Raw genomic sequence first — 72,089 nt, 5'->3', positions numbered from 1 at the left:
CCGCAAAAAACGCCGCGTGCATCTCAAAGAGCTGCGCTGGGCAGCCGCGCGCAACTAATTCAGTTGTGCGCGACACCCAACGCAACCCCCAGAGTTGCGCTGCGAAAGATTCAGAATTATACGGAAGATATAAAATCGAATCTTACCATAAATCCGCGCACAAGACGATTAGTTGCGCTGCCCATAGCAGCGTAACTCAATCACTTGCGCTGGGATGTCGTGCGCAACTCATTCAGTTGCGCGCGACACCTGCAACGGCAGAATGCTCGAAACCCTAAACCTAATCATTCTCTATAAATATGAGCTTAGACCGAGGCTTAAACAGACAGAAATTAACCTAAAACTCTGGCGAAATACTTGTGAACTTGTGCAACCTAGCCCTTCTTGTCCTAAACACTCACCCTTTCGATACTTTGTTACTACGGTGGAGGTTCCCCAACAAGAAGGAGTCCATACGTGTTCTAAACGGAGATATAGCAAAAAGAAGTGGTAAATTCCCGAGCACTTAGTTAAATCACATTTATTTTCTTGTTTAAAAGGACTTTAATAAATTAATTAGTGTTGTTTGATCACCTTTAAAATAATTAATTAATCAATTCCACATAGTATCTTGCGTTAAATAAATATTAGAATTGAATTAAATAATTGTTGATTGATCACTTAAGCCAAGGCGAATATTGTTTATTTTCTTGTCCTTTTCACAAATTTGATTAAATAAGAATAACGACATTACGATGTAACTCCTACGTGAAATTAATGCTTGTAAATAAAATCAACTGACATAGTTTTAGGTATCACGTTGCATATAATGTTTGGTGATGAAATTATAAAAAATGAAGAGCTAGTAGAGGCAGCACTAGGGCTAGGATAACAATTCCCCTCTAAAAGGAACGTTATTTTAGTACCCTCGCTCCCGAACTCATTTCTGGTTTATAGACCAATTTGGGCATGGGTAAACTTATGATTCGTGCTAATTATTCTATGAACTTCACATGAAAGAAAGGCATGAATGGGGTTTATGAGTTTTTCCTAAAACTCATTGGCGACTCCTACTTATTTCTTACAAAAAAGTGTAATGATAAAATCAATTCTAATTCAAGGTCCCCCAAACAGTCAGGAATTAAAATCCTACTACACCCTAACAATTATAAAGTCCTAGGCTTTTAAGTGGCTAAGGGCATTTAAGGAGAGTACCCTTTACGATGGGATCACCCTCCTTACACTTTGATGCCTCGTACCTCTTTCTAATAACAAAATGAACACGTTAGTAACTTCAAGGAAAATAATAAAATCACAACAATTAAATTAAATAATTAAAATAGAGATTATTAGGGACCAAACCCTCAGAAATATCAAACCTTTCACGTCTAAGGCGAAGGCAACTTCGAATTTGGCTAGGTATGTCTAGATCTTGTGAATGCGGAATTTTGTTTGTGAAAAGCTAGTTTAGAATAAGAGAGAGAGAGAGTATCAAGAATTTCTTGATGAGATTTGATAATCAAAAACGGAGGTTTAAGGAGGCTATTTATAACGAAAACGAGTCAGAACATAATAAAAAAGAATCAGAGTTTCAAGAAGAATAAAACACGACGCTGGCACCGCACTAGCCTCTGTCGCCGTGCGATAGTGCATGTCGTCGAGCGACAGGAGTGTCGCCGCGCGACAGCCTGTGGTGCGGCGCTGTAGGTAGTTTTTTCACACGTTTTCATATTTTAATAAAATTAAGCGTACAAGGGGTAAAACTGTAATTTATTAAAAACACTTCTTTTATTCTAAATAAAACTCATAAAACTCAATTATCAATGTTGATCACATTAGGATTCAAAAGAACCTTCAAGAAGATTCTAGAAGACCATAATCAATCCTAATTGCATTAGGAATGATAAATCATAATAGGCCCTCCTCTAGATCATTGGGCTGCATATAAAGATCAAACCGGGCCCAGTTTAGTAATTTGACCATAACTTCCTCACTATTCATCGGAATTGGGCTTATAATATATCGTTGGAAAGGTCTTTTCAAACCCCATCCAAATACACTATTATTGGACCCATATCATGGACCAAACAAATTAAGAATGCACGTTTTTCATAAATAGGGTAAGAAAAGAAATATTTTAAAAAAACAGAAAGAAGAGATATTTTAATAAAAACATCCTCATTACTAGAGTTTTCACACTTTCACCTCGTTCGATAATCAAATGACATGAAAGGTATTCTTAACTAGATTTGGTTTTGGGGAGACACAAATGGGTGTCTACAGTTCCGTACCCTCTAATGCGCGGCCGCGCTCCCCCTTGAAAATGATCGCGCTTGTACGGGTCTCTTTGGACGATCTAATTAATTTCTCTTTGTTAGTTTTACTAAATATAGATTTTCCTTCTATTTTCATAGAGGGAAGAGTTAGTTTTAGAATTAGGTTAGATTTTCTTAGAGAAAGAATAGAAGGAGAATAGAAATTTTAGATCATTTTCTAGAGGTAAACACTCTAGGTTGTAGAGAGAGAAGTTCTTGATTGATGATAAAAGATAGATGATTCTAAGCATTTTCTCCATTGATTTTGAAGCAAGTTTGTAAGGAATTGTTTTCCTTTAATTCAATCTTTAGCTTTTGATTTCAATTTTTTTGTTGATTTTTCAAGTTTGATTGAATTTGTGATTGAATTAGTTTGATTAATATGATAATCATGAATTTGTTGTTTAGCTTAGGTTTGATCTTGATTTCCATGAATTGTGAGTAGGTTTCTTGCTAGGGGAATGGAGAAGAATATATGAGTAATGGATTGATGCTAATTGGGGGAAATTGATGGAGTTAATGTAGTGATTAAATTGGTTGATTGATTATGTGCATGTGTGTAATTAATTGAAGAGTAGCTAACTTTGATCATTGCACTAGATTGCATTGTAAGTTAACATTAATATGGACAATTCATTTGTGACTTGCATTTGTTGATTGATTTGGTTTGTGAAGTTCCTAGCTAGAGTCTCTCATAGTTGATGCTAGTTTGACCTCTAGGAGATTAGCATATCATACTCTCTTGATTGCTTAATTGCCCTCGCAACACTTGACTTAGTCAATTCCAATCCCGATTAGTTGTATCCATTGCATGTATATTTGGATCCTAAACCCTAGTGTTTGATATATTCGGTTTTAATCTCGTTTTCTTAGTTGTTTTAGAGTACACACACCTTACTTCAGTTCTTCGAAATTGCTTAACTCTAGCAATAGTGACCACCTCCCATTCCTAGTGGTTCAACCCTCGACTTACTCTTACGCTAGTTATAAGGGTGTGTTGAGTGATTACAAATTTTGTTTTTACCTAGGGAAGATTAGTCCAACAACCTAGTCTCCACCCCTCGTCATTTGCAACCAACAGAATGCATCATATTCGGGGAAGAGCCTTGTGGATGGGGCAAGGAGATCCGCATTGTGGTGGAAGTCCAAACAAGGCATTGAGATCACGAAGCTTCATGGTATGGCGGTCGTTGAATAGTTGGAATGAAATTTGGAAATCATTGTTCCCACATGGTTCTTTTTCGAAGGAGGCAAGGAATTCATAGGTGGGCTCTTTATATGTTCGAAAACGGTGGTTAATGAACTCACTCACTCCAAGGTTGTTGAGGAGTGCCCAAATCCCTCATAGAACGCTGATATAGTAATGCCTTGTGGGGTTAAGCTTACGTTTTATAAGGTCTTTGTGGAAGGGTGAATGGAGTTTGTTGTGAAATTATAAGGTGGGAATAGAAATTAGTGTTTGGGATTGAGTTTGAGCTTGAAGCTCATTAAATACCAATCGGGGCTCCTTTCTACTCTTCCTCTTATTTTAACAACGACAACAAAAGTATCCCAAGGAACACACCAACAACCAAAACCAAATAGGAACTCAGCTCTCCAAATCAACCAAATTTAAATCACAACAACAAGAAATTGAGCTTTAACTTATCGATATGATCTGTAAAGAGGTTAGTAGCAACCACCAACAACACAATAATAGCTCAAAGAAAAACTACTACCATTAATAATTCACAAAATCACGAAATATTATCACAAAGATTATAGCATGTCAACAACAATATCAAATTACTCAAGCAACTTCATTCCATGGAAATTGCATTAACACAAATAATTCCAACAACAATACTCCAAAATCACATAATATCACACAAAAAACCAATAATTACAAGCAATAATACCCAAAATCAAACAAAATACACTTAATTTAAACCATGTTTAATAACTAAAAAACTTTGCATAATCTAATGAAATTGAGCAACAAAGTAACAAGGTTAAGAGTTATACTACAAAGGAAAAGCTAGAACACCCACGACCACCACCTTCGACTAAGCTTGTCCAACCACGAAAATGGGGGAAATTGGGTATTTTGGAGAGAGATAGTGATGAATTTTGTGAGAAAAGTGAAGAAATGTGATGAATTTGATGAAAAATCAATATAATTTGTGAGTTATGGGTGAATTTGAGGAGCTAGGGTTTGATTTTTTGAGAAGAGAGAAAAGGATTCAAAAATGGAGAATAAGAAATGAGAGAAAGAATCGGGGGAAAAAGGATTTAACCCCGATTTACCCAGCGTTGCACACCCGTGCTCGAATTCTGCATGCCCGCGCACAGGTTGCGCAGAAGGTATGCAAAACCTTCTGCCTTGTTCTGAAATTATCTTCCTCCATGCGTGGGTTCTGTTAGGGATGTGCGCCTGCGTACCTCTTCCTTGCGCGCCAGCGCACAGGTTACGCAGAAGGCGCACAGATCATTCTGCCTTGAATTTTTCTTCTTATGCGACACTTGTGCGCAGGTTCTCACAAGGCTGCGCGCCCGCGCACGGGGTCTTCAAGAGATCTTTAAACTCTAATCTTATTCTCTCATCTTTGAAATTCAAAAGTTTCAACCAATAATCTAAACACCTATCAACCAAAAGAACGAAGGTGAGACCCTAAAAAAGTAAAAAGAAGGAAAGAGGTATAAAGAGGGTTAGAAACACGGGTTGCCTCTCGGAAGCGCTTTTGGTTTATGGCGTTAGCTCGACGCTCCTTGAGTTAATCACGGAGGATCAAACGGATGATGCACATCAAGAAGTGTTGTAGAAGTCAACTCATCAATGGGAAATACTTCATAATAGGGTTTGAGCCGGTGACTATTGACCTTGAATGGGGAATGCCCGTCCTTAGAGATCTCGTAAGCGCCATATGGGATCACCTCTATAATAATGTATGGCCCACTCCATATCAAAATAAGCTTGCCCGGAAAAACCTTCAAGCGGGAGTTCGATAGGGGAACCTTTTGGCCTATGGCGAAATCTTTCTTGATAATTTGGGCATCATGTCAAGCCTTGCTTCTTGCCTTGTACATGCTTGCACTATCGTAGGCATTCATTCTCAATTCCTCTAACTCATGAAGCTCTAGGAGTCTTTTCTCACCCGCACTATAGAGATCTAAGTTGATTTGCTTGATAGCCCAATGAGTTCGGTGCTCCATCTCTACGGGAAAATAACAATTTTTTCCATAAACAAGCTTATAGGGAGTGGTAGTCTTGAAAGAAGTCCTATACGCCCATAAAGAGTCAATGAGATTAGAAGACCAATCTTTCCTTGTTCAAGCCACCGTCTTCTCCAAGATCACTTTGAGCTCCCTATTGGTGATCTTCGCTTGACCACTCGTCTGAGGGTGGTAAGAAAGCCCTCTCTTGTGAGATACACCATACCTATTAAGAAATATATTAAAGGTGTGATGCTTGAAATGCGACTACCCATCACTTATTATAGCTCTTAGGACACCAAATCTTGGAAAAATCACCTTCTTGAATAGATTGTCCACCACTTTTGAATCATTTGTAGGAGAAGCCACGGCTTCCGCCCATTTAGAGACATAGTCGACCAAGATATAATTGTTTCCCTGAGAAGAAATGAAAGGGCCCATGAAATCTATAGCCACATTATGAAGACACATTATGTTCTTCGTGGAGTTATTTATGAAAATTTCAATTTCATAACTTTGTGACGGTCACGCTTGGCTCAAGCAAACATCGCTCGATCTAATCTAGACGTTTTGATATCTTGCCAAGTCGATTATGTACTTCACTGAACTCTTGAACTATTCAAGGTCAAGTTTGTTCATGTTTGATGAATATAGCCATATTCTTTCAAATTCTTTGTGAAACGTTGAAGTAAATGAATCCTCTTTAGCTTTTGGAGTCAATTGTCTATACTAAGAACAATAGCTCTTTACTTTGTCGGTTTCAACAAGTAAGACTTGCTTGTCTTAGAACGATTCTGAATCGATCAACTATCAAGAGCCTATATAATAGAGCCTTGAGTACGTTTTTTTCGATGTGACATTGCTAAAGATGTTCGGAATGAAAATCATGCCCATGAATTTGAGCTTTTTCTAGTTTATCATGTTAAGATAATGTTTGTTTATAATCAAGCATTCTTTATTCATGGTTTAGACAACCATGCCATTCAAATAAATTTGCAAGTTGCAACTATTGCTCATTGCTTTGAATGTGAGTCTTTCTGTGTGTAAATGGATCAATTGCTGATTATGGAACACAATAACCATTTATTTGTTCCAGCCTTATCTTAAAGGTCTTTAAACAAAGCATACGACCTTACTACTAATGTAGCACCACTTGCTTCATTCTTAGCTTGTAAGTCAATAACTTAGCTTATCTTCAATAGTTTGAGGTCACTTTCAAAGTGGAACACTCAAGAAGTATCCGATACTTGTGAAGATAACGAATTGCTAAGTTAACAATAACATGAACTCATGGGTTGAAATGGAATCTTATTCCTATTCTTCGTTCCTCGTTTCCTATATTTCTTATCATACTTTATCTCATAATCTTTTAAGAACCATTTCTTTAAGAGTCTTTGACTTTTATACTTTGTTAGGCATAATTAAGTATCTAATGCGCCATAAAACAAAGTTCCATCTTTTCCTTTAATTCACGCTTGAATTACTACATCAATGAGTCCTACTCATCTATGTATTAAGCGAAAAGATATGTTGGTTGTCAATATTGACAATATGAGTTTGCAACTCAATACTTCATGTTTTATCAAAACTACCTACTATTTTGAATACGTGATGTCCAACCATCCTTTCGGACTTTGTTATAAAAGTCATTTATGAGAGTTGTATTTTAGAAATGCTTTACTTTTCTTTGAGAACCATTCTCAAAGATTTCCTTTACCAGTCATGTAAACAATATTATTTGATTTAGAATACTATAAATATAAGTGCAAAGTATAACCATTTATCAAGTAAATACATAATAAGTTTGGAAATTAAAAGGTATTCATGCAAATCTTCAATCTTATTAAACGTCTTATCCACGCATTAAAATTGTCCCCATTTGGCGAGAATAAGTTGATTCCAAGATCCAAAGAAACAAAGAGTGGTTGAGCATGATTTGGCTTGTCTTAACACTCAATCTCCTAAGGTAAGCAACGCTTTGCTAATGGCTCCAAGCCACTCTTGGTTGAAAAAATCGTCGCATCTAATGCTCTCTCAACAATTTATTCACTTTTCCACGACATGTTAGGACTCCATCACTCATATCGTTGAGTACAACCAAAACCAACTTGCATACCCGGTATGCCTTATATTCCTTGGAGAGGTAGTGATGCCTCGCTTTGGCGTAGCCCACCACTACCCTCGTTCAGTTGGTAAGTGTTGTTTTGGAATGGCAAGTTTTACCCAATATTTAGGGTCCTAGGGTTTCTATGTTGGTTGATTTAAATGAACTTAATTAATCATCACAACACTCGAAATCCTAAACATGTATCTAACATATAATTAATATACATAACCATATATATATCGAAAAAACATAAATAGAGATGCATTTGGCAACTAGCATGACCCCTTGAGATCTTCAAATCTTCAAAAGGTCTTCATTTGCAACTTCATGGCTTCGTCTTCCAAGACTTGACCAAAATAAATGCAACTACTAGTATCTACGATTAGGACTAATCTAAATATTAAGGTAAAAAAATACTCAACGGTTCGCAGACCGTATTTAGATTTACAAAAATACATCACGGATCACAATCCGTATTTTCTATCCTAATCGGGCCCCACTAGTTTCCATTTCATAAAACCTGTGAGAGAATATACATTTCATTCATCCATTCACTATTTGTGAATGGCCCATGCATTTTACAACGATAAACAAGTAACAATGCATAAAACACACGCCCGCACTAGTAACTAATCTAGGTGGTTAATCCGATTAACACGCCTGATTAAAACTAGTCAAAGTTGTTTTAACCGATTATGTAAATAAGCGCAATTAATATTTGAAGCTCCCACTAAATTCCGCATCTAACTCAATTAATCCAATTAATTAAGCTGGGAAAACCCAAAATTTGTCAAAATAATTTTTGCCAATGTCGCTCAAAAAACCGAGGCCTAGCCTCCAAAATTTATTAAAATAATTAAAACCAAATTAGATTAATAAAATAATTAAGACGGCAAAATAATCAAACACGAATCTAACCGTACTCAAGTGGTTCATGCACTACATACGTGCCACATGAAATTCAAGGTTGTCTAACAACCCCGCACTATACGACTTGGCGCACGTGCCTTCACCACCCCACGTAGCACTAGCTAGGTACACCCTAGTAGCGTCTGTTATGGGTTACAAGGTGCTAGACACAAGGCCACGGCTACTTGCCCCTTTACACCAAAACACCAAGAAAATACACGCACTAAACGCTCGCACACCCCACGCACATGGCCGCACGCATCAACCATGCCCTTGGCAGCCACATGCGGGCTGCTATGTAGCCCGGCTAGCCAAGGGAGGCTTTGCTTCGATTTGCGTGCCAAAGCCTCGGGATTTTAATCCCAAATTTTGCGTGAATCCTTGAAAAAATTGTATCTTCCAATATGAAGATAAACAAATTTCTATCACAAGTTTCAAACTTTATGATTCCAATCAACTAAAAAATGATTAAATCAACAAAGTTCAACAAAAAAAAACATGGAATTTAGTAACTCAAAGTTTCAATCACTTAACATAATTAAAGATTGAATCTTTAGTACTTGGAAGCCTCAAAGAACAACAATTTCACACTTAATACAATTAGTTTGCAATTATGTGAAAAATAAAACCAAGCATTCAAACACAAACTACCACCAAGTAATCATGCCTAAAGAGGTTTAAAATTGCATATAAAATATGTATTGAACCAATTACATAACCACCATAAATATGCAATTAATTTTCAAGGTTAGAAAGAGTTAAAAAAATTCGTCAAAATGAAAAATCCCTCAAAAAGTGCATTTTTGGTCGTTTTTTGGCTAAAAACCGAGTCCTGAAGGGTAAAACCATTTCTAGAACGCCTTTTCCACCCAAAATTCACTATTTTTGGGTCGAAATTTGGGTTTGGGAGCTGAAGTCAGCTCTAGTACGAGGTTTAAATAGATAATACGAGCTACTAATCTAATTAGCAACTTAAACCAGAAAAAATAAGCCATAAAAATAACTTGAAAAATATTTTGATTTTAAAAATAAACGAGCGAGGCTCCGATACCGCTGTTGGGGTTTGGTGAGTACGACTCACCCGAAAACAACCCCGACCCAAAGAACCACTCGCAATTAATAAAACCATAAAGCATAACAAATAAACATAAAAGGATAAAATCGGAATTTACCTTTGAAGCGTGCTTCACCCTCAAAGTCGGGCTCTTACTTGAAAACTTAAGCTCCAAAAATACGCGAGCCTCATACGGAAATCCACCCGCAAAAACTACTAGCGTCTTTTACGTCTGTTACCTCTAGGTTAGCGAGGTCCATCCAAAACCCGAGTACTATATGAGTTTAAGAGTTTTTGTTAATCCAATGCTCTATTGAACTCCTACTCAAGCAAATAATTCTCAAGCTATGCTTTGGCTATTTATAAGGAAGGATAGCTTGTGAATTCCACTCATCTTTCAATGTGGGACTTTTCACAAAAAGATCCCACATGGAAAGATTGATAAATTTAACCCTTAGTTAAATAAACCAAGGAACAAATAACAAGTGTCACATGGTTAGGAGTGGACCACTTTCTCACTTGGTTCCCAAGGCATTTCACATGCAATGTGAACTAACCATGTGTCACCCAACCTTGAGCCCCAAGTTGGGTTCGGTTAGGCCATTTTATTTTGGTGTGTCCATGACCCATCGCCCCGGGTCCACGGCCCTTGCCACATGTGTCGCCACAGTGGCGCGCTGCCACCATGGCGCAATGCCTACGTGGCACGGTGCCACTTGGTGGCTACCAACGTGGCTACCACGTGTGCTGCCACATGGCATTTTTCCATGTGTCCTGCCACGTGGCACACTCCTATTGGGTGCGCTTTCCTAGCCTTTCGCGTGGCTAGGACTTTACTTCTTACTTGAAGCATTTTCCCGTCTCGCCAAATCCTAAATTTTGGCTCGACATTTGAGATTCTCCGACGCTCGGTTTCAACGCTCCAAGCTCGAATTTCCGATGTCTAAATATTTAATACTCGGGCGATGAATTAACTTCTTCCAAATTAATTCGTCGAGTCGGTTCTTTTACTGCTAAGGGTGTGACCCGAAGGGTTCAGCCAAGATTAAGCTGTAAATTAATTATGCATTAATATTACTGATCGGAAGCGACCTCCACCTAGGAATTCCGATCACTTGACGTTACTGAATATATTAGCTTTCTAATAATTCTGAACCCACTAATTGAGTAGTACACTTGTTCCAAGGACACTATTCCTTTCAGATTAAGCTTCTTCTTCAAATCCAAGCTCAACTATGGAGTAATCCACACTTTTCTCTCTAGAATGCCAAAACTAATGGTGTTTCTCTCTCTAGAGTAAGCTAAAAATCATAAAATTAAACTAAGCTAATCTAATTACATCAAAAGGAGAGTACGGACTATATATATAGGTGCAAGGAATTGAAGCAACAAGGTGAAGTAAAAGCTGGAACCCAACGGTGCGCGCCCGCTAGACCTGGCAATCCTGACCCAGACTCGATGTCCCGGCCTGAATGAACCGACCCATGACCCGAAAAAATTGACCCAAAACCCGAAATTGACCCGACCTGACCCATACCTGACCCGATGTGGAGTTGACCCAACCTTAACTCAAAACCCAAAGTTAACCTGACCCGATTGTACCCGACGCAAAGTTGACCCAATACCCAAATTGACCCGACCCGAAATTGACTCGATACCTGAAATGACCTGACCCGAAGTGTCATGACCCGAATTTTACCCGATACCCAAAATGACCCGACCCGAAGTGACCCGACCCGAATTTGACTCGGTAATCGAAATGACCCAACCCTAATCGACCTGTTAACCAAATCGACCTGGTCTGAATTTAACCCGAATTAATTGACTCGAACATACCCAAAACCTAAAGTGAGCCGAACTAAAACTACCTTATACGCAAAATGACCTAAATCGATTTAATCATGTACTACGTGTGTGACCTGAACTAAAACTACCTTATACGCAAAAGGCGAAAATGAGCTTGTCACATTGAATAGTTTGTTAAGATTCAATTATTTTATTTGTGTACTCATTAATAATTACAAACTATATGTCAATATTTTTCAAGCATCTGCATTATTGCATAAATTTCCAATGAAAATGGAGTACGTAAATAAAAACAAAGGGAGTATTATAGATAGTAAAAATAATTGTTAGCGGGTCAGGTATGAAACTAGTTTGAAGGCGATTGGGTATGGTCTCCTTCCTTTCTCTTTCTCTTGTTGTGTTGTTGAAGCGGGTACATAAGTTCTCAAAAACTCAACACATTGGGGCACGTGTTGTTGCTCACATCTTTATTAGGATTGAGCTTGAGGTAGCTAGAGGAGAAGGGCTCATATTATTGTATCTTGGCTTCTCAATAATTGTTTGTAGGTTGTATGACTTTTTCTATAATAATAATATTAATATTAATATTAATATTAATAATAAGGAAAATTCTCTTTAGTAATCACAAACTTTTTTTTTTCTCAGTGGTAAAGCCTATAACTTTTGATCATCAATGGTAATTACATACTAATATTATTAAGCTTATGGTAACTTAAGTTAAACAATTTGTTAAAATCTTTACCATGGTTTAGCTATTAGACAGTAAAAAGACATAAATACCCTTATTTCTTTCCTCCTCCATCTTCTTCCTTACTCTTTCCTCCTCCATCTTCTTCCATTAGAGCCACCACCACCATTGTTAAACTGCTATTAAGGTCGGAAAGGGAGTGCAACGGCAGCACCAAAAGCGGAGGCACCACCACCTCCCCCTCTTCCCCCTCCCCAATAACACCCCAGCGCATAATTACCTCACGCATCGACACCAACCCGATCCTACCCATTTCCCCCTCCTCGAAAACCACCCTAGCCACCACCTCCACACGTATCAAACCTATGAAACCTAGCTCCGACCACTAATTCGACCCCAAATCAACATATTTAACCAATTCAACTACAAAAATTAACAAATTCGACCCTTAAAGTAGCAATTCGACCCCAAAAATCAACAATTTTGACCCCAAAATCGACAAAGTCGACTCCAAAAATCAACAAATTCGACCCCAAATCAACAAATTCGACCACAAAACCAACAAACTTGACCCCAAAAACCAACAAATTCGAACCCAAAACCAACAAATTCGACCCCAAAAATCAGTAAATTCGACCCCAAATCAACAAATTCGACAACAAAACCAACAAATTTGACCCCAAAAACCAACAAATTTGAACCCAAAAACAACAAATTCGACACCAAAAATCAGCATTTTCGATAAATTTGGTAAACGAGAGGGAATCGGGGAAGGGAGGAAGGTGGTTGATTTTGGCTAGGGAGGATGGCTGATTTCGGCGTTCCGACAAGCGGTTTTAATTTGGTGGTTATGAAAGAAGAGAGAGGGTGGGTCGGCAGCAAGGGAGGGGTTCTCGTTTTTGGATTAGGGTGTTGGTGGTGGGGATCTCCAGGGGGTAGAGGATTGAAGACGTCGTCCGCCGCACCGAGCTGAGCTCCGGCAAGGAAAGGAGGGCTAGTGGTTGGGGAAGGGTTTAGATTATTTGTTTTTATTTTTAAAAAAATAATTTGAAGGGTATTAATGTAAATCTATTATTACTTAACTTAAGATTAACCCTGGTTAATCGTTTAATGATGTTTTAATATCATTAATGTTACCATTAGCTTAGTTTTATTAATTCGTGATTACCATTGATAATAAAAAGTTTCAGGCTTTACCACTGAGAAAAAAAAAAGTTTATGATTACTAGAGAGAATTTCCCTAATAATAATAATAATAATAATTTCTCCTTAACTCCGCGACAGGTAGCCTTATGGAAGTCCTAGCAGGGGGATCAATCTTCGGCCTGGTTGCGGACGATTCCGATATCGGGTTTGGGTCAGACTATGAATGGTAAGACTTACCGTAGTGTTCTTTGCTACCGATTGGGTGTTCCTTTGTTCTCCGTTTCAACACCGTGTTCTTCTTACTCAAGGGTTTTTGATGGGGATATTTATGGGGATCATGCGGTGTCTTGTGCTGGGATGGTGGGTATTAAACATCGGCACAATGTTGTTCGTGACACCCTTGTTGACATTTGTTTTCGGTCTGGGATTTCTTCTCGAAAGGAGGTTAACATTGGGTTGATTGGAGGAAACGACGGGGCTCTACGACCAGCAGTTGTGCTGCTTTATTCTTGGGATAGAGGCCTTGATGTATGTGTTGACTTGACGGGGTCTTCACCTTTGACACAATCAGGGTTATCTAACTTTGTTCCTGGCCGTGTTGTGTCGGCGGTGGCTCAGCGGAAGCGGGACAAGTATGGGGCGCGTTGCAGGGCTATTAGCTATGGTTTTCTTCCCTTCTCCTTTTCTTGGTTGGGGGAATTAGTGAAGGATGCTATTGCGTTGCTGAAGCGGGTTCAGGCGTTCGCTAAGACTCAGGACATTGGTGCTTGTACAGCTGGTCACATCTTCAGCAGGATCGGGTTCGCCATAGCTAGAGGGGTGGGGGGCCAGATTGTATCTCGGGTCCCCACTAATTTCTTGTAAATTGATTGACTCTGTAGGAATTTTTTTTTGTATAATAATAATAATATTAATAATAATAATAATAATAATAGAAATAATAATAATATTAATAATAATAATAATCATAATAATTAATGTTACAATAATCTTATAATAATGATGACAACCATAACAATGATATTTACACAAACAACTATATTGTATAAAAATTACATATCTACTATTTTAAGCTTAATTGCTTGACTCAAAATATCGACCCAAAATGACCCAACCCAAAGTCGACCCGACCCGAACATAACCCGATACATGGACTCAAAACTGACATGACCCGAACTTGACCCGACCCTAATTCGACCCGACCCAAAGTTGACCCAAAGTATTGACCCGATAGCCGACCCGACCCGATAATTTATTGACCCGAAACCCGAAATGACCCAACCAAACCCAACCCAAACCCGACCAGAACATTTGCTGATCCGAATTTGACCCGACCTATACCCGTCCTGAATGACCCGTTTGTCAGGTCTAGCGCCTGCACGAAAATACTGAGCGCCCGGCCCTCTCATAATATTGTGCGCCCGCAACTTCGTGGGTACGGAAAAATGAAGCCATGAAATATGTGTCCGCACACAATTTTGCGTGCCCGTATAGGAGGAATGTGCGCCCACGCAATAGTCACACAGCAAGCGCGTAAAACTCTCTGGTTTTGTTCTGCTCCTTAAGCTTCGGCTGCGCGGGTTCTACAAGGATGCGTGCCCGCGCGGTGTTGGATACACGCCCGCGAAGTGTCCACGTAGTGGCCGCACAAAACACTCTGCTTAACCCCTTAAATCTTTCCTTTTGCTCACCTTCTCACAGGGCTGCGGGCCGGCGCAATATCCATATGCGCTCTCTCTAGCTTGCGCGCAGCACTATCTTCTTGGCCCAAGGCTTCCTTCTTTCAACACCACGGTTCCTAAAAAATACAAACAGGAAAACCAAACTAGAAAATACACAAAGGAGGTAAAACTAGGAAAGAAGACGGGCAAAATAAAGGAGAACTAAAGGTAAGAAAAGGGGGGTACAAACAAGCTACAAGTATGGGGAAAACCTATTAGAATGAGCTCTTAATTGTGGCATAAATGTCACTCATCAAAAATTCATTCTACCTTAGACGTAGTTTGCGAACACTTGACACAAATAGGAAAATCAAATGTATATTTTTTGTTTGATAGACTAACTAGGTTATTCTCGTGCGATGCAAGGTTAGAATTAATCTTTCTTGTAATTTATGTTTAGTTGCATGATATTGTATATGAATACTAGAATTAGATATAAAAATAATTTACGTTTAAAGAAGTTAAAAGAAAAAAATGAATTGAACCCACGATCAAATATCAAACTAATTAGGTATGTGATACTATAATTATGAGAAAAACTTGGTTAACTGAATTTTACATAGATACCTATGCATTGAAGTTAAAAGTGTAACCTAAAAATGAAAATAAAAAAAAATCATTAATAATTGATGACATCACATATAGAATTGGAGAAAAAAATTTAATGTAAGGATGACACATAAGATAGTTTGAGAGTTGACGATGTAAGCAATGTTTTATTTTAGTCATAATTAATAAATACGTCTAATTTTGACTCGATCCCGTCTTAACAACTACCATAGAAAGAGCATTTTCAACAATGAAGATCATGAAAACAAGATTGGATAACAAGATGGAAGATGAGTTTTTGGCCGATAGTTTAGTTATTTCTATTGAAAGGAAGATTTCTAAGTCATTTAGTAAATAAGTCAATAATTGATTATTTCACGTATCATATTTAGCTATATATTTATACTCCTTAATCTTTATAATATAATTTCACATTGATTATATTCTTGTTTTAAACGTACACTTATGCCAGAAATAATGGCCCTTAGAAGAAAAAGTTTCAATCACTGATAAGCCGTCTTATCAAGGGTTGAGAGAAGAGTTTTAGGGTGTGTTTTGATGTTGTGCATGAGTTTTTAATAGCTTTTGTGAGTTTCGGGCGGTGATCTCACTTGTGTGCAAAAGCCGGGATTTATAGGTGTTAGTGAGTGAGTTCGGGAACTAAGGAGGAGGATTATAGAGTATGGACCTTAGCTCGTGATTTGAGAAGCGTGATGGAGCTTGGAAGAGAAAGGGAGAAAGCTTGAGTAAAGGTGAAGCAAAGCTAGAAGAAAGAGCAAAGAAGACAGCAGAAGACAGCAGAACCGCTGCCAGGGCCGCTGGCAGCTGGCCAGAGCCGCTGGCAGCGGGTCAGCCAGAGAGGACGAAGTGTTTTGCTGCTTTAGCCGCTGCCAGCGGGTCCCGAGCAGCTGGCAGCGGGTCTTCCAGATTTCGGGGCCTGTTTTGGTTATTTTTCAGCAGTTTGCTTTGTCTTGGCTCGTGTTTTGTATTTATTTATTATTTTTATTATTGTTTTATGTTATTTAAGTATGGAAACATATATATAGTCTATTTTTATGAAGAGTTAAAGAAAAAATCAATTTAGTGAGAATTAAGTTAGAGAGAAGTAAAAGTTTTCTAGGGTTCTTGGCAAATTTCAGAAATCTTTGTTTTTGAATTAGAATCCATGGAAGCTTAATCTTCCGGATTCTTGGTTAAAGATTGAAGCTTTTGGCTACGAATTGTGAGATTTCTCTTCTCTTTATTATCTATTGAATGTTTATTATTCCTTTGAATTATTTCATGATTTGCTTTAATCAATTGCTAGGTTAGAATTGTTAGATTCGCTTGCATCTAATTACAAAGTAGCAACTTTGGGTTATGAATGCATGCTTTTGATTGATAACTTAAAGAGGGAATAATATTATTGAAGAAATTAGACCGCTTGTGTTAATTTATTCAATCCTTGTTGATTTCTCCGTTTATGTTCTTCTTGTGGATGATTTAGAGCGCTTGTCTTAAATTATACATTAGAAAGGGTTAGAAAGGAGCGCTTTGCTATTTCTAACTAGCTTATGAGAATTTAGAATTTAGAATTCTACAACAAGGTGTTCAATAGTGTTTGATTGAAGAGGCTTCTATGATCAATTTGTATGTTCAATTGTGGATTTCGCATAACCAAGACCGTTATTCTCATTGATTGCATACTATCTACGTTCATTGTTCTGATTTAGTTTAATTGTCACCATTGCTTGTCAAAACCCCCTTGTTACTTAGATTACTACGTTCCTAGAGTAATTCCACTTAGGTTTGCAGTTATTAGTCCCTTTTTCCCTGTGGATTCGAACTCGACTCCCCTAACTACGTTTATTTGCAGTTAGCTTAGTTGTGATATTTTTGGTTGCATACGACTGAGGCACACCAAATTTTGGCGCCGTTGCCGGGGACTTAAGGCGTTACTTTTTAATTGTTTATCTTAGTAGAATTTATTTTAGGACTGTTCTTAGCTATCTTTCTTTGTTTGTTCGCTAGGGTATGATAAGTACCCGTTCTGCTAACAAAGAAGTTTTGCAGTTTGATCCAAAAATTGAAAGGAATATTTCCAGGTTGCGAAAAGAGGCAAGAACAACCCCTAGTGAATCAACGTACTCCTTCAATATTCAAGAAGAAGAGGAGATGGCTGACAATCGAACTCTAAGGGAACTCACAGCTCCCAACTTGAACCAACAACCGTTGTGCATTGCATACCAGCAGTTGGAGGAAGGTACTAATGTTGAGATCAAATCCGGTCTAATTCATCTATTGTCGGCATTCCATGGCATGAAAGGCGAAGATCCGAATAAACATCTGGCAGAATTTCATGTGGTTTTCACTAGCATGAAACCGATTGGGATAACTGATGAACAAATTCAGTTGAGAGCATTTCCTTTTTCTCTCAAAGATGCAGCAAAGGATTGGTTTTACTATCTTCCCCCAGGTAGCATAACAACTTGGGCAGATTTAAAGAAGTGTTTCCTTGAGAAGTACTACCCAGCCACTATTTCTGCAAGCCTTAAGAAAGCTATCAGCAATGTGGATCAGAAGGAAGATGAATCCTTGTATGAGTATTGGGAGAGATTTAAGAGATTGTGTGCTAGTTGTCCTTACCATGGGTATTCCGATCAAGACCTCATCCTATACTTCTATGGAGGTCTAACTGATGATGACTTGAGGATGGTGAATGCAGCAAGTGGTGGAGGGCTAGTGAATAAGACTCCAGGAGATGCAACTAGGTTGATTGCAGAGCTAGCAGAAAATTCTAGGCAATTCAGTCAGAGAACTCCCACGCGCCGGGTGAATTTAGCAAATTCGAATACAACTGAGTTACAGAGTCAAGTAGCTGATTTGACTTCTATGATGCGTGAGTTCATGGTGAACTCAAGGAATCCACAGCAACTGAATGCTTGTGGTTTATGCACCTCCATGGGACATCCCACTTATGCATGTCCTCAATTACAAGAGGAGCAGAATGAGCAGGCCAATGCAATGGGTTTCCAAGGGCAAGGTCCTCAGAGAAGATATGATCCATATTCAAATACATACAATCCAGGATGGAGGGATCATCCAAATTTGAGATATGGGAATTCCCAGGGGAACCAACAACAACAGCAAAATGCTCAAGGCCAGCAGCAATATCAGCAATATAGGGCACCATTAGCCAAACCTCAAGGCCAAAGCTCAAATTCGAGTAATATGTCAACTGAAGAAATGATTAGATCACTAACTTCTAATGTTTCTACTATGCAGCAAAACATGGTGCAATTCCAGCAAGAAACCAAATCCAGTATTCAGAATTTGGAAAGTCAAGTGAGCTAAATTTCAAGTGCAGTGAGCAAACTTGAAGCTAAAGATTCAGGAAAACTTCCATCTCAAACGGAGTTGAATCCTAAGCAACAAGCCAACGCTATTACATTGAGGAGTGGCAAGGAGCTGAAAGAGACTGAAATTGCAACCAAGAGGGCTGAAGAGTTGATTGGAGCTGAAGAGAAGGAAGTGGAACATGAAGCTGTAGCAAATCCTCCCACTTTTCCATCTTATGAACCCACACCACCTTTTCCTGAAGCTTTGAAAGAAACAAAGAGGTATGAGAAAGGCAAAGACATCTATGAAACATTCAGCAAGTGTGAGGTAAACATTCCCCTTTTGAATTTAATAAAAAGTGTTCCTCGATTTGCTAAATTTTTGAAAGAACTGTGTACTATAAAGAGGAAGCACAGGTTAGGAGGGAAGGAAAAAGTGAAAGTGAGTGCTCATGTTTCTGCAGTTTTCCAAAAGAAACTTCCTGAAAAATGCAGTGATCCTGGTATGTTTACTGTTCCAGTTACAATAGGGGACACCACTTTTCATAGAGCTATGTTGGATTTGGGTGCATCAATTAATGTTATTCCATATTCCCTGTTCAAATCTTTGGAACTTGGACCTTTACATGAAACCGGGGTAGTGATTCAATTAGCTGATAGGTCAAATGTTTACCCTAAGGGAGTGGTGGAAGATGTGCTTGTGAAAGTTGATGAACTAATTTTTCCTGCTGATTTTTATGTGCTTGATATGGAACATGATAGACAAGCAGTTCCCATCTTGTTAGGAAGACCCTTCTTGAAAACTGCTAGGACTAAAATTGATGTTTTTACTGGTTCTTTAACTATGGAGTTTGATGGGCAAGAAATTGTGTATAACATCTATAATTCCATGAAATATCCTGTTGACACTCATTCTTTATGTTCCATTGATATCATTGATCCTATAGTGCAGGATGTCTTCGATGTTGAGGGCGAGGATACGCTCCTCACTTCCATTTCTAATGATTTATCTGTTGATTGTTTGGATATCCCTTTGCCTAATAGTATGCAGATGATGGTAGCAGAGTTGAATAGCCATTCCAAGCTCCCACTTAGACCACCAGGTTCGACACCTACCCCATTTACAGTGCCTACTGATAAACTCTTACCTTCTGTTTTGCAGGCACCCTAGGTGGAGCTAAAACCACTTCCTGATCATTTGAAATATGTGTTCCTTGGTCAGAACGATACTTTACCTGTTATAATTTCAAGCAAATTGACCAAGGAGCAAGAGGAAAAGTTGATGACAGTGCTGAAAGAGCACAAGTTAGCTATTGGATGGACCATTGCAGACATTAAGGGAATAAGTCCATCCACTTGCATGCATCGTATTCTGCTAGAACATGATGCCAAACCTGTGAGGCAACCTCAGCGTCGCCTGAATCCTCCCATGATGGAAGTGGTAAAGAAGGAGATCATAAAATTATTGCAAGTAGGAATGATATTTCCTATATCTGATAGTAAATGGGTCAGTCCTACGCAGGTGGTTCCTAAGAAAAGTGGTGTGACTGTGGTAGAAAATCAACAGGGTGAAATGGTTCCTACTAGAGTTCAAAATGGTTGGCGAGTTTGCATTGATCATCGTAGGTTGAATGCAGTAACTAGGAAAGACCATTTCCCTTTACCTTTTATTGACCAAATGATCAAAAGACTTGCAGGGAAATCTTATTACTGTTTCCTTGATGGGTATTCTGGGTACTTTCAAGTGCCCATTGCACCTGAAGATCAAGAGAAGACAACTTTTACATGTCCTTTTGGCACATTTGCGTATCGACGTATGCCTTTTGGACTATGTAATGCACCTGCAACCTTTCAGCGATGCATGATGAGCATCTTTTCTAAGTTCGTTGAGCATTTCATGGAAGTATTTATGGATGATTTCACTGTTTATGGTGATTCTTTTGATAAATGCTTGCATCACTTATCTATGGTCCTTAAAAGATGTATTGACTCTAACCTCGTCCTAAATTCTGAGAAATGTCATTTTATGGTCCAACAGGGCATTGTGTTAGGTCATGTAGTCTCTTCTAGAGGTATTGAGGTTGATAAGGCTAAGATTGATACTATTCAGTCTCTTCCTTATCCTACTAATGTGCATGAAGTGCGTTCTTTTCTTGGCCATGCAGGTTTCTATCGTAGGTTCATTGAGGGATTCTCAAAGCTTGCGAATGCTATGTGCAAATTGCTGCAGAAAGATGTGAAATTCCACTTTGATGATGATTGCAAGAAGGCTTTCGACGAATTGAAGGCTAAGCTCATTTCTGCCCCTATCATTCAAGCCCCAGATTGGTCTCTACCATTTGAGATAATGTGTGATGCGAGTGATTATGCAGTTGGAGCTGTGTTAGGCCAGAAAGTAGGGAGGGCATCTCATGTGATCTATTATGCCTCAATGACCCTCAATTCAGCCCAACGAAACTACACTACCACAGAAAAAGAGTTGTTAGTTGTAGTATTTGCTCTAGAAAAGTTTCGATCTTATTTGCTTGGTACTAAAGTAATTGTTTTCACTGATCATGCAGCTCTTCGCCACTTGATGACGAAGAAAAAAGCCAAACCAAGACTAATAAGATGGATTCTGCTCTTATGTGAGTTTGAGTTGGAAATCAAGGACAAGATAGGCGCGGAAAATCTAGTTGCTGATCATTTGAGTCGTTTGTCCCATATTGTTGATCAACCATCATTTCCATACCAATTCCTAGGAGAATTTCCGGATGAATCTTTATTTGCTCTTAAGGATTTGCGGCCTTGGTTTGCTAACATTGTGAATTTTCTGGTTTCTCAACAATTTCCTCCAGGTTTCACAAAGTCTCAAAAGGACAAGCTTCGAAATGATGCGAAGTACTATGCATGGGATGATCCATACTTGTGGAAGTTCTGCTCCGATCAAATCATTCGCAGATGCATTCCCGAAAATGAGGTGATCCCTATTCTCACCTTCTGTCATTCTCATGCTTGTGGCGGACACTTTGGAGCCAAACGCACAGCAAGGAAGGTTCTCGACTGTGGTTTTTACTGGCCAAGTTTGTTTCGAGATTCCTATGGATTTTGTAAATCTTGTGATAATTGCCTGAGAGTAGGTAACATTTCCCAGAAAAGTGAAATGCCCCAATCCTCTTTACTATATTGTGAAATATTTGATGTTTGGGGTATAGATTTCATGGGACCATTCCCTATTTCTCACGGTTTTACTTATATACTTCTTGCTTGTGATTATGTGTCGAAGTGGGTGGAAGCAATACCCACTAGGACTGACGATTCTAAAGTGGTTTCAGTTTTTATCAAATCTTACATATTTTCTAGGTTTGGAATCCCGAGGGCGTTGATAAGTGACCGAGGAACGCACTTTTGCAACCGTACAGTGGGTGCTATGTTGAGGAAGTACTCCGTTCACCACAAAATCTCCACGGCTTATCACCCACAAACCAATGGGCAAGCCGAGGTGTCCAATAGAGAGGTGAAGTCAATTCTGCAGAAAACGGTGAATCCGGATAGGAAGGATTGGAGTTTGAGGTTGGAGGATGCTCTATGGGCGTACCGCACCGCATACAAAACACCTATCGAGATGTCCCCTTACCGCCTTATCTTCGGAAAACCGTGCCATCTTCCGGTTGAGCTTGAGCATAAAGCATATTGGGCGGTTAAGTCATTTAACATGCAATTGGATGAAGCGGGTGAACATCGGAAATTGCAACTCCAAGAACTAGAGGAGATCCGGCTTGAGTCCTATGAGAATGCCGATACTTATAAAGCAAAGACCAAGCTATGGCATGACCGAATGATCACGCGGAAGGAGTTCAAAGTCGGTGACAAAGTACTCCTATATCAATCCCGACTTAGATTATTTCCGGGAAAACTTCGGTCCCGTTGGGAGGGCCCTTTTCAAGTGGTGAACGTATATCCGCATGGAGCAGTTGAAATTCAAAGCCTCGAGACCGATAAGGTTTTCAAAGTCAATGGACAAAGGCTCAAACCCTACTTCGAGGGTTTCAAAACCGAGAACGTGGAGAGCATCGATCTCTACGAGCCATCAATGGAGTAGCGAAGTGGGATGAGCCGCGTCGAGCCAACGACGTAAAACAAAGGCGCTAATCGGGAGGCAACCCGATCGAAAACTCTTCCCCATTTCTTTTCGTAGTTTATTTTTTTTTTTTAATTTTTCTTGTGATGTGAAGAGTGTTTTTGTTGTTTCTATGTAGGTGGAGGCCTCGGGAGCATCTTTTATGCCCGAAACACAGCAAAAACAAGCTGAAACATAGCCAAAGGGGACATTCCCTGCTGAAGCCGCTGGCAGCTGCTCTGCAGCCGCTACCAGTGGGTCTTCAGGCAGCCCAAAAACCCCAGGTTCTGTCCCAGCCGCTGGTAGCTGCTGCAGAGCCGCTGCCAGCGGCACCCCCCCCTCAAAAAAAAAAAAAAAAAAAAAAAAAAAAAAAAAAAAAAAGAATCAGTATCAGTCGCTGCCAGCTGCCCCGTACCCGCTGGCAGCGGGTCTTCCAGCCCAGAAAACCCCAAAAACCAAAAACCGATATTTTACCCCTTATTTCCCCCTTTCCCACTCCTACCTTCATTACTCCTTTCATAAACCCCAATTCCCACAAACCCTTACTCCTTTTCTCCTCCTTCTCTCTATTCTTTCATCCCCTTACTCCAATTGCACCGATCCCCTACCAATCTCCCTTTCCCAAGTCCTTGCCTTTCATCCACTCCTCAATTCCCATCACAATTACAACCTAGATTTTCCATTTTCTCTTGATTTCAAGTTTGACATTGAGTTGGTTGTGCAGTTGTGCAAGTTGAATTTCTCGTAATTGAAAGTGAAGGTAAAGGTACAAGCATACAATTAGAGTCATGGGTGGGGATAACAAGAGGTCTAAGGCATCATCTCCATCAAGACCCCCAAGGGGCAAGAAGCAAGGTGCTTCTTCTAGTCAAGGTGAGGCACCTCCATTGCCTCGAGGGGATAGATTCATGGGTATGCGGTTGAATTCCAAGGAGAAGGGGATATGGACTAAGCTTCAACAACCACGACGAACGGTGCAATGCACCAAGTTTTTTGACTTAGAAGCTTTGAAAGAGCTAGACATGGAGGAAGTAGTGCGGCTCTTGCTACGGAAAGTGGGTCTGGAGAATTTCATGACCAAATGCGCCCCCACCTATGTCAGGTATACCTATGAATTCCTTTCAACTCTTACTAAAGGACGTGATCAAATATCCTTTAATTTGAATAATAAGAATTATGTTGTGTCTTATGATGATATGCGAATGGCATTTGGTTGGGATGCACCCCCATTGGTGAACCATTGGGGTGATTATAGCACGTACTCGTCCCGAACATTTTGGAGGGCTATAACTGGTTGTGAAGTTGACCCTCATGGTGATCATAGCTTCAAGATCACTCACCCATGCCTTAGACTCGTGCATAGGTTTATTTCGTCCACTATTCTATGTCAAGGGGAAGCCACTAAGGTTCCCAAAATTACATTGTCTTATTTGTGGGCGATGACCCCGGAGGGTGTCGGTACTCCCAATTGGGTCGAGATTTTTGTTGACAGTTGTGTAAAGGTGCGGTCAAACTCCAGTGGCCACATTAGCATGGGTGGCATGGTCTCTTTGCTTGCTTGTTATTTGAATCTTCCACCCCCTGAGGATCTTGTGCCAGTAGATTCGGCATACTTAACGTATAACATCATGACTCTGGTCAAGATCGGTCTATTATCGCGTTCCCTCGTCGCCGGTAGTTATTTCTGGCGATACGGACCACAGGGTTTGAACTATTTGAGAATTCCTCGTCCCGAGGGACGAGCATTACCTTTTGGCCCTGCTGCCGCAGACTTTTTCCTTGCGCCCGACCCGGATGTTGCCCCCTATTTGGGAGATGCCGAAGTAATAATTGAGAACATGGGAGAGGAGAATCCCGATGTTCATATGGGCGGAGAGTTTGTTGATGAGGAAGGGGGTGAGGATGCTGCTGGAGTGCAGCACGATGATTGGCCTCACTGGAGGGCTGATGTAGATGATAGACTAGAGGAGGTGTGCGATGGGATGCAAGAGCTGCTTGCATATCAGAGAAGCATGAGTCGGTTTTATACCGCTCAATATCCACAGTATGAGCCCCCAACTGAGGCGTTCATGGATCACCTGGCATCCCGTGCTTTGCGTCGTTCCGAGAGGCGTGCTTCCCGGGGTGATGCCGGCTCTTCTGGCTCTGGAGGTCCCTCTCATTGAGATGGTAACGATTTTCTTCCTTTTCCCTTACTTTTGGTTTCATTGTAGTTGTTCTTGCATCGAGGACAATGCCTCATTTAAGTAGGGGGGGAAGCTTTTCATTGCATATTTTTGAAATTTTGTATAGTTATCTTGATTTCATGTTTTGTATAACTATCTTAATTGTGGTTCAATGAAAAAAAAATGCAAAAAGAAAAAGAAAAAAGGAAAAAAAAATTGAAAAAAAAAAGAAAGAAAAAGAAAAAGAAACCCGCTAAGCCGAAAACCTGAAAAGGCGGCTTAGGCAAAAATGGGGGCCCGGTTAGGTTGAAAACCCGAAAGGGCGACCTAAGAAAAAAAGTGGCTAATGAGTGGGTGAGAAAGTGAGATTTGGAAAAAGATGAGAGGCTAGGATGAAAACCCGAAAGGGCTCCTAGGCAAAATGAGAGAAGACAGAGAAAAATTCGTGAATTTGCGCATCTATTTGCCGGAGTCGGTGTCATAAAGGGAGGAGAAATATGGAGGTGTCGGGTAGGTCTCATCTTGATGTTTTCGGGAGATAGTTGAAGTTCGGGAGAAGTGTTGATCATGCTTAGAAAGCTAGAGTTATTTTTCTTGACTTTTGAGTGTGGAAGTGTTTTTTTTTTTTGTGGACTTTTGGTTTAGTTGAGTCTTGTTTGCCCAATTTTATCAAAAGTTTCGTGTGGTAGGATAGTTGAGAATATCTATGCTCTTGGCTATGTGCTTGTTGTTCTAGGTTGGTTTTGGGGGATGAGTTGAATATAAAAAAAAAATGAATGCAAAAGGGAGTTTGTGAAGTGAGAAGGCGGTTAGTTGGTGGTTGCTAGGATGTCTTCTTGAGTTTGAATGCGTAGAGCTTGTTCGGTTCCGCCATCTTCTGTTTTGAACCTTAATGGGGAGATGTGTTCTATTCTCTAAGTTTACTCGAGGGCGAGTAAAGGTTCAAGTATGGGGGAACTTGATAAGCCGTCTTATCAAGGGTTGAGAGAAGAGTTTTAGGGTGTGTTTTGATGTTGTGCATGAGTTTTTAATAGCTTTTGTGAGTTTCGGGCGGTGATCTCACTTGTGTGCAAAAGCCGGGATTTATAGGTGTTAGTGAGTGAGTTCGGGAACTAAGGAGGAGGATTATAGAGTATGGACCTTAGCTCGTGATTTGAGAAGCGTGATGGAGCTTGGAAGAGAAAGGGAGAAAGCTTGAGTAAAGGTGAAGCAAAGCTAGAAGAAAGAGCAAAGAAGACAGCAGAAGACAGCAGAACCGCTGCCAGGGCCGCTGGCAGCTGGCCAGAGCCGCTGGCAGCGGGTCAGCCAGAGAGGACGAAGTGTTTTGCTGCTTTAGCCGCTGCCAGCGGGTCCCGAGCAGCTGGCAGCGGGTCTTCCAGATTTCGGGGCCTGTTTTGGTTATTTTTCAGCAGTTTGCTTTGTCTTGGCTCGTGTTTTGTATTTATTTATTATTTTTATTATTGTTTTATGTTATTTAAGTATGGAAACATATATATAGTCTATTTTTATGAAGAGTTAAAGAAAAAATCAATTTAGTGAGAATTAAGTTAGAGAGAAGTAAAAGTTTTCTAGGGTTCTTGGCAAATTTCAGAAATCTTTGTTTTTGAATTAGAATCCATGGAAGCTTAATCTTCCGGATTCTTGGTTAAAGATTGAAGCTTTTGGCTACGAATTGTGAGATTTCTCTTCTCTTTATTATCTATTGAATGTTTATTATTCCTTTGAATTATTTCATGATTTGCTTTAATCAATTGCTAGGTTAGAATTGTTAGATTCGCTTGCATCTAATTACAAAGTAGCAACTTTGGGTTATGAATGCATGCTTTTGATTGATAACTTAAAGAGGGAATAATATTATTGAAGAAATTAGACCGCTTGTGTTAATTTATTCAATCCTTGTTGATTTCTCCGTTTATGTTCTTCTTGTGGATGATTTAGAGCGCTTGTCTTAAATTATACATTAGAAAGGGTTAGAAAGGAGCGCTTTGCTATTTCTAACTAGCTTATGAGAATTTAGAATTTAGAATTCTACAACAAGGTGTTCAATAGTGTTTGATTGAAGAGGCTTCTATGATCAATTTGTATGTTCAATTGTGGATTTCGCATAACCAAGACCGTTATTCTCATTGATTGCATACTATCTACGTTCATTGTTCTGATTTAGTTTAATTGTCACCATTGCTTGTCAAAACCCCCTTGTTACTTAGATTACTACGTTCCTAGAGTAATTCCACTTAGGTTTGCAGTTATTAGTCCCTTTTTCCCTGTGGATTCGAACTCGACTCCCCTAACTACGTTTATTTGCAGTTAGCTTAGTTGTGATATTTTTGGTTGCATACGACTGAGGCACACCAAGCACTAGTAGAAAAAAGCACTTAGGCAAAGGTTCAAACCCCACATAACCCTCCGGTTTTGAACCGCTGAATATGTGGGGGTGTCAATTCCTCCAACATATGCCGCCGGTTCAAATCCGGTGGGAAAAATAGCTTTGGCACCGGTTAACCAGTGACATATAGTTTTTATTAGCACCGGTTAACCGGTGCCATAAATGTCACAAAAAAAATTAAAAAGTCAAAATTCTGTCGAAATAAACAAATTAATGTCCCATATTTTCTGTCGAATTTCTTCTTTAAAATTATTAATGTCCCAGATTTATGTCGAATTGTTTTTTAAAATTAATGTTCGATTTATTTTTAAAGTTAATGTCCCATATTTTTTTTTAGTATCAAACACCTACACCACCACCCACCACCAGCCCACCTTAACCCGCCATACCCACCCACCTACACCGAACCCACCTACCAGACCCACCTTAACCCACATGCACCAAACCCACCTTACCCCACTTGCACCGAACCCACCTACCACCCACCTTAAACTAACCAACTAACCCAGATCTGTAACCCTACCCACAAAAAACTACCCACCACAAACCGTCCAACACCACCAAAAACACCAGAATTCCACCAAAAATCTCAAAAAAAAATAAAAGTAAGAAAAAAGAGAACTTACCTCGACTTTCACCAACACCCTCCGAAATTTGCTTGAATTTGGGTTTTAAAGGTCAAATTCGACCATGAAAACTCTAGATCTAGAGTTTTCATGGTCGAATTTGACTAGAAATCCTTTGGCGGCGATGGTTAGTGGCGGCGGCGGCGGTGGTGGTCGAAAGAGGGGAAGATGAGGGAGGAGGATGGAGACGAGATAACAGTGGAAGAGGAAGAGGAGATAGGAGACGAGAGAAGAGAGGAAGGAGGAGATCAGAGAGAATGAGGAGATAGAAGAGGGGACGGAGAAAATGAGGGGGGGAGAGAAGAGGGGACGAGAGAGCTAGGGTTTGGGAAAAGGGGGTTATATAGTGTATGTAGACACCTAAAAATGTCTCCCAAAAACCAAACCCGATGATGAACAACCTTTCACCGCCATTATTGGTCTATTTGAGTATTTAATCTTTGGAGTGCTTAAATCCATGTTTCCATTCAATACATTTCATAAACCAATCCATTTCCTAAGCTAGCTCATTTTCCTAAACCATAACTTGTTTTCCCCTTTTCGTAACCGAGAGAAACTGATTTTGTGGAATAATAATTTTGATCCAAATATTATTTTTTTGGATATGCCTTGAAATAATCTTTCCAACCATATATCATAAGCCCAACTCCGATTTAAAACGAAAAAAATATGAGCAAAATACTAAAATCGACACAAAACCGACACCTTTTTAATAAAACGGCCATATCATAAAATATATATATATGATATTGACCTTATTCTAATTGGGTTGGAAATTAGACTTTATAAGCTTTCCAATGATATATTATATTCCTTATCCCAAGTTACGGATCAAAAGTTATCATGGTTTTAAAAACGTGTACAAAACTGGAATTACAGCGCACAGTGTAAAACCACCGTGTCACGGCAAAATCTGACGTGGCACGGTGCCTGGTGCCGTGACACGGTAATTTCCAACGTGTCACGGTGCTTTTTCCATCTTTTTTCAACGGGAACAGTTGCCGCGCCAAGGGATTTCGCATCGCGTCATAGTACAATTTCCCGTGTCACGGTGCCCATTTCATGACACGGGGCTATTCCGTGCTTTCTCTGCATAAACTCTTCATGCATTTTAACTCCTGTAGGTTAATTATTTCCCGCTTTGCTCTAAAATATCCCGCATCACACAAACATTTCTCGTGTCACGGCATAATTTGCCATGTCGCGGCGTAATTTGTCGTGTCGCTGCGGTGTTTGTAGGGTTTTTATCCTTTTTAGGGTTCCGCGTGTTCCCTTTTCTCATTTTCCCTATAAATACCCCCTCATTTCTGATGCACGGGGCACCAAATCCTTCTCTCTTTCTCTCTTTTACACCAAAAATCATTATCTTCTCTCTCTCTCTCTCTCTCTCTCTCTCTCTCTCTCTCTCTCTCTCTCTTTCTCTCTCATATTCTAAGCCTTAAACCTATTTTCTTAATTACACCATTATTCCCTTAATTAAGCATTCCAAGGAGTCCATACTTAACCTGAGGTTCTGTCCTTAAACCAAGGAGTTAAAGGTATAAACTGAGGGTTTGGACCAAATCAAATCTACATTTATTTAATTTAATTTTCATTTGATTTATAATTTTTATTAAAGTTACTAACAATTTATTCATGATGTAGCAATTTAAAGGAACGCGCGGAATGTGAGTAATTAATTAATTTAATTACTCTTATTTTATTTTAATATTGCTAGTATCATGATTAGGTTAATTTGTAATTTATTTGACTAACGCTATTATTGTTAAATTGCTTCCAATATTAATGCTTATTTTATTATATTTATTGTTCACCATATTGCATGTTTAAAGGGAATATGTAATTGAAAATCACGCCTAATAAGATAATTTGGACAACTGGTTCAGGTTCCTTTTTAATCTCGTTATTAAATCAAAGTGATCACTAATATTTTAGAATTATGTGTTGCATTAATATTCAACCAATTTAGCTTAATAATAGTTTGGAGAAAATTGAATCTTTGTTTGCATGCCTTTGAAATCGCAAGAATCACTTTTCACAATAAGAATCGAGTAGAGGCCAATACGGGCGAATGTGACTCCATGACTCACTTCGTACCATCATCCCGATCCTACTTTTGTGGTTCCGAACCATATGGAGTTAGTAATCTCATGGATTATGAATGGGGTGTAACCTTCACGGGTCAATCGTTGTTGCCTATCGTTGTCCCTTTCTCGTGGTTGCCTTATAATGATCCGTGAACGGTTTACAAGTTTCTTAAAAACTTGTTGGCGGCTCCCTACTTTCCTTGTCTCTAAATCATGTCCCTAATAATATGTCAATTCCCACTTCATATGATTCCCAAGAATTTTCACCACATGCTTTAACGTAGGCGCACTTCGAACGACGCCTACATATAGGAAGGAAGAAAAGGGCGGGTTTTTTTTTTTTACAAAGCCACCGGTTCGAATCGGTGGGATTAACATTTTCCCCACCGGTTCAAACCGAACCGGTGGCATTACTCTTTTAAGAAAATTCCGCTCATTTTTCCGCTAGTTTTCCACCGGTTTTTAAAAACCGTTGACCATTGCTCGGTGCCAATTATAATTATTCTACTAGTGAAGATCCGCCACTATGCACCACCACCCGAGTTCTTGATGGCTTAGACAGCAAGTGTTGCATTGATCTCAATCCAGGTGCATTTGTACCCCAGCCTCTTAGCAACTTGTAAAGTATATCGAATCGGAAGGGCTTTAGCTATATCCGACTGAGTATAAGAGTTGATCTTAACTACATTAGACAATAGTTCACCCCTATGATTAAAAGTTTCCACACCAAACCCAACACCATTGTCATTGGGCACATAACCATCCACATTAAGTTTAACACACCCTTTGTGCGCGGGGGGGGGGGGGGGGGGGGGGGGGGGGGGGGGGGGGGGGGGGGACAGACCAAGTAGCAATTTGACAAGGGCCTTTAATATAGCCAACAACTATAACTTTCTTTGAATGGTTATAGTACTTCATAACATAGTGTTAGAATCCAACTCCTTTTGATGTATTAGATTCCCTTTATATGCTTTCCTAGAGTTTAGTTTATTCTTTCTTAGCTTAAGGTCCCATTATTGTGTTACTGTCAATTCAGTGTTCATTAGGGATTCTCCTTGTATGTCATTTAAAGCTCTTTAGAGGGTGAATGATTAATGAAATCTTAAGCCTTCTACCAAGTGTTGCTTTGCTCTTATGCTTGTTTGTTGTTAGACCTTTATAGATATTGTGTCTTACTTGCATAATAGCTCCCCTCCAAACCAAATTGATGCACTAAGAACTCGTGGTTCGGACCCGCTTGTGCCCGCCTTGAATTCTCGGCCGTCACAAGCCCCGACCACCCTCACTCTGTCGCCCAAATAGACGCGAGCGCTCCTTGAATTAATTGCCCACTTGTGTTGCTTTGTGCTCACAAGCCCCTCTTCCAATCAAGGCTAGTGTTCTTGCCGCCAAAAGGCTAGAGCGCGCCGCACGTTTCGGGGTCCAAACTCCCGAACCGTGATAGTTGGTATCAGAGCCGAGGCCCAAACCTCATTATAAGCAACCCGTGTAGGCACCAAGGAGGGCTACACGAAGATGGAATTCGTAGAGGAAAGACTCGGTTGGCTCGAGACGAAAGTGGACGAGTAGTCCCAGCTGCAAGTCATTGTGCATGAGCAAGCCGAGCAAATTGTGAAATTGATGGAAGATAGAGATGCTCTCCACGAACAATTGCAATTTGTTCAAGGACAAGCCGATGAGGAACTTGAGAAATGTGCTACCATAATGCGCACTGTGGGCAGAGACGCACATGGGGTTGGTGCAGCGAAGATCAAGCCGCCCTAACATCGCGACTATAGTGGCGCTAGAGATGCTAAAGAAGTTAATAACTTCCTCTTTGACATGGAGCAGTACTTTCGAATATGTCAACTGAGTGACGATCATAAGGTGGATACTGCCATCATGTACTTTTCCGACGATGCCAAGCTTTGGTGGCGCACCAAGCACGCAGACATCGAAGCAGGAATGATTAAATTTGACACATGGGCGGAGTTCAAGGAGGAACTCAAAGAACAGTTCTACCCCGTCAACTCGGCATTTGTTGCGCGGATGAAGTTGCAAGAGTGCCGCCAGAAGGGCTCTCTTCGCGACTATGTTAAGGAATACTCAGCATAATGTTGGACATCACTGACATGAATGAGAAAGATCGTGTGTTCAAATTTGTTAATGGGTTAAAGGAATGGGCGCAGCAAGAGATTTTGAGGCAGAATATTGATACCCTCGCTGCTTCTATGTGTGCTGCTGAGAGATTGATGGACTACTCAGTCGGAAAGAGTCATCAATCCGAGAATGATTCAAATGGGACGTCAACACGCTCCAACAGTCCGTCTCCAGACTCTCCAAAGGGTACGAAGAATGGCTCTCGATTATCGTCTAACACCATCAATACTTATCATAGAAGAAGTGGAGGAGGTGACTGCCAGAGATCAACATCTACCTCTCACAACTCTGGAAACTCAAAGGTCGGCGCATCCTCGTCAAACACAAGGGCGATAAACTGCATACTTTGTCGAGGTCCACACAAATGGTGGGATTGCGAACATAAAGGGGAGCTTGATAAGATCCAAAAGAGATTGTCATCCATGTCCATCCAGGAGGCTCCAAAAAAGACTAGCAGTGATGAGGAGCCCACATACAGGACGGGTTCCATACGCCGCATGGGTGCTATAAGAATGATAGCACCTGAAGAACCAGAAGTCCGATATCTTTCGGAAATGCGAGTGATGGAGCCAGAGAAGAAGGCAACATCGAAGAAACAAGCTCACACCAGAGACTCAGAGAAGTGGGAGATGAAGCCCAATGAATTGGCAACATCCCAGATGCAACCCCGCTAAAATCAGAATCAGAAACCTGGTTCGAAGCAAAGAGCGACGAGACCAGAGACACCAAAGAAGAACCTCCCAAGAGAGAGGGAAAACAGTGGTCGAGCAAACAACGCAGGTCACGTGTAGGGGATCAAAGAAACAATGGTCACCCAAGAGGCACCAACCACAAATTGAAGTTCACCACCACAGTCTCAAGGAAGAAGCTCCCCAACAGATGATCGTGGAAACAGCTCTCCCCTAGAATTTAACAGACACCACTCCAAGGAGGAAATTTAGAGATGAAGCTCTCAACAAGATGTTGATAAGTCTATTTTATATATATTTTTATTCCCCGTCCCATGGTCATATTTGTGCTTATTTGAGCTCTGCGAAGCTATTTTTATTACTAATATACGTTTTCTAGTGTTTTTGTAGAGTTGGTATTATTTTTGCAGGAATTTGCAGATTTATGATAATTCCCGAACTTATTAAAGCCACTACAAATATATTAGAGACGGAGCGTATTTTACTACCGTATATTTTAAGCCCAAGGCCGAGTTAGAGAAATTTAATCCGGTGATTAAGGGCTCGATATTTAAAGAGGTCCAACACTCTACAAGTTATTACTACGGACCAAACAAGGAAGAAAATTGGACCAAGCTTGAGAAGCCCATCCAAATAGAGCAGCCCAAGAAGCCATGAATCTTGCTGGGCTCCGAATTAATGCAGCTCTACTTCTAGTGGGATTAGAAATTGATTAGGAGTCAAACTCCTTTTTCCTTTCTTCTTTAAGAGGTAGTAGTTACGTAGGTAGGGGGGAAGCCTTAGATTAGTTTAGTTTTAGTTTTATTAATTTGTTATTAGTTTTAGTTTTAGAGTTTTCTTTTCTCTTTCTCTCTCTAACTTTTCTCTCTCTCTCCTCTTAATTAAACTCTTAGTATTTCTTTCTCTTTTGTTTCTCTCACTACAACTCTTGGTTTAATTCCATCCTTTATTTAATCTCTTTCCTTGATCATGTCTTGTTTAATTGCTTTGTTTAGTTTATATTTAATTATGTGTGAGTAGTTTTCTTTCTAGGGTTTTTGGGGATCCATAAATAATATGAAGGGGTGATTTAGTGTTGTTGATTGTCAATGCTTAATTAATTTCCTATTGATTGATTTAATGCTCTGTGACTAGATTAGGCCTGATCTTTTATGCATGAGTTTGACAATATTGATTCGAGATTCAAGAGATGAGAATTGATGTTTAGGTCTAGTTTCAATAGGCAGGTTAATTTATAAATGGTTAAGTCGAGATTCGAGAGATGAGATTTAATACCAGTAAATTAATTATGTGATTGTAATACGTAGCGAAAGCCCTTTATGATCTGATTAATTGATGCATTGATGATTGATTATTATGTTTTACCCTGGAATATTATTTATTGGTGAACCAATGCCCTAGGTCTTTTATTCATTGTTTCTCCTCCTATTTTTATTCTTTTCCACTTTTACTCTTAGTAGTTTAATTCCCCTTCGATAATAATAATTTTTTATTCTATAATCTAGATTATATTAATTAATTAGGAATAAAAAAGACTTGTTTCCCTGTGGATTCGACCCTACTTCCCTATCTATTTTAGTTAGTAGTTTTAGGAATTACTTTAAATTAGGTGATACGACTTTAGCCTGTCAGATGTTCGAGTCGAGCGACTCCAGAGACAAGCTCCTCGTCAACAAAGAAGACCTAGCTCAAGAGTCAGCAAAGATTCCAGAAGTCAGCCGCATCAACGGCGCATCAGAAACTCGAGATAGTTTAGGACTTTCTAATTTTGATTGTAACTCTTGTAAGTCGACGAGGTCGTCAACAGCTTAAGTGGGGGAGGATGTTAAAATCCAACTCCTTTTGATGTATTAGATTCCCTTTAGATGCTTTCCTAGATTTTAGTTTATGCTTTCTTAGCTTGAGGTCCCATTATTGTGTTACTGTCAGTTCAGTGTTCACTAGGGATTCTCCTTGTACGTCACTTAAAGCTCTTTAGAGGGCGAATGATTAATGAAATCTTAAGTCTTCTACCAAGTGTTGCTTTGCTCTTATGCTTGTTTGTTAGACCTTTATAGATATTGTGTCTTACTTGCATAATAGCTCCCCTCCAAACCAACTTGATGCACTAAGAACTCGTGGTTCGGACCCGCTTGTGCCCGCCTTGAATTATCGGCCGTCACAAGCCCCGACCACCCGCACTCCGTCGCCCAAATAGACGCGAGTGTTCCTTGAATTAATTTCCCGCTTGTGTTGCTTTGTGACACAAACCACTCTTCCTCTCAAGGCTAGCGTTCTTGCCGCCAAAAGGCTAGAGCGCGCTGCACGTTTCGGGTCCAAACTCCCGGACCGTAACACATAGCTAGAGAAGCATGAGGCCACCATAACCGCGCAAGGCTATTTGTTCTCATATACTTGCATGTTGCAACATCACCACGCTGCCCACACAAAAGCAACAACTAATCTTAGGCTAAAGCACAGAACTCCTTGGAAAGCCATAGCTATCGATCAGAGAAGGAAGTAGCAAGGGTAGCTATAACTTTGTCATTCAGGTGACATTGGTTCCAAATCTCTAATGCTACTTTACAGTCAAACAAAGCATGTAATATGGTTTCACTTTGTGCACCGCAAACCTGTCAACTCGCCACCTCAACAATGTGGTGATACATGGGTCTTTCCTTCACAACTAGATGATCTTTAAAAGTATTCCAAAAAAAGTGTTAGAGCTTTGGAGGGGCATCCATAACTCCATATTTCGAATACACGCCACACTTCACCACTAACCCCTTGGTCACCAATTTATTAAGCATATAACTAGTCCCTAGTCAATCTCCAATACATTTTGTCACCAGGCAACGAGTGCACGAATAATACTATAGGTATCGGGGCAAAACTACTCTCAATAATCTTAGTCCTATTCACCACTATGATGATTAATCAAGTCCACCACTCGCAACATTTGATTACTCTCCGAAGTCACCTCAAATGGCATTACCACACCCTCCTTAAGCAACCAGTCATCAAAGGCACATTACCAACCCGCCACACCAAGTCACCAAGCCATCCTTAAAAACTTCTTTAGCCTCCCCCGATAAACTTCTCCATGAGTAACTCGGCACGAATCACGTTAAGCATTTAAGATATATGGTTACATGTTTATGTAAGTATTTGGAGTTATTTTTTTTTTTTACGGGTTTTTCACCAAATGCCCTTGACCTTTCGAAAATTTCACCAAATACCCTCAAGTTTTTCAAAATTCACCAAATATCACTGAATTTTGTTATTATTCACACCGTGACCTCAAAATACCCCTGACGTTAAAAGTCTGTTAGCAATAAAATTTAATTCAACAAATGACCTAACTTTGTTAAATAAAATACCTCTATTTTTTAGGTACAACGACTAGTTTGAAATTTAGAAAACTTACCGTTAGTTTTTATTTTCACCGTTTTTTACATAAATACTCAACACATAGCAACCCTCTTATTTGCTTAACCACAAATTTTAACACCATGAGTTATGTGTCTAAATCCTCTTCCTCAATGTATGAGTGCGTAAGAGTTGCAAACAACCTCTATACATAAAAAAAAAGTGTTGGAGACTAGGCAAACAAAGAAAAAAAATAGGGTCAAACGAAGTAGAGATAATAATTTTGCGAGCGTAGACATGAAACGGATTAGGCTTATAGTTCATATATTTTCCAACAGGCTTAATATAGCAAACCCAAGCCTCTTTTATGCAAGCTTGACAATTTGTTCATACCCGCCCTTGTAAACGGTCTGGGCTTGTTTGCGGGCTAACGGACTTAGAGGTTCTAGTTGCAAATTTTCTCCTACAACTACAATATTTGTTTGCAACTCTTACATAAGATTACTCATACATTAAGGAATATGATTTGGACATATAACTCATGATGTTAAAATTATGGTTAAACAAATAAGAGGACTGCTATGTGTGTAAGTATTTATGCAAAAAAGGGTGAGAATCAAAACTAACGTCTAGTTTCCTAAATTTCAAACTAGTCGTTGTACCTCAAAAAATAGAGGTATTTTGTGTAATTATTTAACAAAATTAGGGCATTTGGTAAATTAAATTTTATTGCTGATGAACCTTTAACGTCAGGGGTATTTTGAGGTCACGGTGTGAATACTAACAAACGTCAATGGTATTTGGTGAATTTTGAAAAAATTGAGGGCATTTGGTGAATTTTGCAAAAGGACAAGGACATTTGGTGAAAACCCCGTTTTTTATAATATGCACATCATATTTAATTAGTGACCATATGAAATTCCCATTTTTTATAATATGCACATCATATTTAATTAGCGACCATATATAGCACTTTAGTTTTACTCGTAAATATTAAGAAACTTTGCAAAAAAAAACCACCTTTTAGTTTGCATATAACCACCTTTTAAATATAATGTTGCAAAAGACCATCACTTATAAAAAATTTGTTACAAATTACCTCTTTTTTAGCCAAACTAGTCTTAAACTTGTGCAATGCACAGCTTTCTAATATATATACATATATATATATATATATATATGATGTGTCTATTTTATATAGTATTTTACCCCCGTCCCTTGGTCATAATTAGTAGTGTTTTTGGCTCTTTAGAGTCACTTTTATTACTAATTGGTGTTTTCTATTGTTTTCGTAGATTTGGTTGACTTTTGCAGGGATTTACACTTTTGGAGTATTTTTCCGAGATATTTTGGAGCAATCACGAGCATTGGAGAAGCATGACCAGAGTTTATAGCCCAGGGCCGGTTAGAGCCATCGAACCGGTGATTAAGGGCTCGGTATAGGTGATACCAGGGCATTGGACCGAGTATTCAAGACCCAAAGAGGAAATCCAGATTGGCCCGAAGAATTGGAGCCCAATCGTAGTCCAATTAGTGGCCCAAGAGAGCCGCCCGGCCAAAGAGGCTAGCGCCCGGAGGTGCGTCCGGCCGGGCGGGAGAAGCAAAGGTCGGCGCCCGGTGACGCGCCCGGCCGGGCGCGAGATTTGTACTGAAGAGCAAAAAGGCGCGCCCGATCGGGCGGTGCCTCGCCCGATCGGGCGCCTGTTATTGTTAGAAGACGATTAGCGTCGTTTTAGTTTGTTTTTAGTTTAGGATTTGTAGGAGTATAAATACTCCTCCGTAATACGATTTTAGGATCTATCTCTTTACTCTCTTAATTGTTTTCTTAGATTTTCTCTCTCTCATACCTTTGTTCTTAATCTACTCTTAATTCCAGATTTATTTGGTAACTATTTCTCTTCTCTTAATCTTAGTTGTTTATTTTATTCCTTCGATCATGTCTTGTTTATTTGCTTTAATTAGTTTAGTTTTTATTATGTCTGAGTAGTTTTATTTCTAGGGTTTATGGGGATCCATAAATAATATGAAGGGGTAATTTATTGTTGTTGATTGTCAATGCTAGATAAATTTCCTATTGATTGATTTAATGCTCTGTGACTAGATTAGGCATGATCTTTTATGCATAGTTTGGCAATATTGATTCGAGATTCGACAGATGAGAATTGATGTTTAGGTCTAGTTTCAATAGGCAGGTTAATTTATAAATGGTTAGGTCGAGATTCGAAAGATGAGATTTAATACCGGTAAATTAATTGTGTGATTATAATACGTAGCGAAAGCCCTTTATAATCTGATTGATGTATGCATTGATGAATGATTATTATATTCTACCCTGGAATATTATTTATTGGTGAACCTATGCCCTAGATCCTTTTATTCATTGTTTTCTCCCTATTCTTAACCTTCGTAGTTTAGTTTCATATTCGAACTTATATATCGAATACCTAATAATCTAGATTATATTAGTTAATTAGGAATAGAAAGACTCGTTTCTCTGTGGATTCGACCCTACTTTCCTATCTGCATTAGTTAGAGGATTTAGGAATTACTTTTGATTTGGGGATACGACTTTACCCTGTCAATATATATATATATATATATATTGAACGTATAGTGATTTATTGATCTAAAAACTCTCATAAATTTTTAAAAATTCAACAATACCATTTAAACATTTATTCCCAAAAATATTAACATATGAAATTGAATTTCATTAAATCAGAAAAGATGTAAATTTTACCCAAAAATATTAATATATGTAAGCGAATTTCATAAAACCAGAAAAGATGTACATTCTTACCAAGTAAACATTGCAAAGATTAAGGATAATCAGATGATCACAACAATTCTGCGGCCTAATACTCACAATTTTTGTCGGAATTTATGACAATTGGATATGAAACTTGTGACAATTGAAGATGGAAATTAACTTCTTCTCAACCTCCCACAGACAGATTAGTCGTCAGATACCGTAAACCCAATTTTGTCATGCAAATAAACTAAAATCTAGCCCAAATCAGTCAAAACAATACCACAAACTTGACGACCCAGAAGTTCTTAAAACACAGTAAAAAGAAGCATCAATTAACAATATAAGACAATGAGAGAGAGAAAAATATAAATTCTTAAAAAAAATATATATATATATATATAATAATAATAATAATAATAATAATAATAATAATAATAATAATAATAATAATAATAATAATAATAATAATAATAATAACAATAACAATAACAATAACAATAACAATAACAATAATTCATAGTATCCCAAATCTATAACTAATAAATTCACCACTGCAACCTGATTTCAGACATGAAACCAAAAAATTTAATTGGTAAAATACAAACCTTGTTGTAACATATCCGACGAAACCGATCACGAAAACCCAATTTCTTTTAAGCAAAAACTCAAAGTTTGGTTGGAGAAAGCTTCACTATGAAATTTTTTTTTTTTTTTAAATGGACGATTCAGTAAGATTAGAAGGGCTTGTAAAATCAAAATAAAAATTTAAAAAGAAAAGTCAATCTAAGATTTTTTTTTTTTTTTTTTTTTGGTTAATCTTTTTTCAATCAGAAAAAACAGGAAGTGAACACGTGTCCTTCAATCTTCCTGTTTTAAAATAATAGTATAGATTTATCAATTATTATACATTGAATTGGTAGTAAGTTGCAACAAATTGTTATAAAAATTGGTGTTTTTTTGCCACATTTTTTAAAGGTAGTTTTTGCAAAATTTTCTAAACATTATTTTTCCCTTTTTGTATGTCTTTCTTTTTTTTTTTTTTTAAGCCTTGAGAAGTAAACATATTTAGGTTCACTTGGAAGTTAGAACGTCAATGTGAATTTGTGATGTTGAAGTAATTTTTTAAAAAAACTAACAAATCAAGTCCAAAAGATCCAAAACCATATCAAACCAGAATTTCAGGAACAGATTGGAATGAAAAAAAATTAGATCTTCATATTCCGAGTCTAGTCTGGGCCAATCCAGTTTAAGAATCCCAGTCCAATATTTTCTCAATAGCTTTCAATAAAAAGTCTAGTCTGGGCCAATCCAGTTTAAGAATCCTTGCCAAAAAAAATAATAATCAAATAGCTAAGAAGCATAACATCAAAATTGGGAACTTAGAATGGCAAGGCCAATTCGAAACAAGACTAAAGGGACAATACAACAATAACATTGAGTCATTAATAACACCTTGTTAAGCAAATTAAGGTCTTTGCAGCAGGTGAATTTGACTAGTGAAGCGGATCTGTGTCTTTAATTATGGTGCTAGAAGAGAACTGGTTCAAAGATGACAAAAAATAGAGAACTAGCTGCCGGACTCCTGCTTAAGGTGCCATGCAATGACATCTTTGTAGGGTAAACTACCCCCAAATATATCCAAAGCACTACCAACAGTTACATCAACTCGCTCATTGCCAGCCACCTTAATCTTTTCTAGATCCCCCATAACTGTCACACCACCAGCATAGGTCACTGGAATCTGAGAAAAAATCATATCAGCATATACAGTACAAATTTTGGTGGCATGCTCATATTCGTAAGGTAAAACAACAGCAATTGAAGCCTCCCAAAGATGGGGCTGGCTACTTCTAGTTCAGGTGAAAGGCAAAAATCAAACATAACTATTTAGCAATTTATAATACCCTATCTGATTCTATATACTACCTCCGTTAAATGTTATCTGCAACTTTTGCCATTTCGGGATGATCAGGGTTATCTGCAACTTTCCATTTTATTTCCATTTTTAGTAAAGAAAAAAGCATGAAATTACCGTTTTACCCTTACTTAAATTTTTTTTGTTAATTATTACCCTTATTATCTCCTAAACTAATCAGATTTCACTAACCTAAAACTAATCAGATTAATCTAACCTAATGATTCCCTCCCTTTATTTTCACATCTCCCTCCTTCTCTCCTCATTTACTCACTTCCCCAACCACCAAAAATTAATTTTTGATGGTTGGGTTTCCCTTTATGTTCTTGAATCTTCTTCAGAAGATGAACACTAGTTCATCGTTTCCCACCTTCTCTCTCCTCTTCTACTTCGATTCTTCCTCTACTTCTCTCCAGATCTACTCTTCACCTCTCCATTTTCTCAGAAAAAGAGTCCCCCACGAAAATGATTAACCTTGATCCTTTGAAAGATGCGTACTTAGCAACAAATGATAAGGGTGAGGAGAACTTGATCAACCACTTCCTCCATTGCTTTGAAACTGGCAACCCTTTTCCTCATGAGTTCTACGAATCCGCTGAAACCGGTGGCTACTGTACTCTGTACACATACAGAGCTTCGGGTCAAGTGCTCAAGAGTATTGATGAGGAGCGGTTGAAGAGGGAGGAGGGGAAGGAGGCACCTGTAGATATGGTGGCTGAATCTGGCGGTTCTGTTTGTCCTGCTCTTGCAGGGTGGTTGAATCTGGCTGAATCTGCTTTGGGGAGTGCTCTGGCTCCCAAAAAGGCCAGATCTAAGAGGTCTAGGTCACCCCCCAAGGTCAGATCTACGAGGAAGGCGGCGCGTGTTGCTCTTCGGAGGATGCGTGGGCTTCCAGACCATGAGTTCATCATCCTTTCTTCTGATGAGGATGAGGATATGGAGGAGGCTTCTCCTTCTCCTGCCAATATGCCTGACTCTGGATGCTTTCTTCAGTCGTCCCTGTGGTCAAATGCTATGTGAGGCGGATGAACCGTTCGGTTCAACCCTCTGAGTGACTGCTTTCGTAACGATTCCTAACCCTAATCTCTTTAATTTTGTAATCTTGAGTCCCTCATATATCTTGGTTGCTTTGTTTTTAATTCCTGCATGTGTTCTGGGCTTGCTTGTTTGTTTTTTTACTGGATTATGTTGTTGGTTGGTGAATTACATGAGTCCTGTTGCCCATATGTTGCTGGATTGTTTTTTATTTGTGGTGGATCTGCTTGATTTATAAACCATGTGTTGTTGGAATGTTGTTCATATCATGTTTTAGTAATAATGTTGGTGGTATTGTCAAATGATTGGGATATGGTGTATGCTGTACTTTTTCCTGTGATAATGATGCCTAATGCTGCTTGTCTGATTGAAAGTGTGTTGCCTTGATCTCCTTGTTTGTGTACCAATAAAGATGGAACAAAGGATTGTGATTGATGAATGATGAATGCTGAGTTCAGTTTGGTGTGTTTGTTTTGTTGTGTGGTGTATACAATGTTCTCAATGATCATATTTTGTAGAGAACAATGCCTATGGGTTGGTGTTCCATTGCTTGAAAGAGTCCCCCCCTTTTGTTATGTGCCCCATGAATGTATGGAGTCCCCCTTGCCTGTATGAAATACCACCCTTAGTCAGTTGTATGGTTCATATGATGAAGGGACTCCAATGAATTTCACTTAACACATTAGACTTGCTCCAATAATCTCTTGTTTGAGATTGTTGTTGAGGTAACAATGTTGTGAAGTGTAGTATTCAACACCATTTATCACCTTCTGATGGACATGTATTTTCACAACACAGCAAAAACTTGTCTTTGTCATTTCATTCAAATAGTGATTACAAAAGTTGATGCACATCATCAAAAGACTTTACATTTGACTGCCTAACATGTTAGTTCACTCTAAATCAACAAAATACACCTAACCACCTATTCATTAACCATACCATAAATTTTACAAAAAAAAAAGGTAAGTTGTTATGTGTGGCAGTCAATGTTGTCATTGTGCAAAAACTTGTTCGTGGAGTCCCCTAATCTGCATCCACCTCCATATCTTCTGCTGCATCTTGAGTCCCTTGAGTGGCTGGCCTAAACATTGTGTTTAGGTACTCTACACTTCCTAGCACTATATCCCTTTGCACCTCCACCTTGTCTGGCAAAATGCCCAAATTCTCAAGCTTCTTTTTGTTCATATGTGGAATTTTGTACTTGTTACCCCCCTCTGCCTGTAGTATCATGATCATGCATTTTTGCAAAGTGATCCAGATGTACTTGTTCACCTCTGGTTTGAATGTTTCATAAGACTCAATGACCTTCTCCACTAGCTCATCCAAGTTGCTAGGAAATGATTGGTAATAGACCTGAACAACCCTAAGTCAAGCACATTCAAATCTGGTGACTGAGGTGGCTGAAACACCAGTTGAATGTTGAACCCATTTGTTGTAGTAGCTGCAATGAATTCTTCATCTCTGGGTATCTGGTGTGGTCTTGCATTGTCCCATTGTATTGTCACATTTTTGCTTAGACTTGCTGGCCATTTTGAGATGATTGATGGTATTACTTTTGTGAACAACATTTCCCTAATGACCTCCCTGTTCACATTTTGTATTGTCTTGGTCTCCCATGTTCCTGCAGGCCTGTTTTTGCTTGATTTTTTTGCTTGCTCCTTGACTGTGAAAGGAAACATGCCATATTTCCCATCATGTAGTACTTCCCCATTTCTGCCATACAATGGCTTTCCCACTACTGCCATAAACATTGCCTTTGAGTTTGAATCTTCTTGACTGTTGAACTCTGTGTGGGTCTTCTTCACTTGGAAGGAGATAAAATCTCCTTTTATCTGGATTGAGATAGAACCATTTCTCATCTATGTGGATGACATGATCCATATTTTCAAATGTAGGGTCTTCATTCCCAATGATGGGATTAATGTGTGACAGAATCCATTTCAGTCTTGCAACTTTGTGGTCACTTGTGAGTGCTGGCTTGTTGCTGCTTGTATGTGTTCTGAGCGTGCCTTTTTTTTTAAGTTGTGAAGAGTAACATGAGATATCTTCAAGGCAGCTGCATAACTCCTCTCTGTCTGCCTAAGGTGCAGAGGCACTGACTGTAGGAATTCATCAGTAAATTCCCTTGGTTTAGGCCCAGTTCTGCCATACTTCTTCGACCTGACATCAATCACATCACCTTGTTCCAACTGTTTTTTGATGTCCTTGAATACCCTTGTGATTGTTGATTTGTGTACATTGAATTTGTGTGATAATTCTTGCATGTACCCCCTTGGTAAGTTGGCATTATGCATTTTGAGTAAGATTGCATCTACAATCTCTCTCTTCTTGTGCAAAGACAATTGTTTTCTGCTTGTTGCTGTCCTTGTTGATCATTGTCTTGCTGCCCCTGTTCCTCCATTTCTTCATCATCAGAATCATCACACAAGCCATAATCTTGCATGTGTTCTTCATAGTCATAGTAGAGCTCTGCTAGTTCTTCCTCACTTAATAGTTGCTCAACATCCAAAAACACCCCTTCTTCTAACTCTGCCATGACGTTTGCTACACTTGAAAATTTTCAGCTCAAGGTTGATAAAACGGGGGTCCCTGCTGGTTTTTTTTTGTGAAGAAGGGGCGTTCCTGTTAGGCTATATGGATGATGGAGGTGCCAAGCCAATGAAGCGTCTGATTTGTGAAGATGATGAGCAACACTGACTTGACTTATGATAATTTTTTGGATAATTAGGGCATTAGTGAATGTGTTTAGTGCTAACTTTTGAAAACTAATGGTGTATTGGTAACAATTTCATGGCTTGTCTTTTGGGAGAAACATTGAATGCTCTTGTATTAAATGAGGCTCCTTTTATATGCCTCTTAAATGCTAAAACTTTAATGTAGAAGTCTGTTTTTTTTTTTTTTTAAATTATGGTGGGAGTTTTGAATCTCCAAAAATTTCAAATTGTTTGAAAATTTGATGAAATTTTAAGAGGGAAATCTCTTTCCCTCAAAAAACTGACAGCTTTCCCCACTAAAATGCAAGTGGGGGTCAGACTTTCTCTCTCCTCTACTTTAATTAATTCCTCTAAACTTACACTAATTTTCACCCCTCAAATTTTGCATCGTGATCCGCAAACTCCTCCAAAGTTGCAAATAACATTTAACGGAGGTAGTATTATATATTCTATAGATGCTCTTTAAATAGTACAATTTATACACCATAATATAAGAACCTTGCAGGAAGATTTAACTCCTTATCCTACCATATATGGTGTTAGTGTCATGTTTTAAAAAAAAATGAATAAGACTGCTCATGCCAATGAACCACTTAACCATGAGTCGAAAATGCTTAACCAAAATGGAGATCAGCAGCTGTTTGCCAAGACCAAGGGTAAACAATGTGAATGGATTAACAGCCCTGAAGTAAATATAGAGCAGAAGGTAATTTTATAGTTAAGATCTGATAATCTGAGAGGCCCTTTTTCAATAATGTTTTCATGGTATTAATTCTGAGCATTATCACAGCGACAGATCAATTAAACTCAAAGTATAAATGTATTCTAGACGGAGGTTTTTCTTTCATCTTGTGTTTTCCTTATTTTTTTAACACCACCTGCAAGATAATGTTGTGGTCTGGTAGTATAATTTCGTATGGGGTATGCAGAACCAAAAAGAAAGACCAAGATTGAAAACATTCTCCTTATTTTCCGTCTACACATAAGTGTACTTCAGAACACCTCAACATAACGCATTAATATAATGCAGTTGTTAACATAACTTCCCTTCAATCAATATGGAAATTTAAGCAAAGAAAAGTTATTCCTAATTGCTGAGCATATGAGTGTTAAAATATCAGAAATATAGAACACAGCCAAACACACTGTTTACTTACTGGTGAGTATTTTCCAAGTAAAGAAACAAGCTCTTCGTCAATTCCCAATCTGCAATAATCAAGCAGTCAAATTATACCATACTCAATCTGATGTAGCAAGAACAAAAGTGAACTCTTCAAGTCTCCGGAAAATTTCTAAGTGACAGTTAACAAGTCTTCAGGCTAAAGATTTGTCCATAATATGTACTACGTAGAATTAAAATTAGGCTTTTTGTTGATCAAGCCCAAGGATAATGAAATGACTAGGGCAAAGAAGAAACGAAACTCAGACTCACTTTTTGCCTTCAACATCCACACCATGTACCAAAAACTCGTCAGCATAGGCAGCAAGAAATTCCAAAGTCTGCTCATCAACATATACATTGCTAAATTTCTGCCATCTGTCCGTTACAATGGCATATTTACCTTCCTACAAGAGAATCAGCACAGCAGTTCTTTATTAGAATAAAACGAAATTAGGGAACAGTCAACAAGATTAATTGCAGCCTTGGATCTTGAAAGGGTGAGCATAGGCCACTTGACAAACGAGACAAAATGGGCTATTGACCCTGCCTTAAGACCAATCAACATTCAGCCCTTGGCAAGTTGGCAGGGTTATGACTTTATGATCAACTTAAGGTGGATTGACTTTGACGGAACACAAATTTCAATATCTTAGAAAGATCAAGTGCAGCAGCTGACTTCCCAAGGAACCAAGACCAAGGCCAGACATAATGGACATTTGCAGGGTCCTACATCCCATGAAGAAAGAGCCCCAATGCTAATTTCTTCTAAACTTTTTATTTATTTAATGTGCAAATTCTATCCCATCTCGAGAACATAGTGAATAAATATATCTCTAACATAGGAATAATTTTGTAACATTGTCAATCTTAATATATCATATCATTTTGGGACTAAGGCTTCGTTGATGTTATTGTTGTTGATGTTGTCAATCTTAATATATCATAGTAAAATGATATATCATTGTCAATTTTTTTAATCTATTTAATCCCTACCTTATTAAGACTATTATACCCCTTAAAGTGTTTATTTATATATTTACCCCTTAAAGTAATGACCACACTTTATGAATAGGATGATAATTTCCCTAAAATATTTATTTATATATTTGCCCTCATTAATGTTAAAGCAAGATTAGCACAGTCTCATCTTAAGACTTTAACTCATTGCCACATCAGTTTTTTAGATTAAATTTAATATGTTTTTTTTAATTTATAATTATGTTAAGACTCCTTAAGACTAGATAAAATTTATCTCTTCAATCACACATACTCATTTTTTTACATATAAATTAAATTACTTCCTCCGTTCTTTTATTATTGCATCACTTGCCTTTTTAGGAAGTTTCACAAATATTGCACCATTTCCTCTTTAGGAAAAAAATTATTTGTGTTCACACTACAAATACCCAACATACCCTTACTTTTTCACACTTATTTTTTAGTTTATCAATATGTCACATGGGCAATTTCGTATTTTTACCTTTCTCTCTCTTACTTTTTTCCATTACCAAAATATTTGTACCCAACCCCTATGGTGCAATAATAAAAAAACGGAGGAAGTATTATAGTTTTTTAAAAAATAAATTAAAAAAATTGAGTGTTAAATTGAGTCTGAAGTTGAGTCTTGAATTTTCAAGACTCCACTTCGATTTTATTTAGACCAAACTTCATAAATGCTTAAAAATAATAAAGTCTTGTCTTAAGACCGCAAAATTTGAAAATGATGTCATCTAGAATCTTAAGACCTAGGGCTAATCTAGCTCTTAATTGTATTTATTTTTGTAACTCTTAAAAATAGTGTGTGGACATTTATAACCCTAAAAATATTTGTTCCCATATTTTCCCTAATTAGCGCTACTAACAATTCCAAACAGAAAGAACATCCGGACATGCTAGCTATGACGCGCGCATTTCGCACGTTAGCCGCCTAGTTAATTCAAATAAATGAGAAGTCGAGATATTTTTCCTCTTCATTTGTATTTCAATCATAATTAACGTTATCAAAATCGCTTTCATTTAATCAAGCGAGCCTCTTTTAACTTTTTTTTTTGTTTTAAGCTAGAGTTATATTTGCTGAGACACAACTTTGACCATCAATATCTTTAATTAGAGGTTAGTAAACATTATGAAAAAAATTAATTTTTAAAAGTAGACATTATGACAAATTCAACAACATATTATATGATCAAATTTATGTTTTATATATGGGTAAAAAAATCAAGTCAATGACATATGAATGGTGGAAAATCCCAATTCTAGCTTGTAAAAAAAACACCGAGGGAATATCTCAATATCTTCTAATTTATTGTTCCTATATACATGATTTCTTAATGCATTTGTAATGAAGGGTATGTTTTGTGCGTACTTAAGCAATTTTTAGTTACCATATGAAATGGTTGGACCTTCATATTTTTTCTAGGGCACAGTTTTTGATTTGTATGAACATTTGAACTGTTGCACACCACTATGAACTATGACCATATAATATTTTGATATGCTTGATATTAGTAATGCAAATCAGCATTTGAAACAGTAAAAAAAGTACTCTTGCATAAACTGATTGCTTAAATCTTTTAAGGATCTGCATTCTCTTCAATGATTAGATATTGTGCTTATTATATTGATTGAAATATCACATTTTTAAGATTTGAGAGAGGATCTAACATGAGAGCTGTACCTTCTTTCTGCAGCTCAAATCTAATACAAGCCTTTCTTTTCCAACAGTGCAGACCAGATCCTTAAGCCTATCAAGGTCCATTTGCCCATTGTTGAACACATACTGCAATCACGTGTAAGGTAAAGTCAACATGTAGTGCATAATACGCTTTGAAAAGGGAATTTTCAAGAAACCAAAAATAGAAGAAATACTGTGCAGTAGTCATTTGAAGCTACCTAGTTTCTGCTTAAGAGAAGTTAAGCACAATTGAACAAATAAAAACAATGGAACAAATAATGAATTGAATAAGACAGTCTAAGAAAGCTGCAATAAACACAAGGGAAAATTTTAGAGCATCATGGCAAATTTTTTAGCACCATTAGCAGAGATTAAAAAGAAATCACATACATATCAGCAGTGGTAAAACAGGATATTCAAACCCGATACTGTAAAATTTATCCAACTCACTCGCATTTTAAAAAGTCAATTCGTCTATTAAATGACACATAGCTGCCACATAATCCTTATTAATGGCATTAAAAGGATAAGCAAAGTGGCATTACATACATGATACATCTAACAATGCACCATAATATAACAAGTTAAAAAGGACAAAATCACTTAATCTAATTGTTTCTGTGCTTCAAATCAAAAATCATTTTATAGAAAGTCTAGTTCTCCGGATAGCAAACATTAAAAAGAACATCTTCAGCTAGTAGTCTGTAAACTTTAGCAGAGATATTCTACAAAAAATTAGGATTTTAAATTCTCATTTGCATGTAACAAAAAATTAAAATTTTCAACTAAAATAGTCTAAATATAATCATTTAGCTCTTTGCAAAGTTTTAATAGACACCTGATGGAAAGGAACAAGAAGTAATAAGAAACTTCACGTCGGTAGAAACATTTTTGGTGAAACACAAACATAAAAAGATTATTATATCATGGCCCTCCAAATGTCAATAATTTTCACTTGTTAAAAAAGAAAGAATTTTGGGGTTAAGGCTTTGTTATTGCTGTAAAACTATTAAAATAAATAAATAAAGCAAATTACAAATACCCCTCTAATTCAAGGATTATTAACCTATATGACACCATCTAAAGATTAAGTGCATGGTTCTGGGTGTATATAGCAACACTAACTACTTGAATATTAGAAGTATTGGTAAGCACTAACATTAACATGGGTACGAACATTGAAATATGTATGCAATACCCCACCCATCCAACTAGGGGTGAAAATGAGCCTAACGTGTTCGTGAACTATTTGAGATCGACTTAATAAAGCTTGGCTCACTTGAGTTCATGTTTGGCTCAAAACATTAACAAACCAAATTAAGTAAGCCTACATCAAAAGCCAAGTGAATAGGCTCAAATATAATTTAATAATTACAAAAATGTTTACATAGAAATAATCAGACATTTTATGTGTGACACCCCAAACACCAAGGATATCTTGTTATCTACTACATGTGCATAGTGACAATTGGCCCACAAACCAACATAAGTTTTTCCCACACGTTTTGTACTCACTCATGCAACTTAATAGGTCATCCATCCCAAGAATATTCCCAGCCAAGCACGCTTAAGATCCAGGTGCGCAAGAGTGAGGACAAAATGCAACGGCCAATTGTGAGTCTTCTATGCACAATTTATAAATACCCTTAGTGGTTAACTACCCTTAGTGGTTGGGGTCTAAGTTACAAGGACACGGCAAATAGCTCAGTACCCATGTCGACACAACATGACACAGACATGGGTACGAAATCCGTGTTTGTCACTGTGCCTTTGGACACTTCAAGGGAAAAAAGAGAAGAATGTAATTAAAATGCTTCTTGGAGGAGGAGGAGAAAATAGGATATTTGGGGCAAAGATAGGAACACATTCACAGAAAGAGATAAAATAAATATACATAAAAAAATATTATAAAATATTATAAAAAAAAAAAAAACAAAAAAAAAATTAGTAGTGGAAGTTCAAAGAGTTAAAAAGTCACATGGGTTAGATTTATGTGCTTTCAATAGTGAAGGTTCTTAATGGATAAGTGGGGCTAGAGGGTATCAGGAGTGTTTCATTTTATTTTTATTGGGTGGCATTTAGGTAATAGCTTGGGCTAGTGGGCTTTTCTATTTTGAAGAAAGGACAGGATTTTTGTTTTTTTCTTTTCAAACGGAGGTCAAATTACGTGTGTCCATAGTCTCCATACATTGGGCAGAGTCCCCATATCCTTAAATTCTGGATTCTGGAACTTGCCGGACAGACAATTGGATTTGTGTCTGTGTCTAACACCTGCTCCCGAGTCCATCTAACATAGGTCGAGGTTAAGCTGCATAGCCTTTTTCTTTTTTTTTTTTTTCTGCCTTGTCTCTTTTTCCACTCAACTTATAAGTCAACTCATTACAAATATTCGTTCAGATGTATTGCAGCTAGTTTTATATATAGCAAGTTATCCCACACGACGGCGCATACTATAACACTTGCAAGAGTTACAACCATAGTCATCATAAATAAAGCAATGACACCCAGAATGTGAGACAACAAAACTTTTCAATAGTTCAACTCAAATCAGTTTCAAATCCCAGTGAGCCAAAATTTACGCCTATCTAGGTTGCCCCATCTCCACACCAACAATGTATAAAAACAAAAGGTGCTTAAAGTTAGTACCAAACTGAAATCACTTACTGATGTTACGATGACATGGCTGGCTCCCTCTTCAATATATCTTAATGCATTTTTGGAATTAATCCCACCTCCAACCTGCATACCACCTAGAAGGTTACCATTCTAGTTCAGTAGATGGAATATCTTTCTGGACATACCTTTAGAGATACATTTTGAAACTGTGTGGCCAAAGACCCGAATCAAGTTGAGATAAATACACACTAAACAATCCCCTCAATAATCAGATTATGAACAGACATTGATCAACAATGAGAAGGTGGTCATAATGAAATTAGCCATTAAATTTCTCTTTTCTAGATATAACATTTTTACAGAACAAAAAATATACTGAAAAGTTTATGAAGCAAAAGAAAGACAACTAGGTTGTCTAGATGAGGCTACTAAGAAACTTTGTAAAAAGCAAGCTGCTATTTTTCAAAGGACAATAGAATCTCATATTTTGAGAAGATCAGGCCAAGAGTCCAAGACTAATAAAGAAGACATAGTCCAAAAACACTTGAGAAAGAGAAACTGTTGAATAGAATGGAATAAATTACTACCTATGTATTATAATAGTAACATCGACAATCTTGTTATTGTTAACCTTATTATAGTAATTTCCATCAAAATTAAAAAAAAAAAAAAAAAAAAAAAAAAAAAAAAAAAAAACCACCAGGAAATGCATGCAAGGCTTCAATTGCAGCAGCTTCGCTCAAAGGGTCTGCGCCAAGCATGATAACATGACCACCCAAAAGCCCATCATCCTTGTACAACCTAGCATAATCAGCTGACGGCTTATCAGAAACAAAATTAGTAACAAGAGCTGATGATGATGATCCTCCTTCTTTCAAATCCAAAAGGGTGGAACCAACAATTTGCTTCACTTTTCCCTGTGAAATTTATCAAACCAACAAAAAGTGTAATAAGAATTGACACTTCTACCATCAAAACCTACAGTGATCTTACATTCTTATCAACAAGGTTCAAAATTTCCACCATCAATTTGGAAAAGAAAAAACAACATAAAACCAACAAATCAGTCATAGTGTAACTCAAAAAGAATCAAAGTGCTCACCATTTAAAAATAAAATAGCAATTCTGAAACTAGGCCAATAACAGTTAACCCCATCAAAAACCATTGTCAATCATACAATCACATAAACAAGGATAAGAATTTCCACCATTAATTTACAAAAATACATTAAATCACCATAGTTTTACCAATAAAATCAACTATTTCACAACTTTCATCATAAATTTTGAAAGTCTTAAAAATAAAGAACATGAACCTTGTGTATATCAATGCAAGGTCGAAACCGAATGGAACATTGAGGCCCACCCTTGAGCCGGGGCAGGAGGGGCAGCTGCCCTGGACCCATGGAGCAAAGGCCTATTTTCATAGTTCCGTCCTACAATAAAGGGTGGCAAACAACAGCCTGCAACACAATAGCAACAAAATTTTGATTAAATTCTACTCCCTCCGTCCCCGAAAGAACGACCCATTTGGGTTGATTATGCGGGTAATAAGAAACTTAATTAGCTAGTACAAATGTATGGAAAATATAAATGAGCAATCATTTGCAATTAATAGCTAGAGAGAGAAAGTCCTAGATGTAAGACAAAACCGACAAAACCTGTTGGGTTTTTTTTTTTCTTTATCCTATGTACTAATCCATGTGATATTTTATTAGCCAATAAGATTAAAGTGTTGTTTTACAACAACCAATAACATTAAAATACACAAGATTGCCAAGGTGGCAATTCTAAATGGGAGGTAAATGAAATCAGATTTCCCTCCTTTTACTGTATAAAAGAAAACTTTCATTCCCTCTAAAAATATTTTTACACAATCAGTAAACACTATAAAAAAAATTAATCCACTTTCATCATTGCCTGCTTCATCATGGCTTCAGACACAAATATTTATCCCTCCATAACATGAATCAATCGCCCAAATTCATCAGTCCATAACATGATAACATGATACCCGGACATAATCAAACCCTAACATGAGTTAATCACCCAAAATAATTGTACCATAAGAGTTAATCACCCAAGTAATCATGTCAATCCCACATGAGTTAATCACCTAAAAATATAATCCATATTTTTATTTTTTTTTGAAAAATATAATCCAAATTATACAGCACAACATCAAACAAATTTTGCAAGGCAAATTCAAAACCCAAATAATTGAAATGGAAAACACTATAATAATCAAGATAAAAAGAAAATCATCATCATTCAAAGTTATACAATCACAAATTACAAATCACACAAACTAAGCATAATAGTTTACAAAAAAAAAAAAAAGTAAAATTAAAATTAAAAAAAAAAACAGAGAAAATATAAGATACGCATACCAAATTGCAGCAAATATGTGACTTTCGAATTTTTTTTTAAGGGCTTTGATTCGCAAACACACCTAGACTGCCGATCCCTTTTTTTTTTTTGCTCCAAATTGTCTATGGAAGGGGATGAATTAAGGAGAGAGAAGAACATAAACAAGGGTTTTTCAAAAGAAAATACCCAAATCCCAGAAAAATTGAAGAGAGAGAAAGAGGGGAACAAAAAATTAATGGTGGCACAAACATCCGAAAAAATATATGGCTAAATTAGGGAGAAAGAGCTACATGACAAAAAAATTTGAGGATATTTTGGTAATTTTGTGATTTTAATAGATGTTGTGAAAAACAAATAGATCATTCTTTTTGGGACAGAAATTAGGCCAAATGGGTCATTCTTTCGGGGATGGAGGGAGTAGCAAAAAAGGCTCATATAATAGTGGCGGATCGAGGGGTAACGCAACATATAATAAGTTCAAAATGAGCTAAGACAAATTAATTACAAAACTAAATTTAAAAAATGTGTGGGTTTTGAAGATTAGAAGGATGATTATTAGGCGGATGAGAACTTTCTCTGTGTTTTTTTGAAAAAAAAAACTTGAAATACTTCTTTCTTGTGATCTCTTCATTTAATTTGACTTCTGATATATGTAGCATTATTAGTTATTAGTATGTTTTAGGAGTTTTTGACAATTACCACCTACAATTATTACCATTTTATCAATTACCACCTACAGTTTTTTTTGTTTTTAATTTTACCACCAACTACTTTTTAAAATATCAAAACTTCCCACCTACTTGGCTCTCAACTCAAATGTTATGTTATGTGGGGCCCACTAACTACCTTCCCACCCTTTTTCCTCACTTTCTTCCTATCACACTCAGTTTCCCATTCCCCTATATTGTAATCCTCTCCCAATCGAGTAAAAACTTCAAATTAAATTATATATTCATGTTAATTATTTCACGAATTGAAGTGTTTCCCCAATTTCAAGAGAAATACAATACATGGGAAAGAGAAATTGAGTGGGAAAGAAAGAAAGAAAGAAAGAAAGGTAGTTAGTGGGCCCCACATGACGTTACATTTAAGTTGAGAGCGAAGTAGGTGAGAAGTTTTGATGTTTTGAAAAACAAATCATCATGCCTTCCATGTTAAATCTAAATAAACATATATTAAAAATAACGGATTTTTATACATGGAAGACGCTCAATCGCTAAAATCATTTCCCGAGAGCAAGCGGTCAATTTATTTCACCAGATTGGGGGACTAGGCATGAAGATTTGTCTTCAAATTGTCAACTTTGGTAGAGCCATGATGAGTCTATTTTATATATATTTTTATTTCCCGTCCCACGGTCATATTTGTGCTTATTTGAGCTCTGCGGAGCTATTTTTAATACTAATATACGTTTTCTAGTGTTTTTGTAGAGTTGGTATTATTTTGTAGGAATTTACATTTTTATGACAATTCCCGATCTTATTGAGCCACTACAAAGACAATGAAGTCGGATCGTATTTTATGACCAAATATTTTAAGCCCAAGACCGAGTTAGAGGAATTTAATTCGGTGATTAAGGGCTCAATTGGTGAAGAGTCCAAATTTTACAAGCTAGTATTTCAGCCAAGTCCAAAGAGGAGGCTGGGCTCAAGTTTTGAACCAGCCCAATTCAAGATACAAGATCCAATCTCGCGAGTCTGTTGGGTGTAAGGATAGCGGGCCCGATCGAGAGACTGATTATTGCTGCTACTTTGATTCGGTTGGACCTTGATGCAAAACAGCTCAATAGCTTTGGTTTTTACGTAGGGAGTGACTTGCTTCTTAGACTTTACAAAGGATTTTGTTAGGAGTTGGATTGTTAGTGGGATTAGTGGCCATTAACTTTTCTTTTATATACAGGGGAATAAGGGAGTACGGTAGTATCAGGTAGTTTAGATGAGTTTTTTAGTTTAGTTTTTAATTATTGTTATTACTTTGTTTTATTTTTTACTCTTTCTCTCTCTAACTTTTCTCTCTCTCCTCTGAATTAAACTCTTAGTATTACTTTCTCTTATTTTTCTCTCCCTAAAATCTTAATTTATACAATTTTATATTTCTTTCTTTTGGTACTATCTCTTCTCTCTTTTATTACTTATTCTCTTTGCTTTGATCCTTATCATGTCTCCTTTAGTTGTTTTGTTTAGTTTAGATTTAATTATGTGCGAGTAGTTTTCTTTCTAAGGTTATGGGGATCCATAAATAATATGAAGGGGTAATTTATTGTTGTTGATTGTCAATTCTAGGTTAATTTCCTATTGATGACTAGATTAGGCCAATCTTTTATGCATGAGTTTGACAATATTGATTCGAGATTCGAGAGATGAGAATTGATGTTTAGGTCTAGTTTCAATAGGCAGGTTAATTTATAAATGGTTAAGTTGAGATTCGAGAAATGAGATTTAATACCGGTAGATTAATTATGTGATTATAATACGTAGCGTAAGCCCTTTATGATCTGATTTTATGCATTGATGTTTGATTATTATGTTTTACCCTGAAAATATTATTTATTGGTGAACCTATGCCCTAGGTCTTTTATTCATTGTTTCTCCTCCTACTTTTATTCTTTCCCACTTTTACTCTTAGTAGTTTAGTTTCCCTTCAATAATGATAATAATAATTTGTTACTCTATAATCTAGATTATATTAATTAATTAGGAATAAAAAGACTTGTTTCCCCGTGGATTCGACCCTACTTCCCTATCTGCATTAGTTAGAGGATTTAGGAATTACTTTTGATTAGGTGATACAACTTTGGCCTGTCAAGCCACTAATATGGAAAGATATGACTTTGCATATTTCATAAAAATTTGATAAAAATACCCTAAATAGCTATATATCTCGAAAAAGAAAAGGAGGAAGAAAGAGATTAGAGAAAGAGAGAGAGTGTGTGTAAGGGCGAGAGATTTAATAAGTTTAATAAGAATAAGAGAGATAAGTCGTCTCATATATATATGAAATCATGCGAATTGAAGAAGGTATATATGCAAGTAGGGATTTACGGTAATATTTGCAAATTTATAAAAAGAATAAATGGAGAGAAAAATAAAGGATCACATAAGTTTTAAGAGATTTAGAGTGAAAATAAGAATGAATCATAAAACACTATAACATCAATATACATTTTTATCAAAATAAAACAAAAATAAAACTCAATAGTGAACAAATAATCGAACTCATTTCTGATGACTACAAATAAGAAACGTAGTATTATGTATCCTATATACATTTTAATATGGTATAGTTGTTAGCACATTTTACAAACAACATATATACGACATACTTGTTAACAACACTAACTAATCACACATTAATGATCTATCGCGCGCGGTCGCACAACTAGTATTCCACAAAATCATAAAAACACACTGCCGTAGCCCCGTAAACTCCAAATTTCATAGTTGAAAATAAGATTAAAGGGTTGTGCAATGCATTTGCAACCAAATTTGATTCAATTATCTTGAAAAAATACATAAATTTATGGAGATTTTGATTAAATAATCAAATTAGGCTCAAAATTTTCTTTTCTTTTGGTAATGATGTTTCATAATATTAGTAATTAGAACCAATAGTTGAGATCAGTGGCGGATCCAGGATTTTTCGGGTGCTAGGTCACCACCGACTACTAATCAATAATTAATGCAAGAATATTAAAAAAAAAGCTAATATTTAAAAAAAAATACATTCCAAAAGTAATAAATTTCCATATTACAACCAAATAAAGGAAATTACAATTGCTCTCTACGAGTTTTCATGTTTTGATATCGATCTATAATATCATTCATGTCAACATTCAAAAACATATCTCGCTCTATATGAGTAACCAAGCAAAAGGATTTTGTGGTGGAGGAGGTGGAGGAAAAGGATTTAGTGGTGAAGGAGGTGGATCTTGTAAAGGAGGAGGAGGTGGAGGAGAAGGATTTTGTGGAGGAGGAGGACTTTGTGGAGGAGTGAGATTTTTCGGACCAAAGAAACTTGTGATATCAGTCATATCACACATTTTTTTCCTTTTCATTCTGAAAATTAAGTTACATTAACAATTAGATTAAGAAAACCACAAATGCTTCAATTTACAATCCACATATGCAATTATCCAAACTAATCAATTCCAAAAAAAAAAAAAAAAAAAAAAAAAAAAAAAAAAAAAACCAGAAACCCTAAGTTCTAATATGAAATCATCAATTACTCAATTTTACTGTCAATTAACTCAATTTATAATATCAATTTACAGGAAACAATTTATAATATCAAATTATCAATTTACAGGAAACAATTTCATTTCCTAAAAATAAAAATAAAAATAAAAAAAAAAGCAGCAATTCAATTCCTAAAAAATCAGAAACCCTAACTCCCTAAATTGATAAATTATCAACAATTTCAAAAAACAATAGAACACACACTAATTAACTAGATTAAATTACATAATCAACTCAATTAATCACAAATTCAAGTACTCAACCCAACAATTCAACAATTTGGGTATAATTTACAAATTTAAAAACTTAAAAACAAACTTACTTAGTTACTTGGCAGCAAGAAGAGTCGAAGAACGCCGAGTCCGAGTGTGTGTGTACGCTGATGGCGAGGCGGTGCGGCGGCGACTGGCGGTGCGGCGGCGAAGAGCGAAGAGAGAGATTGAGATTTGAGAGGATGAGAGTGCGTGATTTTGAATATGGTTTTGTTTTGTTTCTTTTCCCTTCCAGTACTGACTGTCCGTTTTTTTGTTTTTTTAATTTTTCACGTGACCTACCTGGACCAAGGGTAGGTCTGCCACTGGTTGAGATTTTCGAACACTTAATGCACTAATAATGAAATTATATTAGATCAAATATAAACCTAAAATTGTGAAATTGATACGAAATAACAAAAAGAAACAAGTTACCTGAGAAGCTGCTTCAATGAGGGATACAAGTTATTAGAAGGCGCCGTGCGATTCAACGGAGAACGTCAACTGCGCTTCAATGAACGTTGAGTGCTCTTCAATAGGCAATATAGTGCTTTGTATTAGTTTAACTGGCTGTTAAGAAAGTTTAAGTGAGGTTAGTTTTATAAAAATTAACAAATTTTTTTTTTTGAAAGAATTAACAATATTTAATTAATTAAGATTAGTTATATTATAATTTGATTAATTCAAAAAAAAAAAAATCCTCCCCAACCAGCCCACCCCCTCCGCTGGCGGCGCCAGCCCGCCAATTCCCGCCTGCGCCCAATTTCCGACACCCCAGCCGTCCCTCCACACTAATACCCCTGCTACCTCACACACCAAGCCAGCAACCAGGCAGCTCCCCACAACCGCCACATAGTAGCTGCCGAACCACCAACCAACGTTGCACCAACTCGCAACTAGCAGCACTGCCGAGAATCGCCGCAAGCTCCAATTTTAGCCCAATCAATCCTCACCCAGGAATTGAACCACCAAGGAAACGTGGATTACGCTTCAAAGGGAGATTGATATTCGATGATATGCAAAAACCATCTTACCTCACAAACTATTTCAATGGAAGAGAGAAAGCTCAAACGCCGCTTCGATGGAGAACTCAGAGTGTTAGAGTAAGCTTCAAGGAGGAGCCTTAAATCATCTACCTTTCATCAAACAACTTGGGGGAGAATTCTAAGAGACAGAAAATTAATTAGCAAAGGGATGACATAGAGAGGAGCAATAATGGGTTGGAGGAGGCCAGGAGGGGAAATAAGAAAAAAAAAATTCTTTTTTTTTTTTTTTTTAACGGTGGAAATTCTCTTTGTTAAACTTGAATTATTTCCCTAAATAATGTTGGGAAATTATCTAATTCCCAAATTACAACTACTCTTTTTTTAATTCCCATTATACCGTCCACTAGTGTTGTTCAACGGGTCGGATTCGGGCTGGACAGGGCCTTAGTTAAATGGGCCGGGTTGGGCTAGGGTCAAGGCTGATTTGAAATGGGCTAGTTTGGGTCTTGGATTATTGGATCCGGCCCAACCCGACCCATTCAAACTTTGAAAACGGAAAAATCTAACAATAGTAATACAACCCACTTATGGGTCTCCAAAGGAACTTTAATGGGCCTTTACTCCTCCAAAAACCTGAATTACAAGTTAGTACATCTAATGTTGCATAACACATATGACATGTAACTTGAGAAAGTGAAAATTATTGTGACTCCAAAGAAATGTACAAGGTCAGCACTGGAAATTCCTCAGTATAATCTTGCAAGTTCTGATAATCATAGGAAAATTCAAGAATAAATTGAGATCTTACGAAAACTAGATTGCTCAGATCAAAAGAAAAAGTAACTAAATAAACACAACGAGTGTTTGGAATTGAAAGAGCCAAAGAGGAGAGAGAAAGTATCTTTATTTTAAAGAGTTTGGGCAACCAAATCGTGATTGAAGACGATAATCGACAATGGTAAAGCGACGACAGAAAAAATTAACTTAGGAAGAGGAGGAAATTTGGAGAATATTTTAAGGGTTTACAATTTGGGGGAAATTTGAGGAAATTTGCTTGGTGTTTGAATTTTCAGATGAAGTGAAGTCACGTACAAGGTACAAAGGAGGAAATTTCTTTGGAAATTTGTTTTAAATTTTAAACACTAGTAATTATAGACCCTATAAGAGTCCAGCAAAAAAAGTATAAACCCTATAAGAGCCCAACCCAGCCCTGTAAGGATCCATGGTTAGCTGACCCTTTAAGGACCCGACATGTTTAATAATTGGACGGGCCTAGCCCATTTATAATTGGGCTGGGACAGGGCTTTTAATGGGCCCTCTGTCCATTGAATAGCTCCACCGTCCACGTCAGCTAAGGAAAACAAACCATTTTTTTTTCTCGGTCCAGCAACAAACCGCTACTTCAAGTAGCGGATTTAATTTTGTAAACCGCTACTTCAAGTAGCGGTTTATGGGTTTGTTTTGTAAGTTTTTCTTTAAAAACAAAATATCTGTAAATCAGTAATTAGTAAATACAAACCGCTACTTCAGTAGCGGTTTCTAATATGTAAACCACTACTTGAAGTAGCGGTTTTCAGTAGCACACCGCTACTTGAAGTAGCGGTTTTCTAATAAACCCGTTTTTTTAACAAATTCCCACTGAACCGGTGACGTGGACGGTAGGGTGGGAATTAAAAAAAGAGTAGCTGTAATTTGAGAATTAGATAATTTCCCAACATTATTTAGGGAAAGGGCTCTAGGGCCCGTTCTGATTAATTGAATTGAAATAAAATAAAGTAAACTGAAAATCTAATATATATAAATAAAGTAGGCATTTTTCTGGAGTATTTGGCGCGCCACATAAGAAAAGGTATTATTTTGTCCAATGAAAAATTAGATTAATAATTTATTTTAGAATTAAAAAATTTACTCGCCACCTAAGCAAAAGTGACGAATAATATTTAAGAATTTTGACAGATACGTAAAAACAACGAATAGAGAATAATTAAAATTTAAATTATTTTTAAAAACCTATAATTATCTTCTCTTAAAAAATAAAAATAAAAACAAATATATTTATCTATATGAATGCAAATTTTTTATCGCAAATATTTTTAATCTTTTCCTAGCAAATATTATAAAACTAAATCTCATATGACTAATTTCTCATAATTTTTAATAGTTAAACGATTATAAATGAGACTAACATTCTAAACAGAACGGGTATATTAAATAAATGCACAGGCAAAAGACTAAGACGAATAAAGCTAAATCTCATATGACTAATTTCCCATAATTTTTAATAGTTAAACAATTATAAATTAGACTACCATTTTAAATAGAACGAGTATATTAAATAAACACATAGCCAAAAGACTTATTTTGATCAATTAAAAAAACTAGATTTGTCATTTATTTTATGAATTAAAAATTTAAATTGTCATATAAGCAAAATTAGTGAATAAGGTTTGAGATATTAAATTCAAGCGTCACATAAAATTAATAAAACAACAAAAGATAACTTTAGTGTTAAAATTAAAAATTTATCTTATGATATTAGAAATTTTATCCATATATTTAATGAATGATCTTCATAAATATACAAAATTTTAAATTAAATAAAATAATTTATTAGAATCGTGCATCGCACGGGCTTACATCTAGTTAATTATAATAGAAGGAAATTAAGAATTGAACTAAATTAAACTGAACTAAATATAACTGATTGGAGTTGAATTAGTAATATTAATGATATAATTAGCTGATTTCTTAATCATGATTAGCCTTTAAAAAAAATAAGACTAAGAAGTCCCTAATTACTAGCCTCAACCAACTGTGTCTAATTGAAAGGTACAGCAAATCCATTTTCCTCATTTCATATCCTTTTTCATTCAAATTTCATAGAGTGATTAAAAAAATAGCTTGATTTCATGGGAAAAGATTTTAGGGCTAGAAAAAATCGTGTCTTTGCTTAGTAGTTTGAAGTTCGAAAATGTTTTTGGAAAAATGTAATCTAATAATTCCACCTTTGGTCGGTCTTCCACCAACAATCTCACCTTTTGAAATTTCATAAATAATCCCACCTTTGAGAGGGATCTTCCACTAACGATCCCTGACCGGTTAAACTGTTTTGGTAATCGATTTTCTTAGGTTATAAGACACGTGTCGGGATTTAATAGGTTTCTTCTAATTTTTATTAATTAAAAAAATTAAAATAAAACAAAAACTCCCCAACCCATCCCCGCCACTACCTTCCCTCCCCATCCCTGCCACTGTCTTCCCCTCCTCATCCCCGCCCTTGTTTTCGCCAGCAACCCAACCTCTCCAACCTCTGGAAGACTGTTGTCATCACCGCTCTAATTTTGTCGTCAAGATCTCTCTGACCTCATCTTGGCGACACCTTCAATTACAGAGATTACGGTCTTAATTGGTGAAATGCTGTAAATTCCGACCGGCCGACGTCCTTCACGAGTGGAAACGGTCAATGGAGAGCATAATTTGACCCCAATTTTGATTTGAAATGTCGTCGTTCCATCTGATATTGACGAGGTTCACGATTGGTTGAATTGGTGTTTTTGGCGAAGCTTCGAGGTTTGGATTCTTGTTAAGTGGTGAAAAAGTGTGTGGTCGAGGGTGGAGTTTTCAGGCTAAGGGTTGAGTTTTTAGGGTCGGGAGGAAGTTTTCGAGGCTGTGGGTGGTGTTTTCGAGGCTGGGTTTGGGTTTGGGTTTTGGGGTGGTGATGGTTTTCTGGCGTAGATGGATTATTTTTTAGCTAAAGGGGTTAAGTTTTTTCACGTCTGGTGGGGATTTTCGGGGCTATGGGTGGAGTTTTTGGGGCGGGGTTTGGGTTTTGGGGGTGGTGATGGTTTTCCACGTGGTTTGAGTTTTGTGGTGGCCTGATGGGTGGATGTGACGGTAAAGGGTGGGGATTGGGGTGGCCATGGTGGTGACTGGTGGGCGGAGAAGAGTTTAAGTTTTTTTTAAAAAAAGGGAAATTTTTTTTAACCTATTTAACAGGTTGTAGGTCAAAGGGATTATTAGTGGAAGATCCCTATCAAAGATGGGATTGTTTCTGGAATTTCAAAAGGTGGGATTATTTATGGAAGACCGACTAAAGGTGGGATTATTAGTTTACATTTTTTCAATATTTTTTTAGTAATGAACTGTTGTGGCTATGTGCACTTAAGGTGTTCTAAACACCGAGGGATAGGATTTTGCGGTGCATTATGCTCTTAAGTTGTTTATTTAAAGTCGGGGTAGTTTTTAAAAGGATTCCACATTAAATTATTTGTGATTACTAATTATTCAAGAATTAAATTGAAATATTTGTTACCTGAATGAATTGTATGGATTGATTATGTTGTGAATTGACAGTCATCACCAAGTATAGAATGTAAACAGCGTAAAGTGAAAGAGATTGTGCATTAAAACTCTTGGAACGCATATATCGTAAGTATGAACATATGGGGGGTTATGTGACTTTATACTTGATCATAATTTCTACTAGGAGTACTGACGCTGTATTTTCCTTTTTGATTTATGCACAAGACGTCCATCACTCATAAGTAACATTTATCCTTACCCGGTTAGCTCTCGAAGTAGTTTACGTCAAATTATCAAATTATTTGGGGTAGAGATATGGTGGGAAATCGTTCGAGGCATAATCAAATTAAATAAGAAATTTAATAATTGACAGGCTAAAGTCGTATCACCTAATCAAAAGTAATTCCTAAAACTACTAACTAATAATAGATAGGGAATTAAGGTCGAATCCACAGGGAAACAAGTCTTTTTATTCCTAATTAACTAATATAATCTAGATTATGAAGTAACCAAAATATTATAATCAAAAGGAACTAAACTACGAAGATTAAGAATAAGGAGAAAACTAATGAATTAAAAGGCCTAGGGCATAGGTTCACCAATAAATAATATTCTAGGGTAAAACATAATAATCAATTATCAATGCATAAATTAATATAATTAGATTATAAAGGGCTTTCGCTACGTATTATAATCACACAATTAATTTACCGGTATTAAATCTCATCTCTCGAATCTCGACTTAACCATTTATAAATTAACCTGCCTGCTGAAACTAAACCTAAACATCAATTCTCATATTTCGAATCTCGAATCAATATTGTCAAACTCATGCATAAAAGATCTGCGTAAATCTAGTCACAGAGCATTAAATCAATCAATAGGAAATTAATCTAGCATTGACAATTACAACAATAAATTACCCCTTCATATTATTTATGGATCCCCATAAATCCTAGAAATAAAACCACTCGCACATAATTAAATCTAAACAAATCAAAGTAATAAAACAAGACATGATCAAAGGAATAAAATAAATAACAAAGATTAAGGGAAGAGAAATTGTAACCAAAAAAATCTGGAATTAAGAATAGAGTTAAGAACAAAGTATATGAGAGAGAAACTAATTTAAAAGCTAAGTAGAGAGAGAAAATCTAAGAAAGAATTAAGAAAGAGTAAAAAAGATGCTAAACTCGCTTAACGGAAGAGTATTTATACTAAGCGAGAATCCTAAACTAAAACAAACTTAAACGACGCTAATCGTCTTCTAACAATAACACGCGCCCGATCGGGCGAGGCACCGCCCGATCTTGCACGCCTCTTTCCTCTCAAGTATGAATCTTACTGTAGGGAATATTTCAAGCGTTAATCCCCTACCTTGAACCCCACTGTGATCATACACTAAAGTACGGTGGCGTCCAAATTAAAGGGAAAGAAGATAGAGGAAAAGAGTCGCCAACAAGTTTTTTAGGAACTTGTAAACCGTTCACGAGGTGAAGGTTACACCCCTTAACGATCCAGGAGATCGTCAACTCTATAAAGTCTTGAACCAAATAGGGTTCGAGGAAGAAGGTACAAATCCAACCTAAAAGAGATTGAACCTGCCCTAATAATAGGCCTCTACTTTATTCTGATCGTATTCATGTGCTCTTTCTGACTAACATACCATCAATAGGATTAACCCTAAACCTGTTTATCTATGTTGGTTGAATATTAATGCACAAATAAATCTATTATTGGCGATCACTTGAATTATAATCATATTAACCCTAACCAAGATTATTAATTACCTTATATAAGCATGATTACAAGTACCAATTCCCTTTAAACATGCATAAAAGGCGTGATCAAGCAATAACAATAATAATAAATATATATCAAGCAACATAATAATAATAAAAAATTATAATAAATTATAATTAAAATAATCATGTTAAAGCATAATAATAGCAAGATCCTAGGCATGATACTAACAAGATTAATAACAAACCCTAGCATGTCACTAAACATTAAAAATCAAAGTTTTAACCCTAACATGATACTAACAATCATAAATATTAGGAAAGAACATAAAAGGCATCATAACAATCATATTTAGTATTAAAATTACCCTAGACATGATACTAGGAATATCATAATAACAACCTAAACATGAACTCTATATCATAACATCAATAAAAACCATTAAAGTACTTACTTTGATGTCTCGTACCTCTTTCTATTAACAAAATACACGCGTTAGTAACTTCAAGGAAAATAACAAACAAAACAATTAAATTAAATAATGAAAATAAAAATTTGGGACCAAACCCTCAGGAATTAAACCTTTCACGTCTAGGGCGAAGGCAACTTCGAATATGGCTAGGTGTATCTAGATCTAATGAATGCGAAATTTTTGTATTTGTGAAAAAGCTAGTTTAGAAAAGAGAGAGAGAGAGAGAAAATCAAGAGAATCTTGGTGAAAGTTGGTGAAAATTGGTGAAAATAAGAATTGATGAGAATTGATGAAAATAGGGAGAATTGAAGAATGAAAACGGAGTTTTTACGAGATTATTTATAAAAAAAATTAGCCAAAAAGATAAAATATCAAAAACAGAGTTCTGACGCAAAAAACCGAGTTGGCGCCAGACGCTAACCTTAGCGCCAGGCACCAAGCGCCAAGCGTAGCATCAGGCGCTACAGCTGGCGTTTGGCGTTGACTCAGAAATTCACGCGTTTTCTTAAAATCAGATAGAAATTGTCGTATAGGAGGATAAAATCGTATTTTCCTCAAAAAATGAGCTTTGATTCTAATTAAAACTCTAAAAAGTTAACAAAAGTTAATTTATCAATGCTAATTGAATTTGGAATGAAAAGAACCTTCTAGAAGAATCTAGAAGACTAAAACCATTCCTAATTGAATTAGGAAAGATAAATCTATATTAGGCCCTCCCCTAGATCATTGGGCCGCATATAAGGCTCAAACCAGGCCCAGTTTAGTAATTTGGCCATAACTTCCTCAATATTCATTGGAATTGGGCTTATAATATATCGTTGGAAAGCTCTTGTCAAGCCCCATCCAACTACACTACTATTGGACCCATATCATGGACCAACAAAACTGGATTGACTGTTTTCTTAAAATAAGTTTTCAAAAACAGAGAGAAAAGAAAAGAAATTAAAACTATCCGCAACACTAAACTTTCTACACTTTCACTTCATTCGATTATGATTCGACGCGAAAGGTACTCATCACTGGGTTTGATTTTGGGGAGACACAAATGGGTGTCTACACTCGCGCCCGACCGGACGCGAGTCCAGGCGCCAGCCTTTGCTTCCCTCGCCCGGCCGGGCGCGCCTCCGGGCGCCAACCTCTTTGGCTTGGCGACACTCTTGGGCCACTATTTGGACTTCGATTGTGCTCCAATTCTTCGGGCCAATCTGGATTTCCTCTTCGGGTCTTGAATTCTTGGTCCAAATGCCCCGGTATCACATATACCGAGCCCTTAATCACTGGTTCGATGGCTCTAACCGGCCCTGGGCTATAGAAACTGGTCGTGCTTCTCCAATGCTCGTAGTTGCTCCATAATATCTCGGGAAAATGCTCCAAAAGTGCAAATCCCTGCAAAAGTCAACCAAATCTACGAAAAACACTAGAAAACACAAATTAGTAATAAAAGTGGCTCTAAAGAGCCAAAAACACTACTAATTATGACCAAGGGACGGGGGTAAAATACTATATAAAATAGACATATCAAACTCCCCCAAGCCAAACCTGTGCTTGTCCCTAAGCAAAGATCTCATCAATGAATAAATAAATATGCTTCACTCCTAAAAGTAAACATCAAGCACAAACAATTCAAGGTAAATCCAATAAACATGCTTCAAAACCAACCAATCAAATCCGTCCGATTACCCTTCCTCCCTAACAACTGTCAAATAACCACAAGAGCATATAGAATTCAAGACTAGTGCTCACACACTCAACTCTCATTTATGTGGCGAGTAAAAGATGTACTCGATCACTTTCCAACCAACCCTTTTATGTGAACAATGCCCTCCCAACTCACAATCTCGTGTGTATAAAAAGATGTACGCTCAACCTACTAGTCGACTCGAAATATGTCAAATCATAACTTGCATTGATAAACAACACTTTCACATTCATACAACTCTATGTACAAAGGTCGGAAGGTCTTTAAAACTTGTAATGTAAGCCTAGGGTAAAGGGTAGGAATCATTTGGGAACAAGTGAGAGAAAAGCTATGCTTAAGGGAGCAAATCCTAGTAAAATCCATGATCAAAATAAATAATGATCAACATCTCCTACATAACCAACTCTAACAAAAATCCACCAAATACAACTCCAAACAATATAAACAATCCCAACTCTTACAATTTCACTAATAAGATATAATAATAAAGAACTGGAGTGAATAAACAAACTTTATTTTCCAACTGAAATTTTTCATTGAAGCTCCAACGTAGAACATTTGAACATTGAACACCTTTTTCCTTTTTTTGGTTTTTTTTCTATTGAAGTTCACTTTTTTTTTTTCTTGAACTTCTCTTTTTTTTTAACATCATACTTTATTTTTTTTCTCAAGAAAATATAACTTCCAAACTCATCAAAAATAAATATGATCAAAAACAAAATAACTTCTCAAAACCCATCCAAATTGTGCAAATAATAAGCACACTACAAACTCCCTCGCCTCACTCACTAATAGCTCCCCCAAGCCAAACTTGGGACTAGTAACCAATGGGCCAAATCGGCTTGTAATATGGCTAAATAAACAACAAAAAGTCAAGGCAACAACATGAGTAGCAAGAAGGGAACAAATGTATCTACAATCATCTGAAGGCTACCTAAAAGAACAAATGCCTTCGTCCTCCTCAATGTGCATAATAATGAGTCATACAAACACTACTTATAGTTGCAAATCAATACTCAAATTTATTGACATAGCAGGAACTAACACACATTCCTTACCCAATCAATTAGTCAAGAACTATATTCACAAGCATTTGGGCAAAATTGACTCGTGTTAAAGCATCTAAGCAATCAAACTTCAAATCATGATCAACTAATCCACAATGCTTATCATCATATACCAAGAATCAAAACAAATTTTCTCAAGTAAGGGGCACAGGAAAGCATGATTTACAATTCATTGGAACTTATTTCTGAATTTTTTATATTTTTCAATTTGTTTTGTATTTTCATATATAAGAAAGAAATAAATCTAAACTAAGAAAACACACCAAAACAAAAGAAAAGAGAAAAAGAAAGATACCAAATCCAAAATCTCCCCCAAGCCAGAATCGGACAATGTCCTCATTGGCTCGGGAACTAGCCCAGCATAGCTAGTCCTGATCATCCTCATCCATGGAGCCGAAACCTCCACCTCCAATACCACCTTCACCACCTACACCAGAAGAGCTACCACCAAAATAATTAGCATGAAACCCCCCCCCCCCGGCGGTCCCCCGAAAGGAATGTCTTGGTCGTACCCATGGAAGGCAGAATAGTCAGTATAAATGCCATGGGCAGTAGGATCTCTATCGTATCTCTGGGGTGGAGGCTGAAACCAATCAGGTTAAATAGCATCTTCGGGAATGTTGCCCCAACAAGCATAATCATCGTACATAGGGTAGAGAGCTCTACCCTGGTTCCTCTCAAGGTACCCTAACCTCTGGTCAATGGAGCCTACCATCCTCCTAAAGTCAGTGTGAGAATGCTCGATACGGCCTAAAGCCTGACCTATACTCTGAAAGTCCCAAACTAGGTCAGAGTCAACATGGGGGACAAAATGAGACATGCGAGGTGGAGAAAACGCTACCTCAGGCTCAGGCTGGGGTGGTGGAACTGGTGGTGGTACTGGTGGTGCTTGCCCCCTAGCGTTGGCAACTAAAAGGTCGTATGTGTAGGACACTTTCCCGGGGGAAAAGACGATCAAGTCAGGACTAGGTAGGGAAAAGATGGGCAAAGGCTGCTCGGTCCCAATCCTAATACACCAGTGGGGTGTCTTCTCACTATCTAGTCGTACCCACCCCAACTCCTCAAAATACCTAGCAATCATATAGGTATCCGGTCCACAGTTGGTCAGTTGGTGGGGTCCACTCTCAACAAAACTGACCTTTTTCACTGTTATCCTAATGATAAGGCCTCCTAGACGAATGAGGGTGCGAGACTGGGTACTGGCTGTGGCGTGTCTGCTCAGATGGTGGATGATGTACCTACCCATGTTCAGTTTCCCAAACCCATACACATAGTGTCCTATAACAGCTAGTTCGTTGGTTTGGGCGTTATGGGGCTCGTTCCTACCTAGAAAACACAAACCCGCAAATCTTTGCAAGATTTTTGGGATAGGGTGATGGATAGGTTTTGTACTAGCATGTTGGGGGTCGGGGGTAGGAAAACCAGTCAGAGCATGATAAATATCACCCATTTTGTAATCAGCATGCCATTGGAATGGTAATTCAGAATTCAATTCATACAATTTATAAAATTCAACATATGTTAAACTAATATTCCTATTGTTCAATCTAAAATATAAATTCGGCCCATTTCTACTATTTACAACTTTCAAAGAAGATAAGAATTCACAGGTTAATTCACGGTATGTAGGATAATGCATATCAACAAATTTTCTCATTCCTATGTCATTCAAAAATCGTTTCACAGAATCATACAAATTAAACCATAAGTTTCTGTGGGGAATATTTCAAGCATTACCCCTAGCTTGAACCCCACTGTGATCATACACTAAAGTACGGTGGCGTCCAAAGGGAAAGAAGATAGAGCAAAAGAGTCGCCAACGTTTTAGGAACTTGTAAACCGTTCACGAGGTGAAGGTTACACCCCTTAACGATCTAGGAGATCGTCAACTCCAATATGTCTGGAACCATGACTGGTAGTTCGGGGATGAAGGTACAAATCTAACCTAAAAGAGATTGAACCTGCCTTAATAATAAGCCTCTACTTTATTCTGATCGTATTCATGTGCGCTTTCTGACTAACATGCAATCAATAGGATTAACCCTAAACATGTTTATCTATGTTGGTTGAATATTAATGCGCAAATAAATCTATTATTGGCGATCACTTGAATTAGAATCAAATTAACCCTAAACAAGATTATTAATTATCTTATTAAGCGTGATTACAAGTACTAAAATTCCCTTTAAACATGCATAAAAGGTGTGATCAAGAAATAACAATAATAATCATCAAGCAACATATAATAATCATAAAAATAATTATAATAATCATAATCATAAAAATAATCATGTTAGTAATAAAGCATGATAATAATAGCAAGATCCTAGGCATGATATTAACAAGATTAATAACAAACCCTAGCATGTCACTAAACTAAAAAGATCAAATATATAGCCCTAACATGATACTATTAGGAAAGACAATAAAAGGCATAATAGAAATCATAATTGACATTATATTCTTTACCCTAAACATGATACTAGGAATTTATTGTTGTCACCCTAAACATCAAATTAAGAAAAGCATCCTAACATGATACTAGGAATTTATAATAACAACCTAGACATGATTTCTATATCATAATATCAATAAATCAATTAAAGCACTTACTTGGATGCCTCGTACCTCTTTCTAATAACAAAATACACGCGTTAGTAACTTCAAGGAAAATAATAAAATCAAACAATTAAATCAAATAATTGAAAGAGAGATTAGGGACCAAACCCTAAGAAATTAAAACCTTTCACGTCTAGGGCGAAGGCACCTTCGAACTTGGCTAGGTGTGTCTAGTGCTAATGAGTGAGGAATTGTGATTGCAAAAGGGTTGGTTAGAAAGAGAGAGAGAATCAAGAAATTCTTGATGAGAGTTGATGGGAATTGATAAAAATTGATGATTCAAAACGGAGTTTTTAGGAGGCTATTTATAGAGAAAATCAGCCAAAAAGATAGAAAAATAAACCAGAATTCTGACATAAAAAAAGATAGAAAACAGCCGATCCAGTTTGGTTGGTCCATTATATGGGTCCAATAATAGTGTAGTTGGATAGGGCTTGAAAAGAGCTTTCCAACGTGTAGACACCCAAATGTGTCTCCCCAAAACCAAACCCAGTGATGAGTACCTTTTGCGTCGAATCATAATCGAATGAAGCGAAAGTGTGGAAAGTTTAGTGTTGCGGATAGTTTTGATTTCTTTTCTCTTCTCTCTATTTTTGAAAACTTATTTTAAGAAAACAGCCAATCCAGTTTGGTTGGTCCATGATATGGGTTCAATAGTAGTGTAGTTGGATGGGGCTTGACAAGAGCTTTCCAACGATATATTATAAGTCCAATTCCGATGAATATTGAGGAAGTTATGTCCAATTTACCAAATTGGGCCCGTTTTGAGCCTTATGTGCGGCCCAATGATCTAGAGGAGGGCCTAATATGATTTGTCATTCCTAATGCAATTAGGAATGGTTTTAGTCTTCTAGATTCTTCTAGAAAGTTCTTTTCATTCCTAATTCAATTAGCATTGATAAATTGATTTTTGTTGACTTTTCAGAGTTTTAATTAAGATAAAAAAGCATTTTTGAGGAAAATATACGATTTTATCCTCCTGTACGGTAAAACTTATCTGATTTTCAAAAACGCGTCAAAAATAGGCCTGGCGCCTGACTCCAGGAATTGGCGCCTGGAACCAGGCTTGGCGCCTGGCACCAGCCATTAGTGCCTGGTGCTAGCCATTGGCGCTTGGCGCCAATAAGCTGGTGCTGGTGCCAACTCTGTTTT

General features: G+C 37.3%; 1 protein-coding gene across 2 annotated transcripts; it reads right to left on the bottom strand.

Moving 5' to 3' along the window:
• Window positions 1-40,263: 40,263 nt before the first annotated feature.
• Window positions 40,264-59,454, bottom strand: LOC110700053 (1-(5-phosphoribosyl)-5-[(5-phosphoribosylamino)methylideneamino] imidazole-4-carboxamide isomerase, chloroplastic-like). 2 transcript variants are annotated; one of them, XM_021877550.1, is made up of 10 exons: window positions 59,084-59,454; window positions 58,485-58,619; window positions 58,121-58,404; window positions 52,510-52,656; window positions 51,894-52,110; window positions 51,242-51,315; window positions 48,581-48,682; window positions 46,174-46,307; window positions 45,899-45,947; window positions 40,264-40,815 (listed from the first exon to the last, which is right to left on the bottom strand). In XM_021877550.1, exons 4-10 carry the CDS (start codon window positions 52,618-52,620, stop codon window positions 40,642-40,644), a joined length of 861 nt encoding a protein of 286 aa, XP_021733242.1. In that variant the 5' UTR covers window positions 52,621-52,656; window positions 58,121-58,404; window positions 58,485-58,619; window positions 59,084-59,454; the 3' UTR covers window positions 40,264-40,641. The 2 variants fall into 2 exon arrangements, with proteins under 2 accessions (XP_021733242.1, XP_021733241.1); XM_021877549.1 differs by having other exon boundaries at window positions 51,242-51,327; window positions 59,084-59,451.
• Window positions 59,455-72,089: the final 12,635 nt, after the last annotated feature.

Source organism: Chenopodium quinoa, unplaced genomic scaffold (assembly GCF_001683475.1).
Source record: "Chenopodium quinoa cultivar QQ74 unplaced genomic scaffold, ASM168347v1, whole genome shotgun sequence".
Classification (NCBI taxonomy): domain Eukaryota; kingdom Viridiplantae; phylum Streptophyta; class Magnoliopsida; order Caryophyllales; family Amaranthaceae; genus Chenopodium; species Chenopodium quinoa.
Note: the sequence above shows the minus strand (reverse complement) of the source record. Positions and strands in the feature narration are given on the sequence as shown.

Bases quoted from the DNA above. Each gene is read 5' to 3' on its own strand.
- LOC110700053 (XM_021877549.1), bottom strand. From the start codon at position 52,620: ATGAAAATAGGCCTTTGCTCCATGGGTCCAGGGCAGCTGCCCCTCCTG. The intron at 46,308-48,580 runs GTACAGCTCTCA...ATTCTCTTGTAG, and splicing joins ATTTGAGCTGCAGAAAGAAG to GAAGGTAAATATGCCATTGT. The intron at 45,948-46,173 runs GTGAGTCTGAGT...TGATTATTGCAG, and splicing joins GTGGATGTTGAAGGCAAAAA to ATTGGGAATTGACGAAGAGC.